At 31.6% G+C, this 69,019-nt stretch overlaps 8 protein-coding genes, 2 non-coding genes and 1 pseudogene across 22 annotated transcripts in view; 4 read left to right on the top strand and 7 right to left on the bottom strand.

Annotated features, from left to right (window-relative positions):
• Positions 1-421, top strand: part of LOC113862381 (uncharacterized protein Cbei_0202) — a 9,566-nt gene extending 9,145 nt beyond the window's left edge. For 3 of the 4 annotated variants that reach the window (XR_003504454.1, XM_027495482.1, XM_027495476.1), the window contains exon 14: positions 13-373. The gene's annotated coding sequence lies outside the window, so the exon portion shown is untranslated. The other variant, XM_027495488.1, reaches the window with a different exon arrangement.
• Positions 422-1,681: 1,260 nt separating this feature from the next.
• On the bottom strand, positions 1,682-5,767 carry LOC113849816 (UDP-N-acetylglucosamine transferase subunit ALG13 homolog). Of its 2 annotated transcripts, XM_027480015.1 has the most exons (4): positions 5,454-5,766; positions 4,418-4,613; positions 3,793-3,889; positions 1,682-2,282 (listed from the first exon to the last, which is right to left on the bottom strand). In XM_027480015.1, the coding sequence occupies exons 2-4, from the start codon at positions 4,586-4,588 to the stop codon at positions 2,026-2,028; spliced, it is 525 nt and encodes a 174-aa protein (XP_027335816.1). In that variant the 5' UTR covers positions 4,589-4,613; positions 5,454-5,766; the 3' UTR covers positions 1,682-2,025. The 2 variants fall into 2 exon arrangements, with proteins under 2 accessions (XP_027335816.1, XP_027335807.1); XM_027480006.1 differs by having other exon boundaries at positions 1,684-2,282; positions 4,418-5,767.
• Positions 5,191-5,295, bottom strand: LOC113853405. The gene has a single exon (XR_003502577.1). It is a non-coding gene; the product is annotated as a small nucleolar RNA snoR103 (small nucleolar RNA).
• A 773-nt stretch (positions 5,768-6,540) lies between the features above and the next one.
• LOC113852375 lies at positions 6,541-8,288 on the bottom strand (annotated as a pseudogene).
• Positions 8,289-16,023: 7,735 nt separating this feature from the next.
• LOC113870276 (AUGMIN subunit 8-like) lies at positions 16,024-23,361 on the top strand. Of its 4 annotated transcripts, none has more exons than XM_027506876.1 (7): positions 16,024-16,316; positions 19,029-20,507; positions 20,631-20,750; positions 21,258-21,374; positions 21,457-21,546; positions 21,840-21,947; positions 23,031-23,361. In XM_027506876.1, the coding sequence occupies exons 2-7, from the start codon at positions 19,185-19,187 to the stop codon at positions 23,163-23,165; spliced, it is 1,893 nt and encodes a 630-aa protein (XP_027362677.1). In that variant the 5' UTR covers positions 16,024-16,316; positions 19,029-19,184; the 3' UTR covers positions 23,166-23,361. The 4 variants fall into 4 exon arrangements, 3 of the variants coding, with proteins under 3 accessions (XP_027362677.1, XP_027362685.1, XP_027362670.1); XM_027506869.1 differs by lacking the exon at positions 16,024-16,316 and adding an exon at positions 18,345-18,913; XR_003505520.1 differs by lacking the exon at positions 16,024-16,316 and adding an exon at positions 18,342-18,913 and having other exon boundaries at positions 19,026-20,507; positions 20,631-21,374.
• Positions 23,362-25,324: 1,963 nt separating this feature from the next.
• Positions 25,325-31,894, bottom strand: LOC113870260 (cellulose synthase A catalytic subunit 7 [UDP-forming]-like). 2 transcript variants are annotated; one of them, XM_027506862.1, is made up of 13 exons: positions 31,252-31,894; positions 30,798-30,993; positions 30,523-30,680; positions 30,361-30,403; positions 30,134-30,236; positions 29,746-30,012; positions 29,039-29,384; positions 28,446-28,703; positions 28,133-28,345; positions 27,550-27,721; positions 27,257-27,447; positions 26,514-26,867; positions 25,325-26,099 (listed from the first exon to the last, which is right to left on the bottom strand). In XM_027506862.1, the coding sequence occupies exons 1-13, from the start codon at positions 31,381-31,383 to the stop codon at positions 25,512-25,514; spliced, it is 3,021 nt and encodes a 1,006-aa protein (XP_027362663.1). In that variant the 5' UTR covers positions 31,384-31,894; the 3' UTR covers positions 25,325-25,511. The 2 variants fall into 2 exon arrangements, with proteins under 2 accessions (XP_027362663.1, XP_027362657.1); XM_027506856.1 differs by lacking the exon at positions 30,361-30,403 and having other exon boundaries at positions 25,436-26,099; positions 27,257-27,456; positions 30,134-30,255; positions 30,484-30,680; positions 31,252-31,368.
• Positions 31,895-33,965: 2,071 nt separating this feature from the next.
• On the bottom strand, positions 33,966-39,658 carry LOC113870240 (cellulose synthase A catalytic subunit 7 [UDP-forming]). Of its 3 annotated transcripts, none has more exons than XM_027506840.1 (13): positions 39,584-39,658; positions 39,244-39,439; positions 38,418-38,620; positions 38,215-38,322; positions 37,986-38,071; positions 37,595-37,861; positions 36,758-37,103; positions 36,175-36,438; positions 35,864-36,076; positions 35,557-35,764; positions 35,268-35,464; positions 34,808-35,161; positions 33,966-34,547 (listed from the first exon to the last, which is right to left on the bottom strand). In XM_027506840.1, exons 1-13 carry the CDS (start codon positions 39,656-39,658, stop codon positions 33,966-33,968), a joined length of 3,099 nt encoding a protein of 1,032 aa, XP_027362641.1. The 3 variants fall into 3 exon arrangements, with proteins under 3 accessions (XP_027362641.1, XP_027362636.1, XP_027362646.1); XM_027506835.1 differs by having other exon boundaries at positions 37,986-38,100; positions 38,223-38,322; XM_027506845.1 differs by having other exon boundaries at positions 37,986-38,073; positions 38,223-38,322.
• A 2,360-nt stretch (positions 39,659-42,018) lies between these two features.
• LOC113867413 (translation initiation factor IF3-2, chloroplastic-like) lies at positions 42,019-46,361 on the bottom strand. The gene is made up of 9 exons (XM_027502730.1): positions 46,108-46,361; positions 45,992-46,031; positions 45,845-45,904; positions 45,619-45,671; positions 44,943-44,998; positions 44,799-44,832; positions 43,110-43,182; positions 42,914-43,006; positions 42,019-42,502 (listed from the first exon to the last, which is right to left on the bottom strand). Exons 1-9 carry the CDS (start codon positions 46,320-46,322, stop codon positions 42,377-42,379), a joined length of 750 nt encoding a protein of 249 aa, XP_027358531.1. The 5' UTR covers positions 46,323-46,361; the 3' UTR covers positions 42,019-42,376.
• Positions 46,362-51,127: 4,766 nt separating this feature from the next.
• LOC113867401 (eukaryotic translation initiation factor-like) lies at positions 51,128-57,194 on the top strand. 2 transcript variants are annotated; one of them, XM_027502709.1, is made up of 9 exons: positions 51,128-51,434; positions 52,281-52,352; positions 52,724-52,819; positions 53,089-53,313; positions 54,255-54,349; positions 54,801-54,888; positions 54,970-55,320; positions 55,415-55,660; positions 55,749-57,194. In XM_027502709.1, the coding sequence occupies exons 1-9, from the start codon at positions 51,291-51,293 to the stop codon at positions 56,772-56,774; spliced, it is 2,343 nt and encodes a 780-aa protein (XP_027358510.1). In that variant the 5' UTR covers positions 51,128-51,290; the 3' UTR covers positions 56,775-57,194. The 2 variants fall into 2 exon arrangements, with proteins under 2 accessions (XP_027358510.1, XP_027358518.1); XM_027502717.1 differs by having other exon boundaries at positions 51,140-51,434; positions 52,281-52,358; positions 55,749-57,191.
• Positions 51,595-51,699, top strand: LOC113853404. Its single transcript, XR_003502576.1, has one exon. It is a non-coding gene; the product is annotated as a small nucleolar RNA snoR103 (small nucleolar RNA).
• An 8,821-nt stretch (positions 57,195-66,015) lies between the features above and the next one.
• LOC113847575 lies at positions 66,016-68,550 on the bottom strand. Of its 2 annotated transcripts, none has more exons than XM_027476768.1 (4): positions 67,756-68,550; positions 67,027-67,097; positions 66,557-66,947; positions 66,016-66,458 (listed from the first exon to the last, which is right to left on the bottom strand). In XM_027476768.1, the coding sequence occupies exons 1-4, from the start codon at positions 67,870-67,872 to the stop codon at positions 66,264-66,266; spliced, it is 774 nt and encodes a 257-aa protein (XP_027332569.1). In that variant the 5' UTR covers positions 67,873-68,550; the 3' UTR covers positions 66,016-66,263. The 2 variants fall into 2 exon arrangements, with proteins under 2 accessions (XP_027332569.1, XP_027332577.1); XM_027476776.1 differs by having other exon boundaries at positions 66,107-66,458; positions 67,022-67,097; positions 67,756-67,799.
• Positions 68,551-69,019: the final 469 nt, after the last annotated feature.

The raw sequence follows: 69,019 nt of genomic DNA, 5'->3' as shown, positions 1-69,019 counted from the left end.
GTATTTGTGCAGCTGACAAGGTTGTCTTCCAGACTGATGGGCTGAGATAGGAACATGATCACTTTCAACATTCATTTCCTTGAGAGATTGAATAGCATACCAGATGCTTGCATGGTGCTTGGAAGTTGAAACTTAAAGCAAGGACCTGTGAACATTTGACTTGATAGCTGCAGTTTTGGGAGATCACAAATTTGACAAAATCATTTATGTAGCTACCCATCATGTCTAGAAACATAGAATGTGATATTTACTAGTGCCTGTTTGTATGATATTCACACAAAGTGTAAGCTGAAATAAAAAATAAATAAATAAAAATGTCAGAGAAAACGCACTTTGCAGTATGGGAAACCATGCAACTGCGTTCACATGAATAATAGGCCATTAAGCATTTATGGTCAAGTTATCCGTAATGCTATTTACCTTATTTTGAAAATAATAAAAAATAATAATAAATATATATATATCATGTTATCGGTCTGCATCAATGTTTTAAGAACTAAATTTACGGTTTAAATCGTCAGTACCTGAACCGATTATGTTTTCGGTCCAGTAACTTATTATGTTATCCAATTTGACCAGTTTAAATCAATAAATTAGGCGGTTGATTCAATCAAATTACGGGACACATCCTACGTATCGATATTTAATTGAGTTTTTACAACATTTATGACTAATGTGCAAGGTGTCAAATCGGTAGCTTTAACTGATTTAGTACTAACTCATGCAAGTTAATACCCAAAAATCTACAATGTGAAAAGCTTAGAGTCAAAAAGTCCACTTAATGGATTAACTCATAAGTTAATTATCATTAAAAAAAATTATAATTTATTAAAAATATTTATTTTATATAATATCTTTTTACTACAAACTTGTAAATAAATAAAATTGTTTAAAAATGGATGAAAAATAATTAAATTTGTATAATATTAAATATTTAAAATAAATCATTGTTCTTAAATAAAATATAATAATTATTATCAAATTAAGTTAAATATTTATCTAATTTTTGTTTGTATTATTGATAATTATTAAATAATAATAATATTTTTTATTCATATAATTTTATAAATAATTATTTAATATATTATTTTATAATTTTATTTAAGTATTAATCTTAATTTTTATATTATTATTTTTATTTATTTATTTTATAAAATTATTTTAAGAACATTACATGTTCAATAAATATTTTTTAATTTAATAGAATTGACAATTTTTTATTTTTTAAAATATATTTTTATATTTAAAATATAATTTTAATTAAAATAATTTAATAAAAATGATAAATAAATACATATACCTTTTACTAAAAAAATAGCATACTATTTATTAATTATTCTCTAAAAAAAATGGGTTAACTAACCCTTAACACTAACTCTAATCACCTATTTTTCTTTTTTATATATCAAGACTTAAAGTTAAAATAAGTCCTATACGTGTAGGGTTTAAAAAAATGGAGCTCTCCAGTGCATGACATAAATCAGAGTAGTTAAGGTAAGCATAATTATTGTTTAATTAATTGACGAAAAGTACCGAATATAGTGTAATGGCGTATACATTATATTTAAATTGTATTATCTTGAACCATCCTATTATGCTATAGCTAATGTGCTGTTTAACATTGCTTTTTATCCAATTAAGTTCACGCACAACTAGTAACAATGAACAAGACAGAAGTATGAAGTTAACATATCTAAGTATGATGTTTGGATTGTTATAATGTCGATTTTCACTCATATCTAAATATTAAGGACACAAATCACACAATTTGAACGTGTAGTACAGACTTCCTTTCTTCTAGACCAATTTTCTCGTGACTGAATTTCAGGATCACAACCCTCTCAAACGTAGATATATTAACTGCAAAATTACACGTCGAATATTAAAGTGCATCGGTTCCCATATATGTATTGTAACATGTCACACACATTGCTTGCATCGAAATATGATCTTCACAACTAAGACTTCAAATATTTGGGGCATTTAACTCAAAGGAAAAAGTAGAGAAAAAAAAAAGCCTTTAGATCAATCATCCGGAAAACCAAGAAATTTGTTTATATGCTTGGCTACAGGTTTAGCATCACCTGGAGAATAAGGTAGGAGAGATGTTAAATCCATATCTGGTATAGTTTGATGGAGTGTGTGAGGACTAGCACAATACAGATGTTTTCTATCAGCAAGCTCTTCTGCAAGCTCACTTTGATGATTATCCATCAAATCTTCATTTACAACTACAATTAAAGGTTTTTCCAACCGCAATGTCTCAAATATACTACCTGACCCTGCATAAATTTCAAAATATCTACTGTTAGTTACCTATCTCTAGCCCCAAATAATAACAATAACAAAAACATGAGTCAATTTAAGTTTCTTTTATTCTATATTCTTTGTCCTTTCAAGAAAAATAGTATTTGAAAATATCTGAAAAAACATTTGAAGAATTAAATAACAATGCTTTCTTCCTGGCTAGTAAAGGAATAGCATCCCTGCAAACATCATCTTACAAAATTCATTTCAAATTCAAGTAAGTTACAACCTTGTGACTAAAGGAAAAAATCATAATGAATAATGTACAGGTAATTCAAGGTATTGGATAACAAATCAAGGTTTATCTCAATATAGGCATAGTGGCAGTCAATTCGTGATGAAAGGCAATAAATGGATGCATGATTTCAGCACAAATAGGAATTAATACAAAGAGGCCTTAAGGCACCACAACCAGGAATAAGAACGCATCCACTCACAGAAAAAATGCATACTTCCCTCCAGTAAACTAGTGCAGTCAAGCACAATTGTACCAAGTTACATTGAACCAATCAACAGTTTTCTAAGGAAAAGTTTGTACAAGCTTGTTAAAAAGCAGTTAAGACTTAAGAGTAGCTAATTAGTTAGCCAGTTAAAGTAGAAGCAGAAAATACAAGGGAAGACAGTTAGTTGGCCAGTTTGAGTCAGTTTTGAGTGAGCGAGACCAAGCTCTTAAACTCCTGTTTTATTAGAATACCATTCTTTCTCTTCTTGATTCAGGACAGTGTAATACCTATCAATAGAATGTATTTTTAGCCATTCATTTTCTTAAATTGTCAAATAGTCCTAGCTGTATGAGGATGAGAGGTCAGCTGCAAACACCTAACATTGGTTGGTTTGGGCAAGGAAAAGTTGGTTAGTTAGGATGTACGGTCTTAATAGAAGTCTAAGCAAATTGTATTCATGCATGAAAATTGGAGTAAGAATTGTGATCAAGGTTTCTCATTCAAGAGACCCTACAATTTGTGTCAAGATTCAGTGTTCTTGATGAGTGTTTGTAAAAGAGATAGCAGGGTAGTTCCAACAGATTCAGTTCCTAACATTCAGACAGCCTTTGATCCAGTGTTGGAGGAGGGTATTCAATAAAATTTACCATTTTTTTAAAAATATATTTATAATACATAAAATCTGACTTTCAAATTGCAATGCAGCCACATCAGCAAGCTTAAATAGCATGGGTTTTGTCATGTGAGTTATTTTCCTTGTTAGCTGCTGGCTCCTTGGTGGAAAGAAAATTCTGTCCAACGCAAAGCTAACAACAAACACTCAACTTATTGCCATAACCAAACCCTGTAATTAACACCATAACTCTATACGATCAAAATATAAATCAAACATTGGTATGAAATCATTAATCCTGACAGCTGATAAATCCTCATGGATGGAAAAGCAGAATACAGTATAAGCCACCAAGATCAAGTAACAGATAAACTTTTCGGGTAGACTTACATAACAATAAGTGAAAAATCATGTAATAAACAATAATACCTGCATGGCTAATGACAAGAGAAGCTGATCTGAGATGGTCTGCAATGCTGGATGAAAAAGTGAAGTAGTCTACAGCCAACGAACCATCTCTTTCAGACTAGAATTAAAACATAAATGTTACTAATAATAAACTCATTAAAAAGAGAAGTATAGGCAATAGAATAGAGAATAACAAACTCTCCATATTTATCTCCCTCCATTTCTAATGTTAGGTAAACTTGGTTGGATGCACAGTTACTAGATGTTAGTTTCTATCTCTGAGTTTGTAAACAGATATATAATCAAAGATTGAAATTTCATAAGTTGTTGTAAACATGCATGTATTTTATCAAACTATTAACCATTGATTTTCTAATCATCATTTACAACTAAACTTTATGTATATCCCTCAGTTAAGAAGAGCTAAATCCATGTATACATATTATCCAGTGATCAATGACTCAATGCAATGTAAAACTTTCTTCAAGCAAGGATAAAAAGCTGACTCAGCAAATGTTGAAGTGACAATTTCACACGCTCATGTCAGCAAAAGTTGATTGTAAAATATAATTATCATAAATGAAAATGCACAAACAAAGAAGGTAGTATTATATGAGAAAGCACGAAGAGAGAAAAGGGGGGTTACCTTAGTAGGAAGATAGGATCCACGGCCCATTTGGATGAGAAGGTGCGTGTAGCCTTTTGCAAACAAGGCTTGTTTAACATCGTTGGAATCTACAGCCCTCACAAGAGCATCAAAACAGGTTGTCCCCACAGTCACAAAAACCACTCGCCTTGTCTTGTCATCGTTCCCCATTTATCTACACCCACTCAATTCAATTCTTCCTTCCAAAAAATACAAAGCTTCAACATATATTGCTAAAACCATTACAGTTTAGTGTCGAGCATGCACCATAAACTAGTAACCAAACTTCTAAATTCCATCAAGCACTATAAATTGCTTAATTTCAATACTATCATTATGCCGAGTCTTATTTCAAGCAACAATTTAGGTAACAATGTTTCACACAGGAGGATCATTGATCAGTTTCAAATTTTTGCACATACGTAATTAAAACACGTTGTTGAAACACAATAACAAACCAATCCGTCAAGCAATATTTTGTAAGTAAAAATCCGTTCCCCTTTTCAATTAATTCATTAGAAACAAATATACTAATGACGTAGTGCATGTACGGAAACTAGTTGAAATCGCATTTCCCCATGCAAAACATATGCTTCAGGTTGATTTACACTAGTATCTCAATCGCATTCAACGGCTCAAAATCAATTCTACTCAACTTTAAACCAAACAGGCACATAACCTCCGAATAAAAAAAACCGTGTTTACAAGCATTTCCTTTCACAATAAGGAAGTTACGATCGACAATTCATCCATCATCACAACCCCTCAAACCCTAATGTATGCGGGTCCTTTATGAGCAATCTGAAACTGAATCACGCCCACCTAAAAGCCCACACGTTGCTTTCCGTCCATATTTACAGCAGAAACACAAAACTTAGTGCCCCCACCAAGAATCAGGACATTCAACTAAACTTGCATTCCAAAACCTTATCCATTCACACACTCATATTCAAAACTAAAAAAAAGTTGGGTTATTGAGAGGGATGTTGGGAACGAGATCCAAATAGAGAAAAGAAGAGATCTAAAAGAAAGGGACCTTGAGAGAGAGAGAGGCATGGGGGCGTGAGATAGGAAGATCGGCGGAGGGAGAGGGAGAAGAGGAGCGAGCGAAAAGCCTGCTTCCGCCGCCACGACCACCACCAGGCCTCAAACTTAGGACCGTTCTATCACCTTGCTGCATATCACTCACCGTAGGAGACTTTTGTTCTTCTTCTTTGTTGTTGTTGTTGACGATGGTGTGATGTTCGGTTCCGTTATCGTTGATCGATGTTTCTCTCTCTTCCGCGCAGCTCCGAACAGAAGAGAAGAGAGAAAGGGAATCAGAAAAACCCTTCTCGCCACACTGCTTTTTTTCCCTAATTTTCCATCCCTATATATATATTACCAAGTAAGAATGTACCCAAAATTAATAAATAATTAAATCAATTTTTCATATGTTTTTAATCTGTTATTAGGATATCAACAAATCGTTTTTGAGACACACAACAGAATCATACACTTTATCAATAAGGATAATTAATATGATAATTATATTTTCTAACGTCTTTATTCTGATTCTAAAATTTATTTTTAGTTTAAATTACGGATATTCTCCTTATAAAATAATTTTGTTTAAATTAAGTAGAACCACCGTAGTTGATAAAAATTATTAAATTAATCTTATTTTTAAGTATTATTTGTCCTTTCGTTTAATTAAAATTAGAAGTCGAGTGGTAACAGAATTATTTTTATTAGATTTTGTAACATATCACAATTTTTAGAAAAAAAAATTAAAATCTTTATCTTTTTAATTTAATTTATCAAGATTTCAAATTTCATAATCTCAAAAATTCGTTTAACGAGAATAATTGCGTAGGACAAATGGTGCATTTAAAATAAAAACTTCTTATATAATATATTGAATAAATATTTAATTAAGTTATTATTTAAACGCAACTTAGTTAAAGTACAAGATATGTTTGCTTGGATTTTAGTAGTATTACAATTGAGTTTAAATAGTTGTGCGTGAACTTAGTTGGATAAAAAGCAAAGTTAAACAGCACATTAGCTATAGCATAATAGGATGGTTCACGATAATACAATTTAACTCAAAGGAAAAAGTAGGGAAAAAAAAAGTCTTTAGATCAATCATTAGGAAAATCAAAAAATATGTTTACATGCTTAGCTATAGGTTTGACATCACCTGGTGAATAAGGTAGGAGAGATGTTAAATCCATATCTGCTATAGTTTAATGGAGTGTATGAGGACTATCAACAAGCTCTTCTGCAAACTTAATTTGATAATTATCCATCAAATCTTCATTTACAACTACAATTAAAGGTTTTTCCAACCGCAATGTTTCAAATATACTACCTGATCCTTCATAAAATTTAAAATATCTATTGTTAGTTACTTATCTCTAGCCCCAAATAATAACAATAACAAAAATATGAGTCAGTTTAAGTTTCTTTTATTCTATATTCTTTGTCTTTTCGAAAAAAATAGTATTTAAAAATATCTGAAAAGGCATTTGAAGAATGAAATAACAATACTTTCTTCCTGGCTAGTAAAGGAATAGCATCCCTCTAAACATCATCTCACAAAATTCATTTCAAATTCAAGTTACAACCTTGTGACTAAAGGAGAAAATCATAATGAATAATGTACAGGTAATTCAAGGTATTGGATAACAAATCAAGTTTATCTCAATATAGGCATAGTGGCAGTCAATTCGTGATGAAAGGCAACGAATTAAAACTAAAAGTGAAGTAGTCTACAGCCAACGAACCATCTTCTTCAGACTAGAATTAAAACTAAAATGTTACTAATAATAAACTCATAAAAAAGAGAAGTATAGGCAATAGAAAAGAGAATAACAAACTCTCCATATTTATCTCCCTCCATTTCTAATGTTAGGTAAATTTGGTTGGATGCACAGTTACTAGATGTTAGTTTTTGTCTCTGAGTTTGTAAATAGATATAAAATCAATGATTGAAATTTCATAATTTGTTGTAAACATGCGTGTATTTTATCAAACTATTAACCATTGATTTTCTAATCATCATTTACAACTAAACTTTATGTATATCCCTTAGTTAAGAAGAGCTAAATCCATGTATACATATTATCCAGTGATCAATGACTCAATGCAATGTAAAACTTTCTTCATGCAAGGATAAAAAGCTGACTCAGCAAATGTTGAAGTGACAATTTCACACGCTCATGTCAGCAAAAATTGATTGTAAAATATAATTATCATAAATGAAAATGCACAACCAAAGAAGGTAGTATTATATGAGAAAGCACGAAGAGAGAAAAGGGGGGTTACCTTAGTAGGAAGATAGGATCCACGGCCCATTTGGATGAGAAGGTGCGTGTAGCCTTTTGCAAACAAGGCTTGTTTAACATCGTTGGAATCTACAACCCTCACAAGAGCATCAAAACAGGTTGTTCCCACAGTCACAAAAACCACTCACCTTGTCTTGTCATCGTCCCCATTTATCTACACCCACTCAATTCACTTCTTCCCTCCAAAAAATACAGAGCTTCAACGTATATTGCTAACACCATTACAGTTTAGTGTCGAGCATGCACCATAAACTAGTAACCAAACCTCTAAATTCCATCAAGCACTATAAACTGCTTAATTTCAATACTATCATTATGCCGAGTATTATTTCAAGCAACAATTCAGGTAACAATGTTTCACACAGGAGGATCATTGATTAGTTTCAAATTTTTGCACATACGTAATTAAAACACGTTGTTGTCCAAAACATTGATACTATAGCTAAAAAATTGATAGTAAAACGTTTACCAGAGAAAGAGAGCACTGGGAACAAGTCACTCGATATGGCTTCAAACTTTTTTACCTGAGAAACATAATTCATATTAAGATAAATGAGAGATCTAATAAGAATATGAGAGAATAGAGAGAGAGAGAGAGAGAGAGAGAGAGAGAGAGAAGCATGCATAGAGAAACTGAGAGAACACACGAGAGAGAAGAACCTGAAAGAGAGACAAAGCAGTGACAGCATGCGAGAGACAAACTCCGAGAGGGGAGAAAGAATTTGCAAATACGATGCCGTTTAACGTGCACTTGGTAACTTAGTGCATCATGGTCTTTTTATGTGTTAACCGTTAGATGCAACAATAAAATAATGAACGGTCAAGATAGCTTTCATTTTACCGGTTCCACAAATTATTTTAAAAGAATATAAATTTTGCTACTTAATCCCTATATTAATAAACCAATTTTGAAAACTTAAAGACCTATACGATGCTCGTCCATCAAATGGTCAAGATAAACAAACACATATTGCTAAATTCTTGTAATATTCTCATATTTAACAAGATATAATTCATAATTGTACCATTGCCAAGTTTCTATGATTGGACCATTGACTTTTTTATTAAATGCCTAATATGCATAGGTTGACACCACTCGATAGACAAGTTATGATTGGCCTATAAACAATACTTAGTATCGATCAATGGTCCAATTAAATTGGTTAGTGGACTAACATATTTTAGCCCACCGACTAATTACTAGGATAGCCCAATTGGTTTGGGCTAATAGCTATTGGCCCGTGAACTAATATGATACGGACTATGATTAGTTTGTGAGCCATATTAGGTTAAAGAATTTCATTCTAGGTTTGTCTATTTTACAATTCATATCTACTATTAATATTTTAAGGTTAGCTTTTTGAATATATTCACCAAGTGAAACTTTTACAATTATGGGATTTCTCGTTGATTAAATGTAGTTTGAGTGAAAATTTTTGGTTTTACTAATTAAATTATTTATAGTGGACGTACAAATTTCGGTTCAAATTCTATTTTACCTACAAATGATGGATTTAAGAGAAAGACTATGATATACTGCAACAAAATACTGTTAAGTAGTATGTAATTTTTCAATTAGCAGAGATAATTTCATATTCCTTTTGTAAATGATTGTATGAATTTGGATAAGTTTTTTTTATACATGAATCATTATTCAAGATCTTTTAAGGGTTAAAATTTTAAAAATTGTGAACTCAGAAAATTACATCTAACAAAAATAAACCAAATAAAATATTATTATATTAATTACTACCATTTCTCATTCTTAATTGCGACCGACGGGGTATCCCATGCTATGGGAATAATACTATGTCCAAAATCAAAGAACAAAACCTATGAGAATTCAGAATCATTAAATTTTCTATTTTGGATTCACGTGGGTTTGCCAAGAAGCAAAGCATCACATATGTCACATATTCAGAATCATTATTTCATGGAATTAATGTGCAAATAGCACAACTCTATAAAGCTAACTTGTAGATCAATTTTTTGGGGCTTAAAGGATTCACCCAGCTACAAAGTTATAGGCCTTAAGGCCCATAGCAGTTTTATTTTATCAAATAGCCGTATAGCCATATTTGGACCAATAAAAAAAAGTCATATTTCGACCGGAAAAAGAGGTCATATAAGGATATAATCATATTATATATGAAGCAATGAATATCTTTCGGTGCAGAAATAATGAAAAGAGGCAAGGCAAAGTATGTAGCAGCCAGAAGAAAAGGAAAAAGGGTATATAATAAAGGCTGCAAGTGTGTGGAGTTGGCTATCATTCCCTCCCCAATGAATGGACATAATTCGCTACTTAACAACCTGAATAATGAAGATTTTCCTTTCCATTTGACTCCTTTTATTATCTTTGAAAGTAAGTAGCTTCTTTTGAAAATTATGGTTCATCAATTCTTCCATTTACATCGTTTGATGAGTCAAATTAATGGCACCTAGATTTAGGGGCTCAATTGCCCAAGAAAAGGACATAGTTTTCCATATTTTATTTCTCTTTTTGGTTATTCATTGGAGTAGGGAATCATCACCTGAAAACCTAAATAAGCCCAAAAGATAGTTGTGAATCCTGAATGGAAGATTAACTTTTGATTATGTCTAGCAAATGTTTAAGCTGTTAACTGTAGGCAACCATAAATTGTGTTCTATTGTGTTTTGATTTCTACATTAACTTGTAAATTAAATATTCCTCTCTTTATTACGTACATTATTTTCTGAATAATTAAAGATGAATTAAAAGGTGAATTCGCGGATTAGCCCGTAATAACCATGAACACTTCATGCAGCCATGGCCAAATGTTTGTGTTAAATATTCAACAAATTGACTAAGAAAAACTCAAGTTGACTACGAAAACCAAGCAGCCTTTTGACATTTCCGAGGAGTCTTGTAGCTACATACATATGTGCCTATTGTTTAAGGATATCAAGTTTTTCACAGTCCACAAGAAAACTCTAAATGGTTTACAGTAGAGATCACCCATTGTCCGACCTGACCAGCTTCATGCAACGTATATTGCCAAAATTTGTAGCCTATTCTTTAAGTGCGGCTTGTATTATTTATTAATTAAAATTGAATTTTTAATTTAATTAAATATTTATATTTAATATTATTGTATATCATTAAGGTAAAATTTAAGCATTAAAAGCACTTACCATAAATGTGTCTTATATCATTTTTAAGTATTTATTGTTACACTTATTTAAGTGATTTTTGTTTAAAATATTTTTCCTCTTCTATAATTATGTTAATAATATAGATATTTTAAATACAAATCACTTAAATAAAAATAATAATAGACATTTTTTAACATGTTTATTTAAGTATATTTTATATTATTAATTTAAATAAATAAAAAATATATAATTTATATGGATTTCACTTTAATTTAATCAACTCACCCGTATTTTTATAATTTTTTAATTAATAAGCAAGGTAATATTAAAAATGTATTATAAAAATGTTTTAACACTTTTTTTCAACAGAGATTGAATCACATGAAAAAAACAAATACGAACCAACAAAATTTAAGGATAAAAAAATTATACAACTTCATAGTCAAGAAACAATGACACTAATTCAAAGAAAAATATTAGTGACACATTTAACATGTTATTTTGATATATTTTAATTAATTAGAAATTATAAAAAAATTAAATAATAAGATTTGTATCATTTTATGGCATTTAATAAATTTTAATTAATAATAAAAAATATTTAAAAATTTGTACTGTTAATATTTTTGTTAACTAAAAAATGGAATGATAAATTAATGGACGTCAAAAGTGAATAAATTTAGGGGAAATGATAATATATATAAAAGTGGTTGGGGAATGGGGAAATGATAGATGGGGTTAAGTAACCCACCTAGCTACTATGGCTTCCAATCAGAAAAATTAGTCAGAGAAAAGAACACAATAAAATTAGCATATTCATTTATGGAACTTGCATTGATGTTTTCAAGAAATAGCAAAAGGACAAATAAAATAAGGTACAAAGGGACTAAACCTTCTACTATGTTGATAGTAACCCATTTTGATTTAGCCATCTATCCTATTTCAGATTTTTCTGCCTAATGAAATCGAGTTATTCGATGTTGACATATCCAAAGAAAAGAAGGTATCATAGTTTCTATCTTATTAATTTCTTAAAACTGATTTTTTTCACATCCTTTCGTAGAGAGTGAGATAAGTATAGACATGAAATATATAAAGAAAATAATAATAAGTGATACTATTAAAAAATAGTAAAAATCTAATACCAGGAATTTTAAGAGTGCAAAATTTTTTTGAGAAGAGAATTTTTTCGATTTTTGGCAAATAAAATGTCTATTAATGTTCATTTGGGGCGCAAAATTGGATATGTAATTGTAATTATGATATTAAACGTTTTTAAGAATTAAAATTGTATGTTTTTTAAAATTTCATACAATTTTAATATAATTAATATTTTTCAATCACTGATTATTATCTTTTAAATTGTAATCTTTAACTTTACTTTTATATTATATAATTAATTTTATTATTATTATAATTATTATCATAGTTGCTTTTATTCTCTTTTTTTGTTATCAATCTTTGTTGTTGTTATTATTATTATTGTCAGTTTTTCTTTACCGTTATTATTTCAATCACCATTATTATTATTGATGTTATTTTTACCACTCTTTACTCGATTATCATTGTGAAATAAATTTTTACATTTTTCACTTACAGTTGTTTTAGAAATATAAGTTAACTTTAAAATATGTTTTTAAATATAAATTAGCTCATTCAAAATAATTATTTTAATTTCATACTTTAAAACCAACTATGTATAAACAGCTGATTAATTACCGTGTCTTGAACTTTTTCAATAGTAACTCCCACAACATTATACATTGTTTCCTTTTAGGCTCGAACTTTTATATCCTTTTCAAAATGTACTGATTGAAGCAGAGAAATAAGCAAACATTGACGCAGTGGATGAGAAATGAAGAAATTCTTATGCAATTGGTTTTAATTAACGAGCACAAGTTACGCAGAAAATGCAGCAAAAGTGTGGGACTCGCCAACTCAACTATAACTACTGTTCCATGTGATGATTGACAGCTATCCATTTTGAAAATTCAAATTTCTTCCGAACCTAAAAGAGATGAAAGGTATGAACCACGAGACTTATATGCAAAGGAAGAATTGATGAGGACGAAATTTAGTGTCTGTTTATATGTGAAGACGGAAATTTTCATATCCCAACATCGTTCAAACCTTCATTCAGTATAGTGATTTATTTTACAGCGATGACGTTCTCAATTGGGAAAACTTTGGCCCTTAGAAGACCTACACTTGGTTAGCTTCTTCAATTAAAGGCTTGAACTTAATTTATCATTTGATATAAGTTCTCTAATGTTTCACCTAATCTTTCTGAAATAAAATTAAAATAAATATTTCTAGTCCTTGCTGAATCTAATTACTGGTTTGCCCATTTACCAAGGATACACTGTCATTTTGGTAGCTGTTAACTATTTTGCCAAAGGAGCTCATTTTACTACATTTCAGGTTGCACAGTATTCATTGACATGGTCTGCAGTTATATGATTTTCTTTAATTAGAGCCTAACACCAGACTGTGATCCCATTTCCATGAGTCACTTATGGAATTATTTAAGCTCAATGAAACTAAATTATGGACGAGTACCACTCATCACCCTCACAGTGCTGGGCAAAGTGAGATCTTTAACCGAGTATTGGAGTACTTATGTTCAGAATAAACCTTCGTAGTGGGGAAAAGTTCCTTAGTTTGGTTGAATGGTCCTATAATAATACTTGCACTCTGCCACTGGTTTTATACCTTTTTAATTATTGAAGAGGTGGATGTTAGTACATGCAGTAACAGCTTATATGTTTTAAATTATCAGTGACATGATTATTTATTTTTCTATCGCCTGATTATTCCACCATCATATTCATTTGCACAATTAGCTAGCAGCAGCTACTTAACTGGAAGGATTAAATATAAATTATTTTAAAAAAATGAGAGATGAAAAAGTAAAAAAAGGATTATTAAGATCCAAAATCAAAATAAGAAAAAAATTTACAGGGATGGAAAACATAGTTTACGTCTTTTCTTGTTTATAATTTTGTTTCTCCAATTTTGCTACACTGAAATTGGATTGTTTTGATTTATTCAGTGGATACTAGTTTTTCTTTTTCCCATGCAAAGCGCAGTTTTACTTTTGTAGTTCACTACATTCTCTTACTGGTTAGAGAAACTAGTCATTAATTCCTCAAAATAATTATTTTTACCGGTTTTATAAAAAAACTGAGAAGAAAAAATGATTTTTCTAAAATAACCCCTGCTGAACACATGCTAAGTTGAATCAAACACACTCTAGATTAATCCAATAAGTTAGACTCCATAATTTTGAGTTTCCTTCTCACGTATGATTGGAGAAAATGGAAAAAAAAAAGTGAAAAACTGAGATTTTAATTTATTTTAGAAAAATAAAGAAGTTAATAATAAGTTCACTACTAAATTGTGATGAATAAGTGTGAATACAAATGACAAAATTGCATGTTACGTCTGTTATTATCAGAAAGAAAGAGTTGAGGTATGAAATATACCTAAAAGGAGTAACGTGTCAAAACATGTATTCATGGTGTATAGTAAAAGTTATTTTCATAAAGTAATATTTAGTATCGTTGCATATCGACCTAGTGAAAGCTAAGTTAAGTTGCCCATATAAATTCAATTAGAAACAAAAGTAGTAGGTATAACATAACATGTACAAAACCCGAAAGTGATTAAAGAGCATCAACTTGATGCATGTCGAGCTAGATAGTTGTTGAAACACATTAATTAAGTTTATTTTAGTGAAGTATTTAAAAAAGAAATGTATTTAAGGTTTTCATTTTAATGCAAGCAATACCCATAATTTAATATATATGGGATTATTTAGTGAAAAAAGTTACTTTCATATAACAATGAGAAAAAATACTTATACCTGTACTATTATATATTAATAATTAAAGTTTAGTTTATTAAAATCGTATAAATAAATTTAAAAATTATGTAACTTTTTAAAATGTCAAATAAATAAATTAAATTAATTTTTTTAACCTATCTGTTAAAGCTCGTACTACCTGCTACGAGTTAGTCTAAATAGGACTGGTAACTCCCTTTGCCAGTTTTACCTTAACTTATCCCATTTTCATTCTTATTCTTAATATAAACTGAGAAAATAGTTAAAACAACAAATATTAACTATTAAATCTTAAAAATAATTAAGATTAAACAAGTCATATATATATATATATTTTTTTTAAAAATTATATAACTAATTTAATAATTATGTAACGTAAAATTTTTTTATTCTAACTATTTATGTTACTTGTTTTATTTTAATTCTTATACTTACATAATTTCATTTATCCAATTGGTTGTGAAATTGTCAGTGTGCTATCAAATTCATCTATTCAAATATAATTTGTATAAATAAAAACTAAAATAACACATATCGCATATTTCAAATATACACATTTGTGTATTTACACATTCTGAGATAAATTTGCTAATATTACTGATATATAAAAAATTAAACGATCAACATTAACATCCCTAAACTTTTACTTGAATCTTATATTAATAATCAAAATTAACACTTTTTATCCTTTAACGTCATAATTGATATACTTCATATTTATATTCATGAAGTTCTTATATATATTTGCTTATCTTTATAATAAGTTTGTCAACAAATTATAATTTTAGTTCTTCTAAATTACACCTAATTTAAAACACGTATTGTTAACATGGTCTTCCTGAAATATAGTTTAATAATCCATGTTAACAAACCTTAATAGAAGATTAATTTTATGGAGTATATATAACAGAATCAATTCTGGTCATCCATACATAATTATATATAGTTATGATTAGTGAGTGTATATACAATATGCCTATGAAATAAATTAATTTTAATCAAACAATTATATATAAATAATTAAAATTGTATTACTAAAATCTAAATTAAACTAATAGCCAAAAAAAAATCTGACTTAAACTATTTATTTATAATCATAATATTACACTTTAAGTAAAACTAAATAAGAAGTTAGCTAAACTAAAGTGGTAGTATTGATAATTACTGCTTAAGCCTTAGAGGCTAAGACTAATTAAAAGTAGGTGGCGCGAAAACAACTGGCCCTACATCTCCCTCCATTCCTAACTGAAACCGTTTTCTCATATCTCTATTTAATTTTTATTATATTAATTTAATTTTGCGTCAGGAAAACCCTTTTGGGTACTACCAAATCACTGAGACTTTCCCTCTTTTAATCACTCCTTCACCGTTCCCTTCCCTTCATAAAAATTGCAAAAACCCTCACCGGGAACCCACTTTCCGACGACCGGCACTTCACTCTCCGTCCATCTCCGGCGACTCGTTTCACCTTGGCGGAATCGTAAGGCTCTTGATTTTTCGTTCGTTTTTTCTTTGAAGGATGAAGGACTAATCACTCGTTCAATTATGCTTTGCGTTTCGACTCCATTAGATGTGCGAAATTTCACACAATTGAGAAATTCATGTTCCGGTTAGTTTCCATTTTCCGATTTTTCTTTATTTTATTTTGTTCGATCTAGATCCCTTCGTTTAATTTGCCGTCATGTTATGCGGAGATTACTTTGGCTTTTGTTTCTGATAAAAATTTCTGCGGTTAATTTTTTTTCCTGTTGATAAATTTTTCTCCCAATACGTAAGAGGTTTAATTTTCAGTAAGCTTCTGTGCAAAACATGATTCTATGAACTAGCACTATGTATTGTTTTTGTGAGTTTACCACACTCACAGGGAAACACTGAACGTGTCTTGAGTACGAGAGACACGAACCTGCGCATCCATCCAGATTCCAGACATCTGTCATGGATCCCTCTCAGAACCCTTTTTTTCTTTCTAAATTTTCCCGGAACTGTTTTCTCTCTCTTTCTTGGATTTCATCGATACTGCAAAATTATGCTGTATTGCCAAAAACGGAATTACAATTTTACGCTTCTATAATTATTATTACTGAATTTAATTCTCGCATTACGTCCATACTAATAAAATTAATTTTATTTATATTAATAAATAATAAATTTTTTTAAAAATAAAAATTTAATGATAATTTATTTTAAAAATAAATTTAACTAATAAATTATGAATTTAATTGAAATTTATTAACAGTGTTAATATTTTTATGTTGTCCTTAAATCACGTATCGTTATTTGTTAGTAAGAATCATTAATTTTTATTTCATAATAGGGTCATAAAATTAATTCTATGAAATAAAATTATATTAACTATATTCAAGAAAACAAAATATATTTAAAGTGTTTAAAGGGCTACTATCTCTCTTGCATAAAAAATTTAAATAAAAGATTTATACTGTATATAAAGAAGGAAATTTATCATAAGGCATATTGTAACAAAATTTGTCTTTAAATTTTGAAGAGTATATATTATTACGATGAATTGTTCCACTCAATCTCGTATATCTTCGTAAATTATTTATATAAAATAAAAACATTAAAATAAATCATTTAATTTTATGGATACCAAATATAAAGTAAAAAGAAATTATTATTTCTTAGGATGATAAAATTAAATATATAGTATTTTATAAGTATATACATAGTATTTGATGAAAAAAAAGCGTACAGATTAAGATAAAATTGTGACTAAATTTATAAATAAGTTTTATAATTTTAAATTATAGAAAATATTATTTTTATATACGTATATTATATAATAAAATACTGTTTTGATTATTGATTTAATAAAAAATATATATTAGTAAAAGCTTTAATTTTTACATCATAGGTAAATATTTTATTATTTTTATTTTAATATTAAAATTATAGTATATGATTATTTAATAATATATATTATAATTGAAGATAGAGAAATTTTTTTAAAAATAAATAAAATAATAATTAAAATTAAGATTTTATTTTAAAATTGTGATATATATATATGAATGAGTTAGAAGTCGTTAAATTTAACATAATTTACTATTTATTTTTCTTATAAAAATATATTATCCATTTAAATAAAATAATGTAATTAAATGTTTATAAATTTTATTTTTATATGAAATTTTATTAAATTAATTTATTTGATAAAAATATTAATTCTATTTTTTTAAAAATTATTAAATATGGTAAGTATTTAAGTTTAAGACTTTATCTTAATAGATTTTTATTATGCCATTTTATTTATTTATCGTTGCTGAAATTGGGGTGTCTGAGTTTTTCAATTGTTTTGAACTTTTAACCACACCACACGAATCGTATTCGTATTTGCGAATCATGTTAGTTTTACGGGGATGGACAATGATCGTTCCAGCACGTGGACTTGCATGTCTTTACCCATCTCCCCGAGAACATTACCACCTGCGACTCCAACCTTCGATTAAATTAAGAAAATTATGATAGTTGTGCACAGCATACAAACAAAACAAGAGACATAATTAAGAGGAAACTCATAAATAAACAGTTAGTATTATTATACTAAAGCAATTAATTGCTAGTAAATAATGTCAAGTGTGTGGTGGTTTCATCTTAGGAAAACCTACAACATTGATTTAAGTGAAGTGTTTGATTGTTTAAGAGCGTTATCTGTTCTGCAATATATAGTTTTGTTTGGTAATACTTTGTGATGAAAGGGGCTGTTGAAGAGGGGAAGTAACAGGGATAGTGTATTTTGTGTGAAGTGAACCCATTGCCAGCACACACACGAGAGACCATGGCACTCTCGTGAGAGGAACAAAAGGAGGAAAATTTTATAGCCTGTGCCTTACCCTACGCACTTCCTCTTTCTTATCCTACACCATCCATTATCCAAGTCCACTCACCAGTATCACCAATTTCCAAGGGGACCCCCACCCTTCCCCTGCAATTTTGAATTCCTTCTTTTGTTCAGTTAAATAATAACAAACGTCTGATGACAATAAACGTTAAATGCACGTCGAGGCAGTTTCAGCGAGTTTCTCTCACCCATTACTCCAAATGTTGTTTGCCCCCTCTTTGTTCTTCTTGGCGTGTCCTGATCTGGTTGGATTTGGGTATTATTTGATGAGAAAAGCATACCCACTTGCTTTTCTCGGGTTTGATTGTCAAATTCGTTCTCCAACAGATCTTAGCTTCAGTAAAGATGTGCGCTTTTTCCATTTATTGTTCTCCCCCACTTTTCCTTTTTGACGGGTTTAATTCTTTTCCTTTTCTTTTTCTTTTGTATATCTGACTTTTAAGCTGTGTGCATTTGTAGCAGATTTACTGCGCGGAAAAGGATCTCCTTTATAGATAAGTTGGCGCGGTTCATTTATTCCGCTGAACGCGGGGCACATGATTGCCAAGGCTGCTGAATCTAGTTTGCTGAATTTTATTTTTTTTTATCAATGTGGTCTACTTGGGATAGATAGGGTGGATGGATGTATGTAAATCAGAGCAAGCATCGAGGAAACACAAAGCTGCGGAGACCCCAAGACCACTTTTGGTTCTGGCAGAAAAGAACAATGCAGTCACCACCACCGGGCGCTCTGGAACAAGGGAAGTTAGTTCTCGGTACAAGTCACCTACTCCTGCAAGCCCATCTGGTTCTCGTAGATGCCCTTCTCCAAACCTCACAAGAACAACAACGCCTGCTTCATCCTCCCAGTTGTTACCGAAGAGGTCTCTCTCTGCAGAAAGAAAGAGACCTTCAACTCCTCCTTCCCCACCAACACCAAGACCTTCCACCCCTGTCAATAATTCATCTGTAGATGGGAAGTTGTCAAAAAGGGTATCAGGTAGCCGATTGCCGGATAGTCTATGGCCTTCCACAATGCGAAGTTTGAGTGTTTCTTTCCAGTCAGATACCATTTCCATACCTGTTAGTAAGAAAGAGAAGCCAGTTGCTAGTGCTTCTGATCGTACTCTGCGACCAGCTTCAAATGTGGCACACAAGCAGGCTGAAACTCCAACCGTAAGAAAGCCTACTCCAGAGAGAAAATGTAGTCCCCTTAATGGGAAGAATGCTTCTGCTCAGTCTGAGAATTCAAAACCAGCTGACAGCAGCTTGCCTTCTCGGTTAATTGACCAGCATCGATGGCCGGGTAGGATAGGCGGGAAGGTATCTTCTAGTGCATTAAACAGAAGTGTTGATTGTGGTGATACCAGAACGTTGAATACTTCTGTTTCAGGAACTGTTTTTTCTTCACAGAGAAGATTGTCTAGATCAGATGAATCAAGTAAACCCTTGCAAAGGGCTTCTAGTGATGCTGTAAGGCTATTACCACTTATTGGAAGTGGCAGAATAGGAAGTGAGGCTAAATCAGTTGATGATTGTTCGCTACACAAATTAAGACCTCACAAATTTGTGGCTACAAGTCCGACAAATAAAGCTGGATTTGCCAGTGCTGGAGTCAGATCTCAGTCCTCGTCAGCTCCAGGATCACGTCTACCCTCACCTAGTAGGACCTCACTATCCTCTTCTAGTTCAAGAGGTGTCAGTCCATCTAGGTCAAGGCCATCAACTCCACCTTCTAGAGGGATTAGTCCATCTCGAATAAGGTCAACCAATTCATCCATTCAATCCAACAATTCAACTTCAGTGCTCAGCTTTATTGCTGATTTTAAAAAAGGAAAAAAAGGTGCAGCCTACATAGAAGATGCTCACCAATTACGACTTCTCTACAACAGATACTTGCAATGGAGGTTTGCCTCTGCAAAAGCTGATGCTGTACTTTACATCCAAAATGCAATTGTGGAGGTATTACTGACTACCTTTAACAACCTGCATACTCTTTTTTAATGTATTTCTTCTGCTATGTTATAGCATATATCCAAATAATTTGCCTAAATTGTTTTTAAAAAGGTTAATTCCATGGTGCAGAAAACTCTATATAACGTATGGATTACTACTTCGTCCATGTGGGAGTCTATTGTTAGAAAAAGGATCAATCTTCAGCAGCTGAAGCTTGAACTTAAGCTGAATTCTGTTTTAAATGATCAAGTAATGTTTCTCCTTTTCCACAATATATTATTTACATGCCAGCTTTTATTGTTGATTGTATAAATATAGTTATTTTTCCTTTTTAATTTTTCCTTGTAGGATAATTGTACTTGAGATAGTTTCTGATCAGTTCATTAGTGGCTACTTTACACAGCAGGAAATGGGCCCTAGATATTGAGAAGTTAATTTTCTTTTACTACTTTTTAGTTACAGGTTATTCATATTAGTTTATTTTAAGTGATTCAAAATTTTTATGAAATTGAAATAGAAGCTTTTGATTTGGGTTTTCAGCTTGGAGTTTTAGGAGGAGTATAGATAGAACATGTGAAATAGTTTTGGAGGGGAAAACATTCTGATCTAGACACTAGTATTGTGTGAAATCGTGAACAAAGTTGAGCTTCTAATTTCATTTGCTATGGTCGAGTTTGGGATGCTATTTTCTCCTTCTTTAATTGTTTCCAATTTCATGCATTCTTAAATGTTGGCCTTTTACAATGACTGAAGCAGATGATCTACCTTGATGATTGGGCTGTACTTGAAAGAGATCACATTGATGCTGTGTCTGGGGCTGTGGAAGACTTGGAGGCAAGCACTCTTCGTCTCCCTGTAACTGGAGGAGCAACGGTGTGTATACTGGCAGGATGTCCTTTTTGTTCAATAACTGAGGGAAACAATGGCTTTATTTGCTATGTTTGTACTTTTACAGGCAGATATTGAGCATTTGAAGGTCGCCATCTGTCAAGCTGTTGATGTCATGCAAGCAATGGGATCTGCAATCTGCTCATTGCTCTTGCAGGTGAGTTGACTGTATTCTACAGGATTTGTATGGTGTATGTTGACATTGACGAGGATAGATATAACAAATTTAACTTTTCAATTATATGCATCGTTGCCGAGCATGTGTCTGTCCAACTATTTTGTAATCCAATTTCAACTTGCACGTTTAACTTTTTCTTCCTTTGATTTCCAAATTGTAAAATTGAAATTTTGTATTCATTGGTAAAGGGCCCAACTATAAATTTCTTTATCATTGTCAGATCACATGGTCTGTTCTTGGTTCTTACACCATGTCATTTTTGGCTGTGCCAGATTGAGAGCATGAACAATTTAATTTCTGAGGTTGCTGTCAAAGCAGCACAGGAAAAGACCATGCTGGATGAATGTGAAATGCTACTGGCTTCAGTAGCAGCGATGCAGGTGAGAGTCATGATAAATGTCTTTTACAACGTGAATCATCCATAACAATTGTCTCAATACCTTGTATTGCATATTGTTGAGGTCCCACGTTGATTACAAATATGGCCAAAGGAGGGCTTATAAAGGCTTAGACAATCCTTAGCTCATGAGCTAACTTTTAAGTTTGAGTTATGTCAAGCCCAAAAGATAGTATAAAAGTCTATCATAAATTTGATTTTGGGTCATCTTCAAACCTACCATGAGGGAGATGTGTTGAAATCCCCCATTGACTTCAAATATCACTGAAGTAGTGCTTATAAAGGCATAGGCTATCCTCATCTCATGAACTAGCTTATAAAGTGTCATTTCTGATTTCCTTACTATGCTAATGTTTTTAATATATCAGTGCTTTTCATTTTGGTCCGTCTTTCTTTAATGGTTCAGGAGCATAATTTAGGATAGTGAAAATTCAGATTATAGAGTTTTCTTGCTCTTGAGCTATGCTTCCTACCTCATTCTTCACAAAAAGTGAACATGCCCTATTTTCATTCGAAGGACTGATAATCTCTATATTATTAGCTTGGCGTAGGGTTTTGTTGAATTTGCCTTTTGGAGCCGTTAAGGAATTTGGTGGCCTGCTGGAGACTATCTCTTATTCTTCTTTCCTCTTTTTCCTATCAATGGGATTCATGTTGTTTGTCTTTGTTTTTTAAATTGTTGGGGTTTTTAAGTTTTAGCCAGTTTATCTTATTTGACTTACAACTACAGTTTGTATGACTTTGTCAACTATCTTCACGTTTCATTCCCTTGTTCCTTCCATCATCATGGCTACAAGATGTTTTATTCGTTTATTCCTTTGTTCCACTGAGTTGTATCCCATCTGGTTGTCTGGGAAAATTTAGGACAACGATCTTGCAATATGTTTTATAACGATGGGGGGCATCCGTTGAACATGGACTTCATCATTCCCATCAGTAGGACAGTTTGAAAGGACATATATATCTGTGAAATGTTCTTCAATTGCTGCATAAATGGAATAGAATTCATTGCTTCATCACCATCGTCGTCTTGGTGTTAGTTTCTAATTAGTTTTGGCAAAACCAGGTTGAGGAAAGTAGCCTTCGGACGCATCTTGTGCAAATCAAGCAAGTAACAAATTCCGGAAATTTAAACAACCACGAACCTGACCTGCTGCCAAGCCAACAAGTAATAAATTATCTCTTGCGACTTCAGCCATAGTATCGGTATCTAATATCTTTCAGGTTCTTTACCTTTGTAAATTTTCGAATAGTTTTTCTTTAACCGTTAAATATTCTGGAATCGATATTGTTTTGTTACCCTTTGGTTATTTTTTTTCTTCATCCTTTTTGCCCCACAATACTCGAGGCTATAGGTTTCCACTTGTAATTTTGTCTCAGGCAAAGGAAAAAAAAAATTGAAAAGCAATGGAGCAAAATATCATCCAAATTTACAATGTAATTTTTAAGTTTAATTTCTGTTTTATTCCTTATACGAAACCTGTATTTTAAGTTTAAGTCCCTGTACAAAAGAAATTTATAAAAAAATCTAAATAAAAAAATTATTTTTGAAGTAGTTCTTGACGTTGACTTCTATTATAAAATTGTCATCTAATGTTTACACATTTTTTTATTCCTGTACATGACACATTTATTCATTGTGGTTGTTATGCATAACCTATTTTTTTTATTTTGGTCCTTATATGAAAAAAAAAAATTCAATTATAGGATCAAAGTAAAAAAGATGTTAAATTAAGGGACTAAAATGAAAGAAAAAGTTATGAAAATGGCCAAAATAAAATTCACCATCAAAATAAGTTAAAAATGCTATGATGATTCGTGATAGATCACGAGATAATTTACAAATTTTAAATAATATTATTATGATTTAATGTGATTATGAAAATTATTACAAGATGATACTTAAAATTTGGATAAAAAATATTTTTTATTCATTATTAAAGATTATAAGGAGAGAATGCAAATTAATTTTCAAGTGTCAAAGTTATTATTATTATTTACTTATAGGCTATAATTTATAATTAAATTTTCTCATATTTCTATGTATAATAACAGTGGATTAATTATTTTATGAACAAAATTTAATATTTATAGATTAGAAGGTTATTGCTAATTTCATAACTAAATCTCTAGTTTTAATTGAAGAAAATCAAATAAAATAAAAATAAAAATTTAAAGTACTTCATATAAGTTTTATCTTCAAACTATCTATTAAGTGATCTCTTAAAAAAAATATAACATCAAAATATTTTTTATTTAACTCTCATGTACTATTTATGAATAATGATTTAGAAAGTTTAAATAATGTGACTGCCTATATAGTATAAAAAAGCGTAAAACAAAATTTTGACAAAATACATGTTTATATTTAATTAGTTAAATAATTGAAAAACTAGTTAAATATTTATCGAAATTTACAACAATCAAGGCTTCATTTATTTTTATTTTTAATTATGTTTTTTTTTTTGAAAAAAAAACTGTACTGACCATCAATTCTCATTCATAAGATATGCCTATATTCATTTATTCTATTTATGCATCAAATGTATAATTAATGAGTCAAAAATAGAAAACTGTTAATGTAATAAATGATTTTTGTAATTCTTTTTCATTTTCTGTGTGTACTACGAGTGAGCATGGATGAAATTTTTTAAAAAATTAATCTAAATCTATTTAAAATCTATTTATACTGATTAAATTTTGAATCAATCTATTTTAATTTTTTTTAAATTAATTTAAATTTAATTTTAAAATTTAGATTTGATTTAAAACTGAATAAAAATATATTATAAACATTTTTTATATTATTATATTAAAAAATATTAAAATTTTATAATAACTAATATAAAATTATATTTATATATTTTAATCTATTAATTATAATCCATTTAGAATATGATGTTTCTCTTTATTAATGCATGCAACTATATATATACACACATTAGTATAAGTTTAAAATTTTTTACACATAATCTGAGTCTTTTATTTGACTTAAATCTAACAGGTTATAATTTATTACTTTACTGACTGTTAGATTTAAGTTAAATGAAAGATTCATATTGAATTTAAGAGTTTTTATACTTACAACGATATAAGAAAATCCTGCTCCTATATATATATATATATATATATATATATATTAATCTTTAACTGTTTAAATATTCAAAATAGAAACTTTTATTAAAAAAAAAATATTTACTATATTAAAGATATAAAATTGTAACTAATACTTGCTTTTTAGATACCATCTTAGTTACTTAAGTTGAAGGTAATATTTTTATTTTTTAAAATTTTTGCTGATTGGTGCTAGATTCGGTATATCTTCTTTAGATTTCAGTGAGACCAATAACTGTAAGTTGCAGCCAAAAAAAGAAAAATAGATAACAAGTAACACGTGTTTCTAATTACAAAATTAAGTACATTGCTCTGGGCTTTCTCCTTTGATTTAATTAAAAATGAAAATAGAAAAGAAAATGACCTAGCATTATTCATCTCGGTGCATCTAGGCTCTCATTACTCACTTGACACACGTAAAGATACAGTAGATTCAGCAACTGATTCCACATTGCTTGACATCAGGCCCCTTTGTTTTTAACACAAAAGGGTCAATTCTGACCCAAACCAATGAGAAGATAGAAGCCAAAAGCACAGACCATATCACAATAAGTGTTGGTGTTCTGTTCTGCCTACCCATTAGACCTTTAAGGAAAGGGTACAAATGGACAATAACCCATAAAGAAAAGAAGAGTTTTCCAAGCAGTGCCCCCCAAGAATGTTCACCACTATTTATGGAATCTGTGAAGCCAGCTACAATACCAATGAGGTTTATTATTATGATGGTGGTTGGAGGTATTAGAAGTGCTGTCCATCTAATGGCATAGAGTTCACGAAACTCTACATCATCTGGTGCCTTTGATACAATGCTGAAGTTTGTGTTTACTCTACCAAGTGGCAGGGCTGCTATTAGGCCTTGCATAGTGGCAAAGAGGTTTGCTGACACACTGCCAATCACCCAAAATTGCTGGCTTCTCCACCATTCCTCAAGGCTAACTCCACTCCATCTCAATTCCAGAATCGCTGAGGCAAAGATTGAGATGAACAATGCAATGAAGATTAGACTTGCAAATGTGCCTACCTGGAAATGAATCAACAATAGCTTTTCATCAGTGATTGAATCAAGAACTTGATAAGCGTTTGAAAAGATCTAAGGAAACTTAGATAGCAAGAAAGAAGAACATTGCAGAAATTACATTTGTGTTTCTAATCTTATTTGTAAAGAATGTATACTATACTTCTGTTTATTTATTTCTAATAATTTCACATCAGTATGTTTTACTCATGTTTATACACACCCATTTAAAATGCACCTCTTTTACTCTCTCTATATTATGATTTGACATTTTATAATGAATAGTATACAAGATGATAAAAAACAAATTATTGAGAATGCATACTATTTACTATTTAGCATGTTAGAGGTTCCTGATTATCCAATGATGTATCATGTGTGTTTTTTATGTGAAGTAAATAATAAAAAGAAATTTGATACCGATGGTGTGATGAATTTATCAGTGAGCAAGCAGATGGCAGGAATGAGACAATATATGAGGAGGGGGATTGAGGTGAACGGGTAGACAGTGCTATTAATATAGGCAATTCTTTGGAGCCCCTTGAGTCTTCCTCCCTTGAAGCCATAGAAGAGAGGACAATGGCTGCTGAATAGGATCTGAAGTGATCCCAGTGCCCATCTAAGCACCTGGTTCAGTCTATCGGTAAGGTTGATTGGAGCTGTACCCCTGAATGCATCTCTCTTTGGCATGCAGTACACAGACCTCCAACCCTGACAATGCATCTTCAAACTTGTCAAAGTATCTGTTGCTATTGATCCATAGCTCAAACCCACCTATGCATGCCAAAAATCATCAAGAATGTTTCAGCTGTTATCTACCAATTCATTTGGAAAATAAATCCTTGAGCAAGTATAGACACATCTAAATAGTAGTCATACCCTTGTGGAACACATTTCCATTTGGACACAACGGATTATTTTAAATGCTTCTAACTGTAATATATAATTTTCTTTACTTTTATAGCAATACACATAGAATGTCAGAATAGTTAGATAAATTATAAAATTTTATTATGTTTATAATGACTTAGACTCATTTTTAAAAATATCAAATATCCCTTTCCAATTATAATTTGTATTTTATATTAATTTTCAGATTAATTTGTGTTATAGTGGTGTCATTATGTCTTCTGAATTGTCAAAATTTGTGGTTTGGAGGGTACCTCGTATCCCCAAAGTGTTCTGTCTTCATATCTACAACCCATGACATGAATGGCTTCTTTAAGCAGGGCTTCCTGACTCGAAGAAGGATCAGCACCACCTTCTTCTGTCATTGAAGAATTCATAAAAAGTGTGGACTTCCCAAATTTGTTTTCATCATTCATCTGTGACTTCAATAGCTCTTTGTCCTCATCTGTTGCTTCTACAAAAGAAAAGTAGTTGTTGAGAGAGAAATCAGAAAAGAAAAATGCTTCTTTTCGGGTGTTTTTGATAAATTATAGAGGATTGTGATCACCTGTTATGGTTGCATCCTCTCCAGTCTCATCCTGTTTGGAGTGAACTTGCACCATTCGTGGGCGTTTTGAAGCCTTTGGAGCATCAAAGCCAGTTAAAGCCTTCCTTCTAAAGATACATCCTGAACCAACATAAGAAGGTCCCTGAATTCCATCTAGGCACCTCAAGTTAATCTGCAAAAAATTAACACAAAGTGTACCTGATCAAATTTCGAAGGAAACAAAATAATTTTGAATAAATATACAATTTGATCCTTGAAAATGGCATCTTATTTATCTTTGGCTCTTGAAAGTTTCACTTGGTATAATTTAGTCCTCAAATGTATTAACTTACTCTATTTTGGTCCTTCCTTGACAAATTTATAAGCAACCGGGAGTAAAGTGTAAGCAAAAGTAACATATTTAGGGATTAAATTGTACACACCAACACTTTCGAGGACTAATTAGTTTCCAAAATGACCAAAATGTGAGTATAAAAAGTAAAACTTTCGGGGATCAAAGATAAATAAAGTGTGCATTCAAAAACAAATTTTGTATATTTACTCATGAATTTTAAAACAAAAGAGGAATTAATATTGCACTTACATCAAATAAAACAGTGTTTTTGTTCGCATAACGATCGTTCCTATCTAGGCTGTCAAATCTTAATGGAAACTGGACAAAGCCAATGCCATTCCCAAGTTGTATGTCCATGAAGAAACACATGGCCTCTCTCACGACTTTGCTGTTATTCACATAATGATTGCAATCCAAGTTCAACACAAAAGGAGCATTGCTTAGCACTGCTGATACGCGAAGCTGAAAGTTTAGGCCAAAAAAGAATCTTATGTTAGATTCATGCCATGAGGATGAGAAAACATGATTTGGAAGATGAGAGAAAAGTGATTGAAATGTTTACCAAGGCATTAATTGCGCCGGCTTTGCCGTGGGGTTGAAATGCAGGCCTTTTCTCACGAGACATGTAGACAAGACATGGAAGCTCATTACCTTGATGGCCTCCACTCTGAGCAAGAAGGATTTGTATCATACTTGGATGATCTTTGGTGTTGTTTCCTGGCCATGGTGTCTCATCTTTCATAGTCCATCCTTCTAGGGGAATTCTCATGGATTTAGCCACAAGTGCATTTATCCTCACCTTAAATTCTTCATATTCTCTCTGTCATGTAAGTGCAAAGAGCCGGTGAAACTTTGTTCTTCACATTGCAGTAGTATGAATCAATATTTTAAAGGTTAAATTAAAACATTGATTCCTATATTTGATCTTTCCTAATGTAATCTCTACAAGAAAAACCTTACATTATCATTTTTGCAAACATCAAAAAGTCATCAAGCTTTCATGCTAGAGATCACCATTATCATTTTTTCATGTAAAAATTAAAATATAATGTTTTCATGTAGGGATCAAATTAAAAAATGGTGTCCAGTTTGGAGACCAAAATTTTAACTTGATATGTTTTAAAAGAAGGCATAAGTTTAAGCATTAATGCTAACCTTCATTGTGCGACGGTCTTTTACATATGTAGACTGAAGCTTATCCTTTAGAAAATCTATCTTCTCAGAGAAGTACTTCTCTGGTGCTCTAGGTTCTACAGAGAATTTTTTGCAAAAAGGTACCCATTTTCTGGCAAATTCAGCAGTTTCTTGAAGAGCTTCAAAGGTGAGCATGGAAGCTCCATCATCAGAAACGTAGCATGAGATTTTGTCAGCAGGGTAATCCAAGGCCAAGATTGAAAGAACTGTGTTGGCTGTAACTAGAGGAGGTTCCTTGATTGGATCTACAGTAGTTACAAAGATATCGATTGGAGAAAGCATATTGGGCTTGTTCTCCGGTTCAAACCTGCATTACAAGTTCTAGACATTTAGTTTATTGATTCGATTCCAAGTCTTATAGAAAACAGAATCAACCATAAAGAAAAGGTAGTGTCACGAACATCACATAACGTGTTGTTAGTGACTCAATTATTGTAATACAAATGCTAACCGATGTCCTTAGAGTACTCATCAAGGAATTAGAAGTAGAATTTTTTTATTGAGAAGTGTAACAATGCACTCTTTAAGTGATTTCTAATAAAAAATTTCTATTTATTAATTCCATAATTAATAGTCTAAGCCATGTCGTTATATTTGTTATTTGGTGTCAACTCTTGCTCTTGGAAGTTCTATGAATATGAAAATTAGTTCCATTCAGGAGACTTGACCTGATTGAAAGACGATCAAGGTAGGTCTCACGGTTAATGGGAAACCATTTTGGAAGCTGATCAATTATCCATGATAATGCAAGCCAGATTTCACATGTCACAGATGTGAACCATAGTCCAATTGCATCAGGTACAGGGTGGAAGATTCTGTACTGAAAGAAGAGTAACAGAAGGAGGAGCCGAGCCGTAACCATCATTCTATAAGGACTTAGTTTGCCTGAAGGTATTGCTACTTTCCTTGAGAGTGGCTGTCTAGCTTCATCTTTCCTGCACCATGTTATATGATAACACACAAAGCATTAATTACTTTTCATTTTTGTTCACTATACATGGTTGTTAAAATAGTATCATAAAGTTCCTAAATTGGGAACAGTGACATGCTGCATACATGGCCTTTTCTGGATCAACTGAGGCATCAGTTTCAGGCCACAGATTGCCTTGGTGCAACTTCCACTCATCTGTTTTCTCCTTTTCATCAAATTTTGCACCACCTGCTTCATAAAGGGGGTACTAATTATAATAAACAAGTGTCTTGTCTTCATTTTATTTCTTCCTTATCCAGTTAAAGGAAGAAAGACATTGGATTATCTAATAAAAGAGAAGGCCAAAACATACCTGGTTCTCCACTGTGAGAAGATATGGGTAGGTCCCCATAGACCTGCATGTTGCATAGAAATAATTTAAACTACTGTATCTATAGTTCAGTGAAAATAAATATGAAAATCTCAAAGTTAAAACTTGATAAATATAATGCTTGTAGAATTTCGTTTCCTTTACCGGTTTTGATCTAGCATTTCCATGATCATCTCCATGAATCATCTTCCCTTGCAGCATCTCTTCATGCTTAAGCTTGTACTTTTCTTCTTCCATTTTGAATTCATGCTCAATGTCATCCACATCATCTTCATCTTCATCTCCCTCCACTCTTGGGCTTCCTTCGCACACCAAGAAACAACAATCAAAAAGAAAAGTCACAAAATAGAAAAATGTATACATACATTATTTTCTTTATCTCTTTTGGTTCGTATTATACTTTCTTCATTTCCATTTACCTTTGATACGCTTGTATCTTGTATGGCATTGAGGACAAACTTGAGTCCCTTCCCTTCTTTCATACTCATAACATGGCCTACACACAGGGAAACCACACTCTTCACAAGCTACAAATAAGTCTCCATCCACTGTAAGTCCCACACAATCGCCACATATCTCACATAGCTGACCATCTAAGTTTTTCACAGGCTTACGCTGTAACAAATTAAATAAGGTATATGTTATTCAAACACCAAAGAAAACTGTAATTTTTCTTGTAGAATATATATTGAAATACATAATTAAAAATACATTGTATGATTATTTAAAATTTTAAAAATAATGTCATTTGAAAAGTTTTCAAAAACACTGTCGTTTAGAATTCGTACTTACAATTTATACATATAGATTAATGTCATCATATTATATAATTAAAAAAAGAAGACTTGTCTTCCTCGTTTCTCTATGGTTTACCTCATCATGTCCTTGGATGACCACAAGCTCATTGCTGTTTGGAGTTCCTGCAAAAAGTCCAGTCCTAGCTTCCATGGTGAGTGAGGAATGGAAGCAGTGTGCAAGTATGGTGAGAGAGGTTTGGGTTTGCATATATAGCTCTTCTAATTAATCAAGGTAAAACATAAAAGTGCCTGTTTTTCACGTGTCCACATAAGGGTACTATTGATGGTTGTGGTGTTACTACTGACTTGAAGGGTTGAAGTTATACTGCAACTAAATTTATGTTGAAAATATGGGTATAGAGTATGCATGTGCTTAAACATAGCTTAATGCAGAGACATCTTTCTGAAGAGGGCATGCTTTTCTGTGGTATTGGAGAATGTTCTGCCCTTGTTAAGGTACATAGGCACGTCTCATGTTTCAGTTTCATAATGTTTATACAACAACTATAGAAACTGGACGTTCTTCCTAAGTTCCTTGACATTTTTTACAACATTAGTGACCCTTATGTTTATGTCGCTGCTTAGCATGAAACTCAATCATATTCAAGAAACTGAGATCCTCCCCTGGTGTTTTGTCACACTAGATTGATGTGTAACACTAACCCTACAAAAATGACTATGTGGGTAAAGAAGGATAGGATGTCGCCACCTTGTTTCTTCATTAATAAGATATATGTTCCCACCTTTTATATTCAATTAGTATCATACCCTAAAAAAAACAACGATTTATTGTTGCTTTGTCGTTTTGTTAGTGGGAATGGAACCATTAGTATAACCAACCAATTTGAGTATACACTAAGATGAAAATGTACTATATTACTAATAATGGTGTATGTCATTTATAATACTAACATAGTTTATCACTGTAAATTTATAATGTCAAAAGTAATAGTTTATTGTTTATTAGATCAAATCTATACCAATAACACAAAAGGCTAACGACAAACTGTAGGTACATTTTTTTGTTTATATAGTTAGGGTGAGTTCAGCCATATATTTGTTGAATTTGACATGATAGCAACGTTAGAGATATTCGGCTTGAAGATTATGAATATGAACCCCAACTTCAGCAATTTTCACGAAGAAACAAAGTACTGAAGTTTAAAATATAAATTTTATGCCCCTTTCTCTTCTCCTTTTATATAATATAATGTACAACATGAATAAACAAAGGACTAAGCGATTGGATTCGAACAAGCTGGTCATAAGAGCTGGCTAAGCCAAAACCAAATCATCAGATACCAACTTTTTCACCAAGTAAGTTCTTTCCTTCGCCGTTTTAAGAAACTCGGTTGAATGAGTCGTGTATGTGATACTGAAAGAAGAAATCATATTTATGAATTATTGTGTTAGGGGTTATTATGATGTTATTTTAAAAATAATTTTTTTATTTTATTTTAACATTTTTATCTTTCATAAACTATGGTATATATCCGTTGAAAAACATTTTGATGGTAAGACCTTTCTATTTGGCTGAGCCTATTCAAGTTTGAGTTAGTAGGACTATTAGAGGGGATAGATTTCTCCTTACTAATTTTTAACGCAAGCTACGTTGATACTCCAATTCAACACCATTAGTTAAATTAAAGCAGTTCTCTACTAATAAAAAATAAATAAAACTTAAACTTTGAAAATCCAAAACAAGTTAGTTTAACCGGTAAGAAATTATTTTTATTTGTATAATTTTTGCATACTTAATTAATATTTATAAAAAATTATTAAGTAAAATAACTCTTGTCAAAATTATTTTTGAAGTAACTTGATCCCCACTCTAATAAATCATTTATTCATTATATATGTTTTTCTCGTACTTTATAAGATTTTTTAAAATAGTAGTTTCTAGTAAATTATATATATATATATAATTTACTATATTCTAGTTTTTAAATTTAATTTTACTGTACAACGCATGGGCGATAGGATTATGCTGGTTTATACAAAAGTAGCAGTACTATTGTTCATAAAAGATGTTACTGTAACTAGCACTGTTAGCATTATTACTGTAATTCACATTGTAATTAGTTGTTTTTTTTTTTTTCGGTTCCATGACTATAGTGCAACTAACCTCGATGCTTCACACTTTTACTGGACCATTTCAGCTTAGATTATACCAACACTTTCAGAACATTCTTTTTTGCAGTAGCAAATTTTAATCACGGAGTAACAGTTATCGATGTTATGAAATTCTTCACCTGTGTTGTTCCTTAAATTGCAGCCATTAGGGACAAAGTTTCAAACCCCTTTTAATTTGAGTCTTTCCTCTAAATATTGGCTCAAAGACTATTGAAGTCTTATAATGTTCAGCTACAGTTCTTCCGAAATTGCTGTCATTAATGACAATGTTTTAATATAATTACTTTTGCTTTTCCTTTCTCGTTTACAGTGTTTTCTTCCATATGTTATTTTTATGTATGCTTTTGAATTTTACATCTTGAACAAGAATTCAGTGAAATAACATACTCATCTTGCAAATAGTGAACAGATAAAACTGTAATTTTGATTTATCCGAGGGTAGTTTCAGCCAAAACATATGATAACCAAGATGTCCTTCAGAGAATTTACAAAAATGAGAACACTCATTTATGCTACAAAAAATGTTCACTCTTTTCTTATTCATCCTTGAGCATTGCCACTTTGTTGATGTGTGCATAACCCTGTATAACCAAGAATGTACACTACATACATCTTCTAAAGATGTTCATCAAAGAATACTATAGATAAACCAATCTTCTAACAGTTGATTCCACATAGCTTGGTATCAGGTCCTTTAGTCTTGAGGACAAAAGGATCAATTCTTACCCACAGCAAGGAGAAAATAGAAGCCAATAGCACTGACCAAATCACAACAATGGTGGGTGTGCGGTTTTGCCGACCCATCAAACCTTTGAGGAATGGATACAAATGGACAATCACCCAGAAAGAGAAGAAAAGCTTCCCAAAAAGTGGTCCCCATGATTGGTACCCATTGTTTATAGCATCTGAGATTCCAGCAACAACACCAACAATGTTTATAATTAGGATAGTGGTTGGAGGAATTAGGAGAGTAGTCCACTTAAATGTGTATAATTCTCCAAAGTCTTCATCATCTGCAGCTTTAGATGTGACAGTGAAGTTGGTGTCAATTCCTGCAAGAACCTTTAGTAGACCTTGTATAACAGCAAAGAGGTGAGCTGATACACCACCAATGACCCAGAACTGTTCATTTCTCCACCATTCTTCAATGCTAACTCCACTCCATTTCAACTCAAGAATACCAGTTGCAATGATTGAAGAGAAAAGTGCAACAAAGTACAAACCAGCAAAAGTGCTAATCTGCATCATCAACAAGCAAAAAATTACCATTTTATGAGTATAGAGGCTTGGTATACATTCTATAAGCACATTGAATTAGGATTGAAGAACCTAGTTTTTATTATCTATATAATGAAATAACGAATTAAAAGATTGAACTCCACTACACAATAAAGATGATTAGCATTCACTTTATACTCATAAAAGTGGAAAGGTGGAGGTTTATAATTCCAATCGTAGAGCATGCATAACTTAGTTGCTAACAAGATTAGAATTTTTACCGGTGGCATGATGAATTTGTCAGTGAGTAAGCAAACTGCAGGAAGAATACAATAGGCAACTAGAGGAATAGAGGTGAAAGGGTAGACAGTTGTGTTTGCATAGGCAAATCTTTCAAGCCATTTTAGCTTCTTTTCCTTGAAGCCATACCATAAAGGACAATGGTGACTGAAGAAGATCTCAATGGAACCAAGGGCCCAACGAAGCACTTGGTTGAGTCTATCTGACAAGTTGATAGGAGCAGTACCCTTGAATGCAGGTCTCTTTGGCATACAGTAAATAGACCTCCACCCTCGGCAATGCATCTTAAAACCTGTTAGAATATCCTCTGTGATGGATCCATAGATCCAACCAAGCTACACATTTAAAAAAAAAAAAAAAAAGCATGAATGGGATTAGCTGAGTGTCCTAATTATAACAAGACATGAAGAAGTCCTAAGTCAGTCGTTGTTGTTGTTGTACCTCAAGTCCCCATTCAGTTTTGTCTTCATAACCACAACTAATTACATGGATGGCTTCTTTAAGTAGTGCAGCTGGACTTGAGGAAGGAGGTACACCACCCTCTTCCATTAAGGTAGAAGTCACAAAAATAGAGGACTGTCCAAATTTCTTCTCAAAATTCATCTGAGACATTAGCACCTCTTTGTCACCATCCATCCCTACTTAGACATGTGACGAGAGGTTAGAGCAGGTAAAAAGAAAATCAAAGTTAGTTACAAGAAATACTAATGATTAAAAACAAAATGAGAACCTTTTAGGCTGGCAGCCTCTCCATTTGCATCACTCTTCTGCTTATACTTCTTGCGGCTTCCAAAACATGGGCAACAATCACAGCTTACCATTTTTGGACGCTTTGGACCTTTTGGAGGATTATAGCCATATAAAGCTTGCCTCCTAAAAACACATCCTGTGCCCACATATACAGGACCCTGAATACCATCTAGACCCTTCATGTTAATCTGCAGAGAAAGACAAAGAAAAAGTGATATAATCAAATATTCTGCTCACAATGTTAAAAAAAAGTCACTTGCATTGCTGAGTTTCTTGGTTTGACTTACGTCGAAGAAAACTGTGTTCCTATTGGCATAACGATCATGAGTATCAATGCCATCAAATCTTTGTGGAAACTGGACATAGCAAACCTTCTTCCCAGTTTGGGGGTCCATCAAGAAGCACATGGCCTCTCTCGCAGCCTTGCTGTTGTTAACATAGTGATCACAATCCAAGTTCAACATGAAAGGAGCATTTGTGAGAACAGCAGATACCCGAACCTGAAAATTACAAAAGTGTCATCAAATAATTGCTATTTATAAGTGTGAATGAACATGAAACATGATGATGCAAATGAAAAATTGTTGAAAAACTCTACCAAAGCATTCATGGCACCAGCTTTCTTGTGATGTTGAAAACCAGGTCTTTTCTCTCTAGAGACATAAACAAGGCGTGGAAGCTGGTTTCCTTCAGTATCAAAACCTCCACTGCTTCCAAGAAAGACTTGAATCATACCAGGATGATCCTTAGTGTTGTTCCCTGGCCATGGTGTCCCATCTTGCATGATCCACCCTCCTTGAGGAACTTTTTGGGCTTTTGCAACAAGTGCATTGATCCTAACCTTAAACTCTTCATATTCTCTCTGTCATGCACCCAATTCATAGTGAATCAATTTCAATTTTTTAAAGAATGAAAATAACCCTTAAAAAATACAAACATCAGTCATATATTACTATATTATTAGTCCTTGAATGATGAGAATTACGTTTATGGTCCCTGAATATGCATTTAATTATCAAACTAGTCCTAAAATTCATGATGTGAGGACTAGTCTGATTAAAGAAAAGCCCAATCAAGAACCTTAAATGTAAATTTCATCATGTTTGTACATTAATATCTTTAGAGGACTCATTTGATTATATATGCAATCCTTAAATATTCCTTAATACTTGAAAACAAACCTTCATAGCTCGACGCTCCTTGACAAAGGTGGGTTGCACTTTGTCCTTTAAATAGTCAATCTTCTCACTAAAGTACATCTCAGGTGCACGGGGTTCTATGCAAAATTTCTTACAAAAGGGTACCCACTTCCTTGCAAACTCTGCAGTTTCTGACAGGGACTCAAATGTACACATTGAAGCTCCATCATCAGAAATGTAGCACGATATCTTATCAACTGGGTAATCCATGGCCAAGATTGAAAGAACAGTATTTGCTGTAACCAAAGGAGGTTCCTTCATGGGATCCACAGTACTAACAAAGACATCTACAGGAGCAAGCATGTTGGGTTCACCTTCACGCTCATACCTGAAAAACAACACTTTGGTCAGCAATATAAATTTAAACTATTGAGATCTCAATGTCATCAACTAAACGACCCTATAAAACCTCTTAAGGAACTGTTTGGAAAAACTTATGATAAGTTTATGACTCTCGTAAGCTATTCTCAAAATAAGTTGTTTTTGCTTACTCAATAAATTTTATTGTTAAATTAATAACATAAGTCATCATTTAAAAAGAACTTATTGAATCAGCGTTTAAATAAACTGTGTATCTACATGTACCCTGTATAAATTTCATATACTCAATCACATGAATTGAAAAAACTCAATTTTATTTTGTTTAGGTTGTATAGAGTGAAAGATAATTAATACGTGCATAGACTTGTTTTATGGAACTTGTTAAGCTTTTCTCTTGCGGAAACAACTAGAATAAAAATGATTTTCCTTTTGTTTCTCCATGAAAATAACCTTTCAATTCAACAAAGTTGTGTTTTGCATGAATTGTGCAACCTTTACCTGATGGAAAGACGGTCGAGGTAGGTCTCTCTATCAATAGGAAACCATTTGGGAAACTGATCCAGAATCCATGAAAAAGCAAACCAGATTTCACATACGATAGAGGTTAGCCATAGGCCCAGTGCATCATGTACAGGGTTCAAAATTCTATATCTGAGGAAGAAAGCAAGAATGACAAGGCGTGCCACAATCACCATCCTATATGGATTGATTTTACTTGATGCTATTGGTACTTTCCTTGATAACGGTTGCCTTGCTTCATCCAACCTGCAACAATTTATATTCACAATCACATAGTGACCAAAATATTAGTTAAGGGGTGTCCATAATTTCTATTATTCATTGCATCATATTTAACATATCAATAACTTCATGATTTAATATTTCATACATGCCAGCATCTGGATCTTCATCAGGTTCAGGCCCTAAATTTCCTTGCTGCAATTTCCAGTCTTCCATTCTGTCTTTCCAACCATCCTCTTTCTTTTCATCCCATCTTGCACTTCCTATATTAATCATTATAGGATGCAACACGTTGAAGTTGACTAATAAAAATATTTTTTAAGGTTGTATTCATGTGCACAAGATTTCAATTAAGGAAGAGGGCTAGTTAAATAGACCACTTTACCAGGTTCAGACATTGGATATGGATGCACTCTTTTATGCAATGAAGAAGATAGCATTTGGTCCCCATAAGCATGAGAAGATAAGGGGAACTCCCCACTTACCTGCATGCACGCATGCATGAAGCTTTTTTAGTTCTATTAAACACGAGAACAAATTGTCTAGTTATAATATGGACAAAAATGGTGTGAAATCTTACAGGCCTAGAACGACCACCAGCAATAACAGGAGTTGGGAACTGGGAATTCTCATCATCTTCAAGACCTCTTCCATAGCTCATCTTCCCATGAAGCATCGCTTCTGCAGCATGACCATGCTTGTTCTTTTCATCATCAATATTGAATTCATGCTCAATATCATCCGTGTCCTCCTCATCGTCATCTCCCTCCACTCGCGGGCTCCCTTAACACAATCACAACATCATGAACAAACAGATAAAGATCATATCAGTTTCCCCTTCTTGTTTTTACCAATTGTGTTCAAGTTTAACTAATTCAAAATAACTGGAATATCTGAGTGTTGTCATTAGTACAACTATATCTAACTATAGCATGAAGTGTATGTTTAAGTGTTTGAATGTTTTACATCAACTAAATTTTTAGGCCAATGCATGTCCCAAAAGAACAACGAAAAATGTTCATTTCGTGTCACTTTTATTTATTTATTTTCATCCTTTTTACATGCCGGTTATATGTATGTTAAAAATGTTAGAGTGAAATAGAAAGAGCAAAGAAAGCTCTTTCATCGAAGGATGTAACTGGTAAAAAAAAAAAGGAAGGTAAAATAATAAATTGAATCAAAAAGGAGATAAAAATAAAGTGCATGTTTTAATGCTTGAATGTTTTACATCAACTAAATTCATTGAAGCTGATGGATACCCAAAAAGAAAAATGAAAAATGTTCATTTCACATTTTTTATACATACTTTTTTTTCTTCATTCTCCTTTTACACCCTAGTCATATGTGATGTGATAAAATGTTGAAAATTGAAAAAGAAATCACGGCAATGAAATATTTATGCATACCTTTGAGACGCTTGTATCTGGTCTTGCATTGTGGGCAAAGCTGACCCCCTTCTCTCCTTTCATACTCATAGCATGGCCGGCAGACCGGAAAACCACACTCATTGCATGCCACAAACAAGTCTCCATCCACCGTGAGTCCCACACCATCGCCACAAATCTCACAAACTTGGCCATCCAAGTTTTTCAATGGCTTGGGCTGCACCAAAGCAACAAAACATAATAATATTACTGTTAGTATTAATCTAACTGTTTGATGAAAACAAACACTAACAAAAAAAAGTGGGCTTTTGATTGTGCTTGTTCTAGTAGCTTTCTTTCATTGTTGCTACCACAATATTACCTCTTCATGGCCATGAATGACAACTAGCTCATTGCGGTTATGTGACCCAGCGACTAGTCCAGCGCTGGCCTCCATGACTTGCGGGAATGGGACAATGAGATGAAACAACACAGCACAACACAAAGGGTGTGGTGTGAAGGGTGAGGTTGTGATCAAAGGTTTGTGTTTTATGAAGGAAGATTGGTGCTGTTGAAAAGGTTGTGTGATTGTGTGTATGTGTGTGTGTGTGTGTGTGTCTCTTCACCTAATGTGTCCACATAAGGGTGCTGTTGTTGGTTGCAGGGTCCCCATTGCCTTAAAGCTAAGCTTCGTCTAATTTTCAACCACCATGGCTTTGAAGCCTTCTCCAACAGCCTACGTTGGTGTGTTTCTTGATCTTCCTTTCCTTTTCAAGCTTCCAAGATATTACAAGGCTCCAAAAAGTTTCTCTAATGTGTGTCAGTTCACCGTTTGATCTCATTTCTAAGTTGATTTTCGGTTGTTCAGAAATCATAGTACAAGCTTAATTACTAGTGGTTAAGATGTGATAATGTGCCAAATCAGCCTAATATTGAAAGCTTCACTGATGTGAAAGGATGGTTTATTAGTATCAATCAAATTGAGTTTTTTTCTGCTTTGATGTTTGGTTAGTTGCGGAACAAGTTATTTGACGGATTTAAGCAAAATGACGAAACGAAAATAATTTAAACCAAGCGGAGGTCAACAAGGTAATATATAGAAATGAAAAGAAAGCACTACTTAAAACCTTGTTTTGTAAAGATTGTTAATCATTAATACACTTCTAAGGTCAAAATTCAAACGCTTTTTCTTAACATGGGATGAATGAGAAATTCATATTTATCTCACGTAACGTATTAGTTATGGCTAGTGAGAGATTTATGTTAGAAGATTAGAAATTAAATCTCACGAGGCCAGTTCACACCACACTAATAAGTCACAATGGATGTTTCCAAATGAAAAGTATCACAATGGACATTCACCCCCTTAATAGTCGAAATTAAACTCGCGAATCGCTTGAGTTATACGTCAAGCGTGAACTAAAATTAATTTTAATAATCAATATGTATAACACATTAAGAATATCAAATTATCATTAAAAACGATCATATTGAAATTAATTTTTCAAAATTCGAGTGATTACTGAACCCAATTTTAAAACCAACTCCAGTAAACAGCTGTCTGATTTAGACATTAATTAGCAAGAACTTTTTTCAAAAATGTTTACAATTCTGATTATTTAGAATCCCTATCAGGCATTAGTAACTGTACAGTAATAATAATATAATTATCTCACATTTGGCCATCTCGTAACTTGGACCGTTTAATGCTCATCCACATTTAATGAGGTAATTTGTATATAATCTAAACATGTTCAGGCAATGTCTATGTATCCCAAGCATACGTGACCTATCAATGAAAGCCCCCTACGAATCCAGGGGCATCTTGTAATAAAATTTGTATTTTTTTATTTTTTTTTTATCTTTCAATCTTACCCAAGACACCCCTCCAAACTATGGTTAAAGAAACACCCACTGAATATCAACTAGCATAAGTTATTACAGTTTTTGCAGTCTGAAGTTCTAGTAGCTCATAATAGTCTTACTAAACAATAAAATTGTTTTCAATAAAAGATATCTATGATCTAGACCCAAAATTTTTAAAAAAAAAAAAAAAAAAAAGATTAAAGAGAAGGTTTAGGCTTTTGTGAGATTCCCAGTTATTGTATCCTTCCATAAATAAATTATAATTCATATATAAAATGAATACATAATAAATACATATATGTCATGACCTGCCGGATAAGAATCAAACTCCCTGTTTTCATCTTATTAGAAAGAATAATTTAAGCAACTATTTTCTGCACGAACTTACGTGCACATCTTAGCATACAATTGTTTTTTTAAGTACCTAAGTGGTAATTTAGGAATAAAATATTTCAAATTCTCTTTTTTATCATTTTTTTTTCTTTTTAATATAAAGTATATATATACCCATCTCAATAGATGAGGACTTTGCAACGTAAGGTTAGGAACGAAAATCATACGAAACCATCACAACTAGAAAGGAGCCCTCAACAAGGGAGCTTATAAAAATGCATTAAATTTGACCGTTTGATCCTTAACAGCCGTCAAATTATAAAATCTTTAGTCCATAGAAAAAGAAAAAGAAAAAGAAATAAAAAAAAATACTATTATAGATAAAACGTGTTGCTTTCGGGAGACTACGTTATATGCAAGTTAAAAACATGTCAGCATTCTTGGAAGGTAAGCACTTCAAAGCTAAGCTACCTTCAAATCGTTAGGTGCGTAAGTTGCAGCTTCTACATCTCGCGATAGAGTAGCCACTCCCACTCTGAGACCAGAATATATAAGCAGTAAAAGTCCCCTAAAACATCTAAGTGCATTCCAATTACCATATCAAGCACGCCTATTCATCGAGAATTGATGTTTTTCTTGCCAATGCGTATATTGTTGGAACAGCATTTCTTGATTAAGTGTCACACTACTCACCAATTTGACGTTAATTAGATTTGAATAATAATGTTACAGTCAATTTCAATCATTCAATGATATAGAAATAATAATAATAATAAAGAACTTGCATAAATGATTGGTTAGGCTAGAGGGATCCCTTAACTTGTATTCGTTTAAGATACCATCGTTTAGGAACTACAATATACAATACAAGACTCAGAGATCCCAACCTATATGAAGAATGTATGCTACCCAGAGTCTATTTTACCATTAGAAACTTGATGGCGGTTTTCAGTTATGATTGGACACCGGCAGAGACTTAATCTGCTGCTGACTTGTCCTTATTCTTTGGTGGTTCCTGAGCTTTCTGTAGAGCAGCTTTATTTGGAGCCATAACAATGAAGATGTTCCTGTCACGAAAGCTTTTCGTCTGCTCAGTTGCAAGCTGCACACCGTTCAGGGTTTAGATACAGAATTCAAATACGTATAGAATGGAAAGCCACCCATGATAGCTAAAACAGAAATCAGCATGTTACAGGGGCTTGTTTGGCTTGAGAAAACATTTTTTGTTTTCAATTCATATTTTCCCAAATAATTACAAAAATTTCACCTGGTTTTTACTTCGTTTTTATTTTCAAAGATTTTGCATAGGAAACATAAAAATAACAAAAATAATCTTTTCACTATTTCCTAAACAAATATTTGAAAATAAAAAATAAAGTAAAAGGAAGGGGAACAATTTTGTAAATATTTTTGAAAAAAAAGGTTTTCTCAATCCAAATAAACCCTAATTGTCTAAGGTCAAGTTTTCAAATGCTTAACAGTATCAATCACAACAAACAGGGGCGTCAAATACCTCCCCAACATCACTCTGGAAACGTTTAACAAGCTCGATAGCAATATTCCTGAATTCATTTTCCCGGCCCTTAAGGTTCACTGTGACCTTCACCTACAGGAATTGATCCAAAAGTATTGATACATTAATACCATGAAAATAGTATGTTTTTGTTTCATATATAATATGTGCCACATAACTGCAAAGTTCGAGTAACCTTGTCACCATCTTTCAAAAACTTCCTTGCAGCTTTCAACCGCACAGAATAATCATGTTGATCTATGTTGTATCTGTTAATAAAAGTTTAAAGAAATTAGTAAAAAAGACCAATCACATATGACTGCAAAAATAATTGACCATACCTAAACGTTTAAACCAACCCTGATCATAAAAAATTGCCTGTCACTGCTCTAATTGCATTTGTGTTATTGCTCAGTCAATTTTGGATTTGGATCCTTTACAGTGAATTTTTCACTGCACCAGATACAGTTTTAATCCCTACCATCAATTATCATATATTATTTTTAAATGAAAAAATTCACTATTTCAATGACCAAGATCCTCTCCACTCTAGAGTCACTACAAAGGATCCTGATCCGTCAATTTTGTATCTTAAAACGGAAAATTTCAATGACAGGCTTTTCATAAGAAACTCGTGCTTGATTGCCTCAGAATGGACTGACAAACATAGAAAACCTTCAGAAAAACATTAACCAAAATAGACATATTGATCATGCCCCCAAAATCTCAACACCTAGAGGATAATCTTATTCTTGTGTCAAATGACCTACTCTGTTAGGATAGATGAGAAGGGAAAAGCAGTCACCTACAGTCAGAATAGTTAGCTAGGGATGACCAGAGAAGTTAGTTAGTTAGTTAGAGGGGATCAGTTAGATAAATAGAAGGAATAAGACTGGACGGATTCATTCATAGAATAAGCAAGTTTATATGAAAGGGGAAACCCTTGGTGAAGTTGAAACCTTCAAATGAGGAGAATTCTTTTTCCTCTTCTCAGTTGTTCAAGAGAATTGTTCATTTCCTTTGTATGTTTCCATGAATTTCTCATTAAAATTGTTACCATGGATAGCACAATTGAGAAACATAAATGGGAGAACAGAATAAAGAATTTGGACTTGTCAACAGAAAGAAAATGGCAAAGGCCTTATTCCTTCTTCTTATTAGTGGATCAGACAAAATAAAAGAAGTGGAGGATGATACTAATAACCAACTGCTAAAACTTGCAATCAAAATATTTGCTTTATCACCTATTTTATGTAGTCATTCCTTTGGGAAACTACATATTCATTGAATAGTTATTAAAGGCTTGGATTATCTCTTGAAATGTGGGTGAGATCATATTTTCAATAGCAGACTAAGCCTGAAGTTCAGCAGAAATTGTAAGTTTTACTTTATTAGTAAATGGTTTCCTGCGGTCATGACATTTAATGATTTAATGAGACCATAATATTAGTTATATCCATGTATACTGTTATGATATGTATGGTCTGATTGTAGACAGTTATGAGGTTTTGGAGTAGTAGTTATGTAATTTTCGCATATGATATGCACTGTATAAAAATAAACAGTTTAGGTGCGTATTTTGAAGTTCTTTGACCAGAGTTATTCTCTGTAGGGGTTGCTAAAACTCTGGGACAGTTTCTGCGGTAATTATCTATTCAATTAGTGTGTTTAATCTCAAACTTTAGTGGTGTTCTATCAGACCCACAGTCAACCTGCGCGTCCATAATAGCACCCACAGTTTTAAGTTCTGACCCTTAACTTATTAAAGTTTAAAAAGATTTAACCTTGACCAATAAGAACATTTCAGAGTTCGGTACAGATTAGAAATCATATGAATCTCAGAAATAAAATAAATAAGGAAGAACGATCTAGGCTAGGAAATTACCCCATTTTGAGCTCCTTCAAATCCATTTGACTAGCTGCAGTTAAAAGAGCATGTCCATATTCAATATTTATTGCTTAATGTGAATTTTACATGAATTACAAGAAAACAGCAGAGTTTAAAAGAAAATGAAAACACAGCGGTTACCAGCACTTTTTTTCTGCTGTCCTTTTTTCTTCTTTTGTAATTCATATCTATATTTACTGTAAAAAAAATAAAATATAGTTATCTATAAATATCTGGATCCAATAATTCTCAGTGGATAAGTATATAAATGAAATGGACAAAGGCAAATATAACTTTTCATCAACCACATGCCTATCTTATTATAGACTGATTTTAATCCTAACTTCCTCTAAATTTTTCATGTGAGTTGAATTGAAAAACAAAATAACCAGATGTCAAAATGAATGAATATACACTACCAGATATAAGCAAAGCATCAATGTCTAGAGACAACTTAATGCAAATGACACTCCCACCTTCACCACTACTCCTCTATGTCACATTCAAACTGGAAATCCAAGTAGATGTAACTACATAAAGCTAGAAGCACATAAACAAAGACCCCAATCTAATTAACCATTACTTAAATATCCAAATGTTGAACATGTTGACCATTTTAACTTATAACCCACTGACCAACAGCATGTTAACATGACAATTTGACAGATACAAATACACGTTAGATTATCACTTACAGCCATCAACCAGATGTATTGTGATTGTAGATTAAATGTGTACCTTAACAATATCCAGGAAAGCAAAAAAAAAGATTAAAGTAAAGATGCAAAATTTCTCTCAGGATATTCAAAGATCATACCTATAATCTATCATTTTAACAACAGGAGGATCTGCATCTGGGGATACTATCACCTGAAAATTAAAGCGAAAATAAGTTACTGCTCTGCACTCACATCAGAAGTATCACACATTCCTATCTCTCTCTTCTGCAAGAATAGTATAGTTCAAATAGAATACAGCACGTGCTTAATTTAAACTTAGGAGGCAACGCCACCACGCAGAAGAACAACACGAAAAAGTTCTACCAAGTCAAGTTCAGCATCTTGAGCCATTTGACGGGCCTGGGACTTGGACACGATTCCGACCTACGAAAACGGGAAATTCACCATCATCAACACCGAATGAAGAAAATACAAAGAGAAAGGGAAACGATAAAGGACGAATTAACGAACCATGTTGTGGTTCCCATCAATGAGCCTCACCGAAGTTGACCTATCTTTGTCAAAGGAGTTTTGAGTAATCCAATCGAACAATGCTGGCAATGACGAGAGTGGAATAGAGAGAGTACCTGAGGGTTGATATGTCGAGGGCTTGTAGTTCGTTGTTGGAGTGGGAGGCGCGTGCGGTAGCGAGGGAGAGGGAAATGGAAGAATTGTGGAATTTGGGGTTATAGAGCTTGAGAGAGTGAAGAAGAGGAAGAGAGGGAGGTGGTGTGTGTTGATGGTAATGGAGTTTGACGGCGAAGTTAGTAGCAGTAGTGAAAGCAAGCCCACCCATGGACATGCTTCTCAGCTCAAGGCAGGGAATAAGTTCTCAAGCTTTCGGATCACACGCGCGGTCTACTTAATTTAATTAATTATTTTTTCTATGTTTTTTAAGATATTGCATGTTAGGAAATTAAAGTTTTTAAATTTATTAAAAATTATAAAATATAAGAAAAAAATTAAAATATGAGTAAAAAAGAGAAAGACATACAATTTTTGTATTTTTAATAAATTTAAATTAATAACTAAATATGTATTTAAAATGCAGGATTAGCGTTTTTGTTTTAAATTTTAAAATTTTCATTCATTGTAATTTTTATTTATATATTTATCATTCTTGTTTTAAATTATTAAAAAATATTATTTTAATATATTAAAAATTTATACTATTTTTTAGTAGAAGTTAATGGAGTGTGTTAGAAATTTAATAATTATGCGAATCAACTTAAATTTAAATGAGTTACGTAATTTTAGGTTTAAACTCGCTTTACAAGTTAAAGGTTAGACTTAAACTTTTATACTCTCCTCTAAATATAAGTTAATAGATAAAATTGAGATTCAGATTCAGTCTAGTTAAGCAGGAATTTGAAGTCCAAGTTCATTTTTGCTTAAGCAAAGATGGACTTGCTTAAACAAAAATACAAAAAATAACAAAATTTTTTATGTAAAATTAGTTTAAGTAAATTTATTTAACTTAAACAAAATTTATAAATTTATTTAAGCAAATTATTTTTAATTAAACAAATTTTGTATATTTAAAGAAATAGAAGTTAAGTATGGAATAAAGAAATATAAGTGGTATAGAGGTAGTGGTCGAAGGTGGAAAGTTGGATATGGAGTAAAGAGAAGATATATATATATATATATATATATATATATATATATATATATATATATATGAGGTAGAGTGAGAGTAGAAAAAAGAAGAAAGGTGTTAGGTATGGGATAAAAGGAAAGGGGATTTAAGAGAATAATAGAAGAGTTAGGAATGAGAGAAATAAGAATGTTGAATATGGAGATTAAAGAGGATTGAATATAGAGATTGAGAAAAGAGTGTTAGGCATGAAAAGAAAAAAAAATTGAGAGAAATGACGCAAAATTTCCTTGAGTAAACAAAATTTAATAAAATTAATTTTACTTAAAAAAAATTGTTATTTTTTGCATTTTCACTTAAACAAAAATGAAACTAAATGTCTAGTTCTCACATTAATTGGATTGGATTTGAATTCATATAATTGCATACAAAGCTTTCCTTCTTCGCTTACAAAAGTAATTTTGCATAAAACTCTTTTACTCACGTGTCATCAATTCCAAAAACAAAGATTTATAAACTTTTAATATAATTCAATTATTTTTTCATTTTCTTTTTAATTCATCCAAACAAATAAAAGATTTATTATTTATTATTTTAATCCATCTAAATAACAAATATTTTTTACTCTATTTTTCACCCTATCTTTTCTAATTTTTTGTTACTGTTTCACCTCTCAATGATGCCTAAGTTGCCTTTGTTTTTTATACACTAGTTTTTTTAGACATTAGACAATTTGTTTCGTTGCTTGTTTCCATTATCATTGTAAAGATAAGCTTGACTGTTTGAATATTCTGTAGCTGTGTGGTGTTGGTGTGAAACACCATTTTTTTTTTCAGTATTAATGTCCTAAGGCTAAGGCAAACACTTTATTTATACTCTTAAGACAAGCTTTTTGGTATCTTATACTCTAAGATGCATTTAATTTTTAACATTTGACTAAGTAAGTAATATAAAAAGAGTAAAATATTAATTAAAAAGTTACCAACTCAATGGATCATCAACAACAAAAAGATCAGATTTGAATTTTATAAATAAAAAAAAACTGAAAAAATCATACTCATCCATACTGGTTAAAATTAATATCACCTCAACATTCTAATCAAAGAGCTTTAGCTACTCATGGAATACAAGAAAGAAAAATCAACAGAAAAGAAAAATAAAGTGTTATCCGTTATGCTCCTTGAAGTCCTCCAAAATCTTCTTTCTAGGGTATCTTGTTACTACTCTCTCTTATCTCTTTTTTATGCCCTGTATGCTCCCCTTTTCTATTAAACAGTGGGATTCAATTTCTTCAAATTATAGTGTTAGGGTAGTATCTTTGGAATCTAAAAGCTCCAACTTCAACATTTTAGAGATTTAAGATCATAGTACCAAAAGTAAAAAGAATATTTCAACCAAAGCTACAACTCTAACTTTTAAAAACTTCAACTCTAATTTCTTAAAGTGATTTTTTCTCACTTTTGGGTCTTCTCCAACTTTTATTTCATCTTATCTTCCTTTTTATGACCTTACTACAAGATAAAATTCTAAGAGTTAACCACAAATTCAAAATAGCTAAAATAACTCACTTCACATAAAAGCATAAACTCAAACAGCTACTTACATAGTTGACTATGTGAGTTTTATTATGAAAATACATTATTTGATTAAGAAAAAATTTTGTTCCAAATGCACGATTATCCATTTTGTTTGTGTATTTTGGACTTCTTTTAACAATATAATGCAAATACATGTATAATGAGTAATTTTCTCCACTAAAACTAGTTAACTAAATGAACATATTGGATTAATATGGTTTCAGATTGTGATTAAGGTTAGACAATTTTTAATAGAACCACAATTTTCAAATTGTTATAATTTTGTTTGGTTTTTGGAAATGACCAACGTAATATGCAAAAGAAAATTGAGGTTCATATATTTAATTGAGCATGAGCAACAAGATTTTAGTGCTTTGGACCATTTAGTGCTATATGAATGCAAATTGGTAAGATTTAAGTTCCTACATGGCGCAAAAGGAATTTTTGGGTCATTGTGCAAACTCCTACATGTTATCTAAAATATATAGAAGTGACCCTTTCTTTGATTATGATATTTCCATCAAAGATAATGGCTTGACCAAGCACTTCTTTTTGTGCTTGCCAAAAAATTACTCCTTTTTATGATTTTTTTATATCAATTTTAATTTTAATATATTGTATTTCTTTTTGGAGTAAGATCCGTTAACATAATGTGCTAATAAAGTTGAAAAAGGATTTTCAAATAAAAAAATATCTTTAGAATGTGGATACAAATAAAAAAATCTCATTTAAGACTCTGGCTTTTTTTTTTCTTGCTTTTTCTTATCATGTTTTCATTTTTTTTATTTTGTATTCTCTCACTTAATAAATAAATAAAACATTTTTAAAGTTTTGGTTCTCTAATTTCTAATAAAGACTTACCCTTTTTAGGTTTTTATTATATATTATTGAGTATACATTTTAAAAAAATAATATTACTAATAATTAAAATATGAATAAAGTACACTTTTTTCCTTGTGAGTTATAAATATTACACTATTTTTTATTATAAAATGTACTATTTATTCTATTTAACCTGTACTATTAAAATATTCTTCAAAATTTTAAAAATTTCTTTAAAATATTTAAAATAATTTTTATTTAATACTCATCTATAATTTCAAATTTACTAATCCATCTTTTATTCATACTCTAATTTTCATCTAAATACCCCAATTTTTTTTATATATATTTTCACGTTTTAGTTTTTTAAATGTGTTAAAATTATAATTTTAATACTTTTTTTTTATCAAAGATGAATTTTTATTATTCATTTTCTTATTTGATGTCAAGATGAGTTTTTAAAACTCATATAACAATGATAAGTGTTTACTTTTTATGAAAAACCCGTTAAGATAGCTGAATTTCTTGAAATTTTGATAAAAAAACTATAAACTTTATTAAAACGAATATTTTGATAAAAAAAAAAAGTTAAACAAACGTTTAATAATACTTTATTAAAAAACTTAAAAGGGGTTATAATATTTTAAAATAGGAAGAATATCAGTTTAACATGTGCTTATTTTATGTGAGAAGAATCTCTAAGTTATAATTATTTTTTACAAAAATAGCTTAAAATTTAAATATTTACGTAATCAATAAAAAACTTGCTAGTATATTTATATTTGTACTTTAAAGGTAATTTTTTTATTTAAATAATATTATTTTTAAACTCAATTTTAAAGTACTCTTTTCAAATACAAATAGTTTTCTTCGGGATATTTAAAAAAAATAAATATTTAATGTAAAAAAATTTATATTTTTGTTAACATCCATTTAAACTCAATTGTAATTCTACCAAAATCCAAGCAAACATATATTGTACTTTAACTAAGTTGCGTTTAAATAATAACTTAATTAAATATTTATTCAATATATTATATAAGAAGTTTTTATTTTAAATGCTTAAATATTTATTCAATATATTATATAAGAAGTTTTTATTTTAAATGCACCCTTAGTCCTAGGAAATTGTTCTTGTGAAATTTGAAATATTGATAAATTAAATTAAAAAGATAAAGATTTTAATTTTTTTTTCTAAAAATTGTGATATGTTACAAAATCTAATAAAAATAACTCTGTTATCACTCGACTTCTAATTTTAATTAAACGAAAGGACAAATAATAATTAAAAATAAGATTAATTTAATAATTTTTATCAACTACGGTGGTTCTACTTAATTTAAACAGAATTATTTTATAAGGAGAATATCCGTAATTTAAACTAAAAATAAATTTTAGAATCAGAATAAAGACGTTAGAAAATATAATTATCATATTAATTATCCTTATTGATAAAGTGTATGATTCTGTTGTGTGTCTCAAAAACGATTTGTTGATATCCTAATAACAGATTAAAAACATATGAAAAATTGATTTAATTATTTATTAATTTTGGGTACATTCTTACTTGGTAATATATATATAGGGATGGAAAATTAGGGAAAAAAAGCAGTGTGGCGAGAAGGGTTTTTCTGATTCCCTTTCTCTCTTCTCTTCTGTTCGGAGCTGCGCGGAAGAGAGAGAAACATCGATCAACGATAACGGAACCGAACATCACACCATCGTCAACAACAACAACAAAGAAGAAGAACAAAAATCTCCTACGGTGAGTGATATGCAGCAAGGTGATAGAACGGTCCTAAGTTTGAGGCCTGGTGGTGGTCGTGGCGGCGGAAGCAGGCTTTTCGCTCACTCCTCTTCTCCCTCTCCCTCCGCCGATCTTCCTATCTCACGCCCCCATGCCTCTCTCTCTCTCAAGGTCCCTTTCTTTTAGATCTCTTCTTTTCTCTATTTGGATCTCGTTCCCAACATCCCTCTCAAAAACCCAACTTTTTTTTTAGTTTTGAATATGAGTGTGTGAATGGATAGGGTTTTTGGAATGCAAGTTTAGTTGAATGTCCTGATTCTTGGTGGGGGCACTAAGTTTTGTGTTTCTGCTGTAAATATGGACGGAAAGCAACGTGTGGGCTTTTAGGTGGGCGTGATTCAGTTTCAGATTGCTCATAAAGGACCCGCATACATTAGGGTTTGAGGGGTTGTGATGATGGATGAATTGTCGATCGTAACTTCCTTATTGTGAAAGGAAATGCTTGTAAACACGGTTTTTTTTATTCGGAGGTTATGTGCCTGTTTGGTTTAAAGTTGAGTAGAATTGATTTTGAGCCGTTGAATGCGATTGAGATACTAGTGTAAATCAACCCGAAGCATATGTTTTGCATGGGGAAGTGCGAGATTGATTTTTCAACTAGTTTCCGTACATGCACTACGTAGTATATTTGTTTCTAATGAATTAATTGAAAAGGGGAACGGATTTTTACTTACAAAATATTGCTTGACGGATTGGTTTGTTATTGTGTTTCATATATGGTTTGTGTGTAATGATTTTTGTTGCCATAGTTTGTGAAGGACTTGACTGGAAAACAATTGGAAGGGATTGTTTCTGCAATGTTGATGTTTAATCTATTAATTTGTTTTTTAGTTAGTGCATGCTACTCTGTCACTTCATTTGTTGTGTTCTTTTGAGGTGTTTATATGCTTGTGTGGTGATTGTTTTAACTGTGAGCCATGTGAAGAGATTTGTCTCTTATTAGTTCTGGTTTTGTAGACGGGAGACTCGTGGTTTGAGGGTCGTGAGCGTCTGCGATATACCAGAGACCAGCTTTTAAAGCTTAGAGAGGTAACTGTTTGCTCTTACTATTTAAATTTTGTTTCAATTGTGTAAATGGATGAAGCAGCAGATTTTATTTAGTTATTCATATTTTCATTGATTTTAAGCTTTATAACAATCACATCTATCTGCTGCTAAAATGTAGTGTAGAATCACCTTTAGCTTTATGTCCATTAAAAGGCAATATATGTTGTTGCCTTATCTTAGCCTCTGGATAAGTTCTTCATATTGTTTCATTCATTTTCTCTACTTTCGCTTGCTTTCTATAGGAGTCTACTTCTGAAATAGCCTAGTTCAGTATTCTTTTATTACCCTTAAACATCTTAAACTGATATTTATGTTTTAAATGTTATCTGACTGTCGAAACTTTTCATTCATAGGCTGTTGAGGTCCCTGATGATATTCTAAAGATTAAACAAGAAATAGAAGCTGAGCTTTTGGGTGAAGATCAAAGTTGGGGCCGTGCTGAAAGCAATGTAACTATCTTTTCCTTCTCCTAATTATAATGCAAATTTTGCTAAGAATCATAATCTCTTTCATTGTATTTGTTAAGTTGATTGGGTTTTGGTGGAAAACATGCCTGTTTGTATCACATGAAGAGAGGACTTGTCAGTAATTAGAATATCATACTGATACATTTATTCTTTTGATTGGTGTAAATAAATACTATCATCTTAATAAATCTATCTGTTGTCATTTTAATAAATGAAACTTTATATAATATTATTTACATTATCTTCTGCAGCTCCCTCATCAACTAAATCGATATTCTGAGCCAGATAACCGTGATTGGCGTGGTCGATCTGGACAACTTCCTGCTAATCCAGATGAGAGGTCTTGGGAAAACCTCAGAGATAACAGGGAGTTTGGTAATAGATTTGACAATCGACAACAGGATGCTGGTCAGTTTAATCACCAAGACCAACTTAATTCCCAGTTTGCGAGGACACAAATCTCTTCTACACAAGGGGTAATAAGCATTTGCAGAAATAAATATTAGTTTTTAGTTAATGTGTTTATGAGTTTAAATTCAATGCTTTAAAAACACTTTACTACAATAAACATTAAAGTGTGCATCAATGCAGTAACTAACACTTTTAAGTGATGGCGTACAATGGATCTGTTATGTAATCTTCAAAATTCTGAACATCCTTTTTTGGTGAAACTTGTTTGATGTGGATTTGTTTACACAAGATTTTTTGCATAATAGAGAAGGCCATCATTACATTTAATGTTCCTTGATGTATCTATTTATTATCATCAAATACGTTTGTTGCATATGTGCTGATGAATTTGACAAAGATTTACACGTCTCTTTTTTAAAGTTTTTATGTATGTCCAACCAGGATTACTATGCATCTTGATCAACTTGGACATGTGATGTCATCACTACATAAACTGCTAACATGCATGATAGGTTTTTATCATAGTAATTAAGAATTTATGGATTTTTTATTTTGTTGCTTATCCTTGTAGTTTCCTGTGCTTTTATCCATGAATCAATGGCCGCTAAATTTACTGTTGATTTTTTTTTTTTATTTTCACTTGTAGTTTGTAGGGGTATACTTTTGTTTGAAGATTGTTTTTGTGGTAATTACATTCATCAAATGTTTTTATTTTATGCTGAACTGCTGTTAAAGAAAGAGAATTAATTTTACTCAGTAATTACATGTTTGCTATATGATATTACTTTGAAGTCTGACCCATTCCTACTTAGACTAGTAGCTGATGGTTACTAAGTTGTGCTGGCCTTGTTAGATTTACTTAATTAACTGATTTAAAATAATTGTCATGCACTCCTACTTAGACAAAAAGTGTATTTGTTATTATGAAGCTTTTGTTTCTTATCTATTTCATTTGGAATGACAAATTTTTTATTTTCTGTAATCTACTGTCTTTTTATTTATTCAGGGAGGACCTACTACACTACTCAAGGCTGAGGTTCCATGGTCAGCGAGAAGGGGAACTCTCTCTGAAAAGGATCGTGTCTTGAAGACTGTGAAAGGGTAATGCTTTTTAGATACTTAATAACAGTTAGATATGTGTGTCCAATTTTGCTGTAATATGTGCAAGGTTTCTGGTTAGCAATGTATGCTTGAATATTAACCTCCACACACGTACTTTAATTGTGAAGTTGTTACGCTGGATTCTGGCAAGTAGGTGTAAAAAAGCTTAAACCATGTAAAGTTTGGGGGATTAAATCATATTGATTATTAAATGTGATTGTGATAAATTAAAAATAAGTCAATCTTTCAAAAGAATCCTTGTACTTTCTTTCCTGTATAGACCAATGAACTACTAAAGAAACTATTTTTAAGCTTACATTACTCTGTCAAGGGACTTTAGAATTGAATGGCTTCTGCTATTTACTATAATTGAAGGACTCCTGCTGTATATATATAGAATTAGATAGTTAACACTTCCCACTACTTATATGCTTTGTCTTATTTGATGCAGGATATTGAATAAGTTGACTCCAGAGAAATTTGATGTCCTGAAGGGTCAGTTAATTGATTCTGGCATTACATCAGCTGACATCTTGAAGGTCACACTTTAATGACTGTTGTCAATGTATTTCTGTACATATCCTTGTTCTAAATTGACTTGCTTTGCTTTGTAAGTGCAGGATGTCATTTCACTTATATTTGATAAGGCTGTTCTAGAACCAACATTTTGCCCCATGTATGCTCAGCTGTGTTCTGATCTTAATGAAAAGCTCCCTCCATTTCCATCTGAAGAACCTGGTGGGAAAGAAATCACTTTTAAGAGAGTACTCTTGAACAATTGTCAGGAGGCTTTTGAAGGTTCAGATAATCTGAGAGAGGAAGTAAAACAGATGACTGCCCCTGAGCAGGAGATGGAGCGTATGGACAAGGAAAGGCTGATCAAGCTTCGTACCCTTGGAAATATCCGTTTAATTGGTGAGCTATTGAAGCAGAAGATGGTTCCTGAAAAGATTGTCCATCACATTGTTCAGGTTCTTTAAGCAATTAAGATGTCTACTGCTACATAAAATGAATGTGTTGGTTTGACAATATTGACTTGCTATTGTGATTGTTAACTTTGAGCAGGAGCTTTTAGGATCCCCAGACAGCAAGTCTTGTCCAGTTGAGGAAAATGTTGAAGCCATATGTCAGTTTTTCAATACTATCGGCAAGCAACTTGATGAAAGTCCTAAATCACGGCGTATTAATGATATGTACTTCAGCCGGTTGAAAGAACTAAGCACAAACCCACAACTTGTACCACGGCTTAGGTTCATGATTCGGGATGTTATAGATTTACGTGCTAATAACTGGGTTCCTAGACGCGAAGAGGTAAATTCTAAAATAAGTTTTTTCTGTGATATGTTATACTATTGTTAAGTGCATTTGTTATTGATCAAGTTTTAATGCCGATTTGTAGGTTAAAGCCAAAACAATCACTGAAATTCATTCAGAGGCAGAGAAAACTCTTGGTTTGCGTCCTGGTGCCACAGCTAGTATTAGAAATACCCGTAGCAGTATTCAAGGAAATGCTGGCTCTGGGGCCTTTCCCATTGCTCGACCTGGCACAGGAGGTTTGATGCCTGGAATGCCAGGGACCAGGAAGATGCCTGGGATGCCTGGAATTGATAATGACAACTGGGAGATACCTAGGACTAGGTCTGTGCCAAGAGGAGACTTGTCAGCTGTTCAAGCTGGTGGACGCAGCAACTCTTTTGTTTCAAAGTCCACAACCCTTAATTCTAAACTGCTACCCCAAGGTAGTGGTGGTATTATAAGTGGAAGAAATAGTGCCCTAGTTCATGGAGGTGGTGCGTTTTCTGCTCGCCCATTGAACTTTGGTTTAGGTGCTGAGGCAGCATCTCAACTCTCATCACCTGCTAAAACAGTTTCTTCTGTATCCTCTGAGAAGCCACTTACTCCAGCTGCAAGATTGAATACTGAAGATCTTCACCGCAGAACTGTCTCTCTTCTGGAAGAATATTTCAGTGTTCGGCTTTTGGAAGAGGCATTACAGTGCGTGGAGGAATTAAAATCTCCTTCTTACCACCCTGAGGTTGTTAAGGAAGCCATTTCCCTTGCACTTGATAAAAGTCCACCATGCGTTGAACCCGTTGCCAATCTTATTGAGTATCTGTTTATTAAGAAGATTCTTACAACTAGAGATATAGGGACTGGCTGTTTGTTATTTGCTTCTCAACTGGATGATATTGGCATAGATTTGCCTAAAGCACCGAGTAATTATGGCGAGATAATTGGGAAACTGATTTTGGCTGGGGGGTTGGATTTTAAGGTGGTGGGAGAGATTCTCAAGAAGTTGGAAGATGACCTGTTCCAAAGGGCAATATTTGACCGTGCACTACAGGTCATTATATCTGCATCTGGACAAGCTGTGTTGGATTCACAATCATCTGATATTGAGGCCTGCCAGAGTTTTCTCAAGTGAATCAAAATGACTCACATGGGAATACAAATTTCTGTAACTGGATGAACCTCTTCTTTTGCAACTTCCAGATTCCCATACCTTCACCCTCACTTTTTGATTAAGAATTTTGTATTAAAGTATGTTATAAAGTGGAGATTCCAGTGTCAGGTATTTTTATCAAGCTGTATAATTTTATTTTATTTTTGATTTTTTTGAGATCGTAGAGTTGTTTATCGAGGGAAAAGAAACCATAAAGCTACGGATTTTATTTTCCGGTTAGCTAATCAGGTGCCAAGATCCTCCAAAGAGTAGCCCATTAGGGGTCCAAATGTTTTTGTATTTCATTACTTTCAATTTTACTTAATTTTGTTGACATAGTAATTGTTTAACTGGTCCGTTCATAAACATCATTATCGTTATATATTCTCATTTTTTGTTTTGATACTCGTTCATGCTGGTGGTTGTTAGATTATGGCTGTTTTCTGGAATTCGTGAATGACCTACCCAAAATTTAACTATTTTCGCCGGGTGAATTATGCTTGGGTTTCTAGTCAGTAGCTTTTACATCATTTGAAGATGCGAATGCCAACCAAAATATAATTGTTCTAATTGAGCATTTTACTCAAAATTACTTCCCTTTTTGATAATTTGAAGTGACCTAAAGCATTGGTCATCCCGGCATATTGAAAATATGTTTTAGCAATGCAACGGTCATTGAATCAGTAAAACATTGTTTCGATTCATTTTGATTGAATCATATGCTTGTGATATTTAAATATACTTTCAATATTATAAAATAAAATAACTTAAATCATAAAATATATAATTTGGTATTATTTTGATACAATATGTTTATTTTGATAAAATAATTTTGATTGAATCATATGCTCGTCGCTTTCAAAAGATTAATTTTGATACACACGGAAAGATTATCGTTCTTCTGGCGTGCTAACTGCTACGTGCCTTTTTACTTATGAAAGGACAAACTCCTACCTAGCACATGTCGAAGGGCAGTGATAAAAGATAAATCTTCCAACCACTCTTTTTTCCACTTCAAATTCAATCATCATCCCACACATCTCACCATATTGCCAATGGAAAATCGTTTGGAAAAAGTTTTTTCTTGCTCTTATCTTCTACATTCCTTTTGGATTATATTTTACTATCAAATTAAACGTGCCATCATGAAACTGTTCTTCCATTTTTAAATAAATTAAATTAATCTTTCAACATTTGTTCACATCATTCACCATTACACTCTTATCTGATCATTAGATATTAATGGATAACATCCAACCTTATGTAAATCATTTGAATTCTTTTTTTCAGGGCAGAAGAATAATTTTTGTCCACATATCTTTTAGGCCTTTATATTAAATTAAATAAATATTTTTAATTAATTACTCAATTATTTAAAGAATTTATTTTATTTCACTTAATTTCTTGTATTCTTTTTTCAAATTTCATCGATCAACATAAAGCATAAAAAGATATTTTTAAATCATTATAAATATTATTTTATAATAATAGTAATAATAAAATATTATTATTGAAAAAATTAACCACACTTTATATAATTTTTTAATTATTATTTTAAAGATTTTTTTAAAGAAATTAATAAGTTTTTAAATTTAAAAATATAACATTTTATGTTATTAATTATTATTGCTGATATTTTTATAAAAAATATTTCTTAATTCCCTAAATATTATCTCAACAAAATTGTATGTATTAAATAAGTATAGGTTGCGTGTAGCCTAATGTACCTCAAGTTATAGACTGCTTCACGTATATTCACTCTTATGATCAATCAGTGTAATGATAATAATCATATTTTTCGAAGACTAGAATCAAACATGAAGCATTTGATCTTCCTTTCATTGTAAAGTGATTTGGACACAGGTGGAATTTTTCTGTAAGATTGCTTTCCGACTTTTAGGTTAGTGTCAACCCAAATAATTACATAGGCCCAGCCACGTTATATAATTAGGCCACTTCTGCTTCTTAGAATGACTTTTTGCCTTTTCCATTACAACATTTTGTCGTATTCCTTAGGCATTTTCACCTTTTCACATAATTTTTTTAGTTTATTTTTCTTTTAAAAAAACACGGCAATCATAAATTATTGACTGTCTAATATTGGTACCCGTTTATTGTGTTAATATAACTTTTTAAAATTATTAAAATAATTTATTTACCAATAAAATTAAGTGAATCATAGATGATTGAAAATTAAACTATATTATTTACACAATAACCTTTGTGTGTTCAAGAAATACATTTTCTCTTCAAAATTCACTTGAATCACCAATATTAAAGGGTGACCCACTTGAGCCCACTACAACAACTACCATTATTTTGTGTCATGATGAAGCTCAAATTTTTGTGGCTGTGTTGGGGAGCAAGCACTAGAAGATAGGCATAGCACAGTGGATCGAGGAATCTTCACTACTACATTGTTGGGGGTTGCTTTAATTGCCTAACACTTAGAACCAAATATGATTCAGAAAAGATGCATGTTGGGAGCCTTTCTAATCATTCCCTTGTTAATGTTGCATTGGTTTCCCACTTCAGGCGATGAGGTAAGAGCCTTGAATGCACAAACAACTGAATATGTAAACAAAGGGCAATTGGCGGACCACAGCCACACCCTCTCTATTCACAACAAAAAGGGTGGAGTTCTCACAGGGGGAAGAAGAGGGATCACAACTCGTGCCCGTGGGAGAAAATCCTCAGCTACACCGAGTCAAATTTCTTTGTCTACCTCTATTTTTCGCATATTCATTTTTCTTGTGTGTTTTCTTGTCTAGTTTCCTCGTATGTTCAAATGTTTGCGCTTATAATTTGGTATTTGGTTCTTCACTACTATGGATTGACTAATTAATGATTGGGCAGAAATTTTATTTTCATTTGTATGTTGATGATTGTTTGGAGTCCTTGATGTGGTCTGAGAATGGATATTTATTATTGTTCTTTTAGTTCATTGGTGAGTGGTCATGGGTTGGGATGGGAACAAACTGCTTTATCTTGTTTAATTTCCTTTTTTTTTTTACATTTTGGTAATGTGTCCATAATTAATTTCTTGTTAACATGGGTTACTATAATCTACCCCACTTTTAAGCTTTGATGCTCAGAACTGCTTGCTCATATGTACCAGAAAAAGCTTGTTAATTTTTATTTCTTATAACTTTTATGTTGGATTCATGTTTATAGATGTTTTAAGCATTTTTTTAAATACATTAAAACTGATGTATTTGCTTTTCCAATCTGATTAATGAGAATCTCTTTCTGACGAACCGCAAACTAGCTATGCATATTGAAAAGCATTAAGGATATTCTCCATTTTTCTTGTGGTACTTTCTCCATTACCTTTAGCTATATGATTTACATTCTTTTTTTTTTTTTTTTGCTGTATCGTCACCTAGATGCATAATCCAACTAATAAAAATTACATGTACGAAAAAAAAATTGATGTTCAAGAGGTTACTTAAATGTTCTATAACGTGAATATGGTATTTTATATTATGGCTCAATTTTAATAAATTGTTTAATAAGTACTTATAAAGTAAAAAAAATTAATAGTAAAATAAATCAAATTTCTTTCATCAGTTAAGATTAACATATGTTTCTCCAAAATTTGAGGAGTAGAAGTTACTTTTAATTTATGACTTGTATATATTTTTCTTCGTCTTTCACTTAATTAATTTTTTTTTCATATATACACAAAAATAAGTAAACCACAAACATTGCCTCAATTATTATACTAAAAATTTAAGAGTGCATTTATTTTTAATTTAATTTAATGTGTATTATATAAACTTATTTAATAAAATAATTTTAAAACTTACACAATTTTAATAAATTTTTATTGAAAGTAAATTTTAGCAATTTAACTGGGACTTAAAAGTTCTTATAATATAGTTAATTATAAAAAAATTTATACCATTTAAATACTAATTGATACTTGAAACGAACCTGTAAATAATCTGACCCGGCGATAGCATCAGTTGTACTCTTAAGTTCTATTGATTTCGATCCTTCAAGTTTTAGTAATATGACTTCAAATAGGCGCCAAAATGTTAGTCATTAATTATAATTACAATTTTTTTTAAGACAAAGAAACTCAAAACTAAACCTGTAAGAGCCCATATCCTAATTAATTAAGGCACATGTTTTAGTAGAACAAGATCCATGGCTGAACACTCGGTCAAAGGAGAAACATAGGAGAAATCAAATGTGTGGTAGGAACAAACTTGTTTTGACAATGCAAGTGTATATATATACACACAGGTAAAGGGATCTTGATGAGAAGGATTGGTTGTGCCTTGAAAGACACACAGACATGACACCCAGAAGGTGCATGCTGTGTGTTTCCCTCGTCACTTTGTTGCTATTGTCCGAATGGATGCCAACCACTTCAGCTGGTGAGAAAACATCAAATGCTCAATCAAATGGTAATGTTGGCCTCCAATTGCACAGATGAATGAGAGGCTATTGGCAGAATACACCCCCTTCCATGACAACGGTAAAAAGCTTGCACTTTCAATAAAAAAGGATAAGAAAAAGAAGAAAAAGAAGAAGAAGGGTGGGAAGGACGACGACGACGACGATGATGATGAAGAAGAAGAATCTTCAGCAAACCAGAGTGGAGTCTCCATATCCCATGTCATCTCAATTTTTTGCACTTCCATTTTACTTGTTTTCCTTCTTGTCTAATCAGTACATGCTGTCCATTCTCCATTTCCAATATTAGTTTGGTGAATGAGTTTTGAGTCTTCTGAAAAAAACTTCAAAATGTAATGCACATGAATTCAAATTTATGAAAAACACAAATTTTTTCATAAATTTGTTGTATATGTTATATTTGAATTTATTTAATTTTTTCTATTTATATATTACAACTATTACACGTTTAGGTCTCTGAAAACTCTGATAATAAGAGCGAAGCACGTAACTTTAATATAATGAAAAGGGGTAGAATGAGATCTCAAATAGTTTAGAAAAAATTATTAAAAGAAATTTCATAATAAATAACATCTTAAATAATTTAATTTTTATCGTATTCAATAATATCCTATAATTCATTAGCTCATCAATTGAAATAACACTTAGTTGTTATTATTATATTACAATTACTACGTGCATTATATTTTGTAACATGCATATATTTAATGAAAACTACTTTATTATAAAATAAAAATATGAGATGAGTGCTACAATATTTTTATTTAAATTTATAGTTCTTAATATAATGGAGTTTAAAGACATCGGTTAAGTAAATAAAATTATTTTTTATTAAGAAAATAAAAGAATGCAAAATTTATTGAACACTTTTTTCAGGAAACTAAATTTTAGATCCATGCAGCATATTTAATTTTAATAATCTAAAATTTATTAAATACAATGCTAATTATTTAGATATTATTTAATATTTATTAAAAATGTTATGATTTATTTGAAAATATTTATTTAGTTCAAGGTTTTAGATAAATCAAGATCATACATGAAAATACAACTGTATCTTGCATTATCGCAAAATTTAGTTACATATTGAATCTCTTAAACATTTATTTGTTATTGAATTTATTTTTTTACGAATATGTTTTTAAAAATATTAAAAATTATTGTTTTATTATATTTTCATATTTGACAGTATTTTATTACTTAATTATCCATTTTGTTGATTTTACACGTTATAAATTTATTTATTTTTATTTTATTTTTTATAATTAATATTGCCATTTATAAATTTAATTAATTATATTATTATTATTTTTATTCAATTACATATTATTTCGTTACTTAATATATCATTGTATTTACTTTTATAAAATACGAAAAAAGAATTTAAGTAAAAAATTAAAACCTCAAATAAGTTCCTGAAAGATAGAGAATCAATTAATTTAGTTTTTAAAAGAAAAAAAATTATTAAAATTAGTGTCAAAATTCGTGTGTGGTGATTTACTAATCATTTAACAATATGGGTTTGAGTACCATTCTGAAACAGAAACATTTGTATCGTAGTAGTATTTTAACCCAAAGAATTTTTAAAAATCAGTTATTCATCACATGTATTTACCTTTTAATTTAGTATTATTTAAATTTAAATTTTTATACTTTTGTATTTTTAATTTTTTAATATAATAAAATATTTATCATTAATAATTATAAAATTTAATATTTTAAAATTTAAAAAAGTCATAGAATGCATTTTTAATTATTTACTTAAAAATTTAATTTAATCTAATGATACCGTGTAATTTACAGAAAAAATACTAGTTAACAAAAAATATTTTTTTATATTAAATAAATTATGAAAAATTCAAAATTTAAATTAATATTAAATTAAAAAAATAAATACATAATGCAGAAAAACTAACTTAGCATTGGCTATAAGAGATATAGGTATCTAACTAGCATGAGGTGAAAATTAAAAGAAGTTGTTATTAAATAATTACTAAGGTGGATATGAATAATTTTTGAAAACGTGATTCGGAGAAATTAAGAACTGAGAATCTAGCGAAACAAATTTACTAATGTGAAATATTTTTTGATGAATCAAACTAAAGAATTTCGGAGATCAAACATGCCAACGCATGAGAACGATGAGCATTATACATAGTTACACCGAAGGAACCTTTGTGTTCTTTCACCATAAGAACTAAGCCACGATGCCATGTTCTTGGATTTGCTAGCCGAGTTTACGCTGTGTTCAATACCTTTTGGCCTTCTCCAAGTTATTGATACGTTTCTTCAGATTCATGCTGTTTTTCTTTACGTCTAAAGCTACTAAATGGACAATACAAAACCAGATATTTTTGTCTACATCGAGCAAATTCTTCATGTGTGATAGTTTTAGAAGTGATGGGACATATTCTATCACCCTTTTCCACTGCTCTCGTCGTTCTTAATTCAGTTTCTTTAACTGATCTTTCTTGTTTCTAAAATTTGGTGTTTGTTGTTTTAAGCTTGCGTTCATGTTATATGTAAACCTGTAGCTTATCAAGTGATCAAACTAATTTTATTATCATTATCTACAAGAAAATATATAGATAAGAGTTTAGGAGGAAACAGAAAGAGATGAATTAATGGTACTTGGTCTTGGAAAATAACAAATTCAGTTTATTTTAAAAATTAAAATGAAAATATAAAAAACAACAGACAAACAAAAGATAAAAATAAAAACTGTATAAAAGTTTATGATAAGATAATGTGAAGTAACAATATCATTCAATATTACACTTTTCTTATATTATAAATGGTGGGAGGAGATATATTTATAAACTTTTACTTTTATATTAATCTTTGGGAAGAAACTAAAAATTAGTAATACGTAGGAAAGAAAATGGTTAACCCAATTATGATGAAATTTGGAGAGCTACTTTGTAGTTACGTTGATTATGTTAATTTATTGATTTATTTTTAAGATAAATTAAGCGTTTAATTTTTTTTATTTTGATTCTCTTTATTTAACTTTGAGTTACAAACAGTTGATTGCAAGGACAAAAGAATAGATAACCTTAAATAGCCCTATTTTTCAGCTTAACCAGATCTAATCCCTTAGGGTTTCAACGTTTTCTCCATCAAGCATAGCTCCATGCAGTAGACATGAACCTTTCTTGTTTGGAAGTGAATTTTTTTTATAAAAAACGGAAGATAAAGTGTTTATTCTTATTAATATTTTTAGTTTAATAATTTTTAAAATAAAAATTTAGATTAATATATTGACAACAAATTGTCACAATCTTTTGTTTTTTGTTTTATATAAATATTATATGATATTAGGTATACTTGCTCCTCAAGTTTTCTCAATTTGTTAACTTGTGATACATTTGTAACAATAGTTAAACTTTTAGTATTCAATTCATACAATGTTTCCAACAGATTTGTGCTCATTTGATATAAAGTTGACTAGAATTAATTTAGATAAAAATAATTTTCAATCATTAAATATGACTACATTAATCTGAATCACATATCTTCATTAAAATGCGTATTTTTTTAATTTTTTTTTTTATAAAATTTGATTTTCTAACTCAAACCAAAAAGCCCTTGTATGGAAATAGTTTTAAGAGAGAGGAGAATTAGGTTTTGGAAATTCTTAATATTGGTAAAATAAATTTTGTTCAAGTGGATAACCTGATTCAATAAAAATTATCATGTGCTGGAATCACAATTTGGAAATCTCGGATTTATTTAAAATTATATCGATCTCACTACAGTATATCACCTTTTTTTTTTTTAATTTCACATAATCAATCTTTCTATTACACATGACACTTTCTCTTATTAAAATGATTTTTCTTTTTTATCTAAATCTTTGGTAAATCTGTTCTAAATTTTAAAGATTAAAATGTAGTGTATTTTGAAGGAATAAAAACTAAAATGTAGTATATTTTGAAGGACAACAGACTATTTATCCTTGAAAAAAAAAAAAACTAGCCTTGAAAATACTCTTGTATGTTCCGATGCCAATGCGCTGGTGTTCTTCTGCTCCAGCCATGGTTGGTGCTTGGTTTTAAGACAATTCAAATTTCACCACTGGTCTGGATTATGATGTAGAATGATTCATAGGTGGGTGGCACAAAAATATGTGGTTATACATGATTTACCTTTTGTTGTTGAGTTTTGCTTTTAAGTAATTTACAGTACTGGTTTGAATGCTGACAAGTGCATTCTGTTAGTGTTAGGAGATGATGGTTTAGTGTTGTACATCACTTGCATGGCAAGTCACTCAAACGCGACCTTAACATCCACAAAGTGCATGTTTGATTTCAGGTTAAAATGCATTGAATTTGCGTTTATTAGTTTTCTAACTTGGTTTAAAACGCCCACAATGAAGTTAATAATTTCAAATTTTCAATATAGCTCAAAGCTAAATGAAAATATAAATAATGAAACTACAAAAATAATTTTTTAATTTATCAAAAAAGATTTCGGTTACATTTCTCATACATCCAAATGGGTGATAAGGAAAATTTTCAAAATCCAGCAATGGAAATTCGTGCTGGCTTCAACAATCAAACGTCTTCAACGGAAGAAGTGTTAGAACCATATGTTCAAAATAGCCGATCAGGATACTGTGGTCTCAAAGCAATATCTTCATAAGTATATTACTGTCATTACAAACTCTTTAATCTTGATTTTCTCCTTGCCTAAGCGAATGTTGGCATATCAAATATTGGTCCCAAAAATACGGTCATAGAGAGAGAGAGAGAGAGAGAGAGAGAGAGAGAGAGAAACTCCAAGAGCACAGGACTAGGGATTTAACAACTTGCTCTACTTATTGCAATGTAGAAGAGAAATTGAAACAAGTCCTTAGTGAACACCATTACCCGTGATAAATGCCCAATCTCATCTATATATATATTGAACATATAATGCTATATTTTATCTTTACAGAAAGGAAAATAAAACTAGAATGGTTTAGCAGATATAAAAAATCTGCTACATTTTATCAAGGGATAAACATTCCAAAAGAGCAGGAATTTTGATCTACTGTACTTGAGTTCAAACCCTCAATGCCACCTGATCTTGCCATGAGATCTTCCTCTTCACTGTCCTATTTGCTCCATTCCCAACGTTTCTACAAACTGGCAATTTGATGTCATTGTGTTGCTCTTCATTTACACCTCTTTGTGCAACTCTCTTTGGTTCTTCAACTCTCATGGGCTCAACATCACCCAGCAACTCCTCCTCTTCTCTCTGCATATAAGGCACCATGTTAGACAGAAACCATAAGCCTACTAGAAATATGAACAAGGATTACTCGTTACATAAACATAGAAGGTGTAATTGTTTACCGAAATCTGATTCAAGTCAAAAAATGGGATTATACTCTTCTTCGTGGCTTCTTTCCCACTATGAATCTTGTCATTTTGATTCAAGTCAAGGGTTGGAGCAGAATTAAGAAAAGAAGGCTCTTTTTGTCTAAGACTCCTAGCATTTTGGTTTAAATCAAACATGTGATTTATTTTTCGCAATGTGGTCTCAACCCCATTGGAAATCCTTTCATTTGAATTCAAATGAGAAGCAACACGAGGCTGCAAAGCAGATTCCTTTCTGTTGTATTTCCTGCTCTTTGGGATAATGGTATCTTGGACTTTAAGCTTTTGTGACCGTGAAATATCTTGCTTTGGTTGAGGCTTTGGAGAAGGATTTTGTATCAAGTATCGGTAACGTTGCCTTAAAAATCTGCAGTTGCAAAAAAGATACATAAGAAAATAGCACGCCATGAGAAACCAAAAAATCAAACGAATGTATGATACTTTACCGAACTTCTGCTAACAATATCAACTCTTTCTGCTTTGCAGCCTGCAATTTCATTCTCATGGCATTTGTTTCCTGAACATAATGAAAACAATAATTACAAATTTTCCAAACGATACAAAAAGTTTGTAAAAAATGTAAAACTTTTACAACAACCGAAACAAGAATGGCAAAAGGATTTATTTAAGAAAACTTAGTTGCTCAACAAAGTTAGTCCACAAAATGGAGACTCAACGATCAATCATCCATCTAATTCTTAAGATCTGTTTATAAGAAGCTCAAAAGCCATCGAAAAGATATATCATATCAAACATAGAAATAACATAGTTTCAAGACCAAAAAGACTTATTTATTAAAACATCAGCACACTGTCATGTGATTACAGTTTCACGCTCATTATAGCATCCAAAGGAAAGGGTTTTGGAGTCCAAAAATCATTCTATTCGTAGGGAGAGATAATCTAAACAAAGAAATTCTACAATTTAAAAAGAGAGGGAGAGCTAGGATATACTCATAAGAACAAAACAACAAACCACGTGATTCGAACATAAACATAGGTTTTATTCAAACAATCAATCAAAGCACAACGTAAGTTCCTTGTATTATCTTCCCCAACGACAAACGAGCACAAAGCTAAATCAACCATCAACAACCACAAAAAAAAAAAGTTGAGAAAAAAACTAGATCCATCATAAAATTTTCAAACTTTATTAAAAGCTGGGAAAAGGGTTACCTCCTGCAGGTCTTCGTAGTCCTGCAATAGACTCTGATGCCTCAACCGGGTCCTCTGATCCTCATACATAGCATAAGGTGGAGACTCAACAGAGACAGCCCCTTTCATCTTCTTCATCAGATCAGCAAATAGCTAAAGGTAGGAGCAGATGGAGAAGGTGGATATTGGGTAAGGTGACACAACAAGAAGGAATGACTAAGATAAAGAGAAGAAGAAGAGAAAGGGAGAGAGAAAGAGAGAGAGAAAGAGAGAGAGGGAGAGATGAGGGAAGAGGTAAGAAGGTTCTTCTGGCTTTCCTGTTTTCTCTGTGAAAACTATGACCAAGACAAAGAAACCCCAAAAAGAAGTCCACATAACTCGGTGAAAAATATTGCTCTTTTGAGAGAAGATGGGATTTTTTGGGGTCTTGCAGAAGGGCAATTCAGGGAACATGTTTTTTTATGATAGAGAAAGAGAAAGGCGTTGTAATTGTATTGTAAGGTGGGTATAGTTGGAGGACCTTTGAAGCCATCTAGCTAGCTAACTTGCTTTTCTTTTTTCTTTTGTGTTTCCCATTCTTTCTTTCTTTTTTTTGTTTGTTTTTCTTCCACATAAATTTTGATCCAGATGGCCCGTTGGTTTTTGATGTGAGGATGCGTGGAATTTCCATGTTTCTTCATTCATTGTTTTTTGGTGTATGCCTCTGAGTAGAGAGAGAAAGTGGGAATGGGTCAGAGAGAGAGAAAGGATTTGAAGATGATGCTGTTTTTCTCTGCTATGCTGTTGCGGTAGTTGTTGTTCCCACCTTAATTTTAGGCCTACAAAAAACGACACAGACAACTTCCAATTCATTTCACATAATGAGTTATGACTATTATATGCAGGGTCAATTGGTGTGCATTTACATGCATACCCTTTCTGCTCAGTTTTCTTTTATGCTAAGGAAGATGCTGCTTTTATTTCACCCTTTGTCCTGAGTGTAGCAATCTTAATGTGGCTTTTTGATGATGAAAATTGAAAGATACCAAATTGGGTTCTGGCCAGAGAGAAACCCATTTGCCTATTGCCCCATTATTTTGTGTGCATGATCCGGAAAAGAAGGGTATACATTACACAGTTCTCTATTATTTGAAGGGTGGATTTGGGATTTTATAGTCAACACCCAAGTGATGAATCACTATCTCTATATTTAATGCTTCCTCCATCTTCTTGAATTTGTGCGTGACACCCTGCCTAATAGCCACTACTACTATTGGTTGATTGAAAGCTCCAATGCCCTTCATTT

Source organism: Abrus precatorius, unplaced genomic scaffold, assembly GCF_003935025.1.
Source record: "Abrus precatorius isolate BTA unplaced genomic scaffold, Abrus_2018 Scaffold10, whole genome shotgun sequence".
NCBI classification, from domain to species: Eukaryota; Viridiplantae; Streptophyta; class Magnoliopsida; order Fabales; family Fabaceae; genus Abrus; species Abrus precatorius.
Note: the sequence above shows the minus strand (reverse complement) of the source record. Positions and strands in the feature narration are given on the sequence as shown.

What these genes read in the sequence shown, in the direction of transcription:
- LOC113849816 (XM_027480006.1), bottom strand. Translation starts at nt 4,588, where the DNA reads ATGGGGAACGATGACAAGACAAGGCGAGTGGTTTTTGTGACTGTGGGG. An exon ending in GATCCTATCTTCCTACTAAG is followed by an intron (nt 3,890 to 4,417) that starts GTAACCCCCCTT and finishes TTTTAATTCTAG; the next exon opens with TCTGAAAGAGATGGTTCGTT. An exon ending in TCTTGTCATTAGCCATGCAG is followed by an intron (nt 2,283 to 3,792) that starts GTATTATTGTTT and finishes AAATTTATGCAG; the next exon opens with GGTCAGGTAGTATATTTGAG.
- LOC113870276 (XM_027506876.1), top strand. Translation starts at nt 19,185, where the DNA reads ATGGATGTATGTAAATCAGAGCAAGCATCGAGGAAACACAAAGCTGCG. An exon ending in ATTCTGTTTTAAATGATCAA is followed by an intron (nt 20,751 to 21,257) that starts GTAATGTTTCTC and finishes TGACTGAAGCAG; the next exon opens with ATGATCTACCTTGATGATTG. An exon ending in CTGTAACTGGAGGAGCAACG is followed by an intron (nt 21,375 to 21,456) that starts GTGTGTATACTG and finishes GTACTTTTACAG; the next exon opens with GCAGATATTGAGCATTTGAA.
- LOC113870260 (XM_027506862.1), bottom strand. Translation starts at nt 31,383, where the DNA reads ATGCAAACCCAAACCTCTCTCACCATACTTGCACACTGCTTCCATTCC. An exon ending in TTCTCACAGTGGAGAACCAG is followed by an intron (nt 30,237 to 30,360) that starts GTATGTTTTGGC and finishes TTTATGAAGCAG; the next exon opens with GTGGTGCAAAATTTGATGAA. An exon ending in CCGGCGCAATTAATGCCTTG is followed by an intron (nt 28,346 to 28,445) that starts GTAAACATTTCA and finishes CTAAACTTTCAG; the next exon opens with CTTCGCGTATCAGCAGTGCT.
- LOC113870240 (XM_027506835.1), bottom strand. Translation starts at nt 39,658, where the DNA reads ATGGAGGCCAGCGCTGGACTAGTCGCTGGGTCACATAACCGCAATGAG. An exon ending in CTGGTGGTCGTTCTAGGCCT is followed by an intron (nt 38,323 to 38,417) that starts GTAAGATTTCAC and finishes GCGTGCATGCAG; the next exon opens with GTAAGTGGGGAGTTCCCCTT. An exon ending in AAACTGAATGGGGACTTGAG is followed by an intron (nt 35,162 to 35,267) that starts GTACAACAACAA and finishes TTAAATGTGTAG; the next exon opens with CTTGGTTGGATCTATGGATC.
- LOC113867413 (XM_027502730.1), bottom strand. Translation starts at nt 46,322, where the DNA reads ATGTCCATGGGTGGGCTTGCTTTCACTACTGCTACTAACTTCGCCGTC. An exon ending in TTGATGGGAACCACAACATG is followed by an intron (nt 45,905 to 45,991) that starts GTTCGTTAATTC and finishes CCGTTTTCGTAG; the next exon opens with GTCGGAATCGTGTCCAAGTC. An exon ending in TTGAAGGAGCTCAAAATGGG is followed by an intron (nt 43,183 to 44,798) that starts GTAATTTCCTAG and finishes TTTTATTAACAG; the next exon opens with ATACAACATAGATCAACATG.
- LOC113867401 (XM_027502717.1), top strand. Translation starts at nt 51,291, where the DNA reads ATGCAGCAAGGTGATAGAACGGTCCTAAGTTTGAGGCCTGGTGGTGGT. An exon ending in GGGGCCGTGCTGAAAGCAAT is followed by an intron (nt 52,820 to 53,088) that starts GTAACTATCTTT and finishes TATCTTCTGCAG; the next exon opens with CTCCCTCATCAACTAAATCG. An exon ending in TTGTCCATCACATTGTTCAG is followed by an intron (nt 55,321 to 55,414) that starts GTTCTTTAAGCA and finishes AACTTTGAGCAG; the next exon opens with GAGCTTTTAGGATCCCCAGA.
- LOC113847575 (XM_027476768.1), bottom strand. Translation starts at nt 67,872, where the DNA reads ATGAAGAAGATGAAAGGGGCTGTCTCTGTTGAGTCTCCACCTTATGCT. An exon ending in ACTACGAAGACCTGCAGGAG is followed by an intron (nt 67,098 to 67,755) that starts GTAACCCTTTTC and finishes CATTATGTTCAG; the next exon opens with GAAACAAATGCCATGAGAAT. An exon ending in ATATTGTTAGCAGAAGTTCG is followed by an intron (nt 66,948 to 67,026) that starts GTAAAGTATCAT and finishes TTGCAACTGCAG; the next exon opens with ATTTTTAAGGCAACGTTACC.